General features: G+C 39.9%; 3 protein-coding genes and 2 non-coding genes across 5 annotated transcripts; 3 read left to right on the top strand and 2 right to left on the bottom strand.

The window, feature by feature from the left end:
* The first annotated feature begins 7,184 nt into the window (after nt 1-7,184).
* On the top strand, nt 7,185-7,544 carry LOC141638874 (uncharacterized). Its single transcript, XM_074448063.1, has one exon. The coding sequence runs from the start codon at nt 7,185-7,187 to the stop codon at nt 7,542-7,544; it is 360 nt and encodes a 119-aa protein (XP_074304164.1).
* A 19,524-nt stretch (nt 7,545-27,068) lies between these two features.
* Nucleotides 27,069-34,697, top strand: LOC141642581 (tRNA wybutosine-synthesizing protein 2/3/4-like). Its single transcript, XM_074451414.1, has 9 exons — nt 27,069-27,844; nt 29,651-30,050; nt 30,138-31,223; nt 31,546-31,675; nt 32,129-32,364; nt 32,482-32,617; nt 33,352-33,428; nt 34,026-34,132; nt 34,293-34,697. Exons 1-9 carry the CDS (start codon nt 27,124-27,126, stop codon nt 34,415-34,417), a joined length of 3,018 nt encoding a protein of 1,005 aa, XP_074307515.1. The 5' UTR covers nt 27,069-27,123; the 3' UTR covers nt 34,418-34,697.
* A 773-nt stretch (nt 34,698-35,470) lies between these two features.
* Nucleotides 35,471-35,542, top strand: TRNAQ-CUG (transfer RNA glutamine (anticodon CUG)). The gene has a single exon. It is a non-coding gene; the product is annotated as a tRNA-Gln (tRNA).
* A 1,443-nt stretch (nt 35,543-36,985) lies between these two features.
* Nucleotides 36,986-47,044, bottom strand: LOC141642580 (heat shock 70 kDa protein 16-like). The gene is made up of 11 exons (XM_074451413.1): nt 46,955-47,044; nt 44,767-45,988; nt 44,078-44,293; nt 41,661-41,753; nt 41,413-41,568; nt 40,448-40,633; nt 39,327-39,473; nt 39,115-39,243; nt 38,891-39,021; nt 37,840-37,971; nt 36,986-37,298 (listed from the first exon to the last, which is right to left on the bottom strand). The coding sequence occupies exons 2-10, from the start codon at nt 45,934-45,936 to the stop codon at nt 37,881-37,883; spliced, it is 2,319 nt and encodes a 772-aa protein (XP_074307514.1). The 5' UTR covers nt 45,937-45,988; nt 46,955-47,044; the 3' UTR covers nt 36,986-37,298; nt 37,840-37,880.
* A 20,728-nt stretch (nt 47,045-67,772) lies between these two features.
* LOC141645047 (small nucleolar RNA R71) lies at nt 67,773-67,879 on the bottom strand. Its single transcript, XR_012544641.1, has one exon. It is a non-coding gene; the product is annotated as a small nucleolar RNA R71 (small nucleolar RNA).
* Between the last annotated feature and the right edge of the window lie 4,210 nt (nt 67,880-72,089).

Raw genomic sequence — 72,089 nt, 5'->3', positions numbered from 1 at the left:
AAAGGAAGTTGTAGAGATTAGATTTTGATAGAGATGAGAATTCAACATAATTAATGAATTCATTCACCGGATTTTTAGGAATATGGGTGAGATAATTTAGGAATTTATTAACAAATTGGAGAAAGAGTAATAAAAGATACGGAATTTTTTTTTTGGTGTAGCAGTTTTTTCCATTATAAGGGATTTTTTTTTGGTGCAGCATTTGCTACACCTCAGCATAGTGTGAGTCCGCCCCTGGATAGATAGATAGATAGATAGATAGATAGATAGATAGATAGATAGATAGATAGATAGATAGATAGATAGATAGATAGATAGATAGATAGATAGATAGATAGATAGATAGATAGATAGATAGATAGATAGATAGATAGATAGATAGATAGATAGATAGATAGATAGATAGATAGATAGATAGATAGATAGATAGATAGATAGATAGATAGATAGATAGATAGATAGATAGATAGATAGATAGATAGATAGATAGATAGATAGATAGATAGATAGATAGATAGATAGATAGATAGATAGATAGATAGATAGATAGATAGATAGATAGATAGATAGATAGATAGATAGATAGATAGATAGATAGATAGATAGATAGATAGATAGATAGATAGATAGATAGATAGATAGATAGATAGATAGATAGATAGATAGATAGATAGATAGATAGATAGATAGATAGATAGATAGATAGATAGATAGATAGATAGATAGATAGATAGATAGATAGATAGATAGATAGATAGATAGATAGATAGATAGATAGATAGATAGATAGATAGATAGATAGATAGATAGATAGATAGATAGATAGATAGATAGATAGATAGATAGATAGATAGATAGATAGATAGATAGATAGATAGATAGAAACTATAAAACCTCCAAAAGCTAGTTGAACCACTCATATTAAACGTATTTAAATGCCACAATTATTCATAATTTTAAATGAGACTTGGATGGTGACATTAAGGGTAAAATTTCACTATAATAACATACGTATGACACAAAATAACCTACTAATGTCATTCAATGTTCAATGTAGAAATGATTAGGATTTACATTTCATGTCAATTTTTTAGTCATAAAATTATGTTACAAATCTACTAACTCTTAATGTAACATTAATAGTCAATAGTTAAGAGATTAGTTTAAGTATTTCTTTCCTGACTTTTTTTTTTTTTTTTTTTGACAGCAACAAATAGCATAGCTTACACAAGAGCTCCTTGAGCAAGATTATGGGCTATCCTATTCACTCCCCTAGGACAGAAACTAAGAGAGCAACAATGAAAATGAGACGCAATAGACTTAATATCTTGGATAATGCAGTTGATAGATGCAATTGGCTTCTCCGCACCCGCAGCCTGCAAAACCAAGTTAAGACAATCTGTAACAAGTCTAACATGAAGGTACCCTTCGTTCAAGGCCCATTTGAGCGCCATGAAAGCTGCATGTCCTTCGGCATGCAGGGCAGAAGAGGCAAACGAGCGAGCGTGAGCAGTATTCCTTAAGGTCCCATTATCATCCAATAAGCACCACCCCATGCCAAAGACTTCTATCAACCCTCCAAGCAGCATCACACTTGACAGTACAAACATTTCCGCATCCAGGTCCACCAACGATCCAAAATGGGAAGGAGTTTCTAATCCTCTTAGCTAAGTTAAAACCAGGGAAGGAGTCCAGCAAATGCGCTCGAAGAAGGCTAGCATCCTTATTGCACACAACCTCCTTCATACACTGAATGTCGCCAAGAATAGAATGTAAAGCACTCATAGGCCAAGGGCGACGATTCTTGAAGATCTTCTCGTTCCTGCAACACCAAATTCTCCAGAGGGTAGCGATTAGGGGGAAAAGGAGGGAGTTAGGATCTGGGCCAATTAGGAAATAAGTAATCCAGTTAATGACCCAAACCCTAACATCTATGTCCACCCCACCCGTGATTCTAAGTCCTAAAGGACAGCCAAACCATAGAGCCTTTGCAAAGCTACAATCTCTGAACAGATGAGAAATAGATTCCACACAAGGACTTGAGCCATCACAAAGAGTACAGAAGGAGCGCCAATTCATTTTTCGTTTGAGGAATTCAGAGCCCACTGGTAGGGCATTAGCCATAAATTTCCATAAAAACACCTTAAGTTTGTTAGAGATAGGCAACTTCCAGAGCTTAGATCTGCAAAAGGCCACAATTGTTGCAGACATTCTAGAAAGATCAGCAGTCGAGGTACGTCCATCAGTTAAGGCCATAGCAGCAGCATAGTATCCCGACTTGACAGTGAAAGCCCCATGTTTAGAGAATTTCCAATAGAAGGAGTCATTCGAGGGGTGACACGGGATATAAGTTGCGAGGATTTTCTTTGTAACTTCCTCACCCGGATCGAAACCAAGAGAAGAGAGATCCCATCTCCTATGACTATCATGAAGGTCACCAACCAGTAACGCGGAATCAATAGGAGCATCAATAAAATCCCCACAAAGATCATGAAGACTATAACCCTCTATCCATTTGCTCTTCCAAGCGTTAAGACGAGAAGAAGATCCTATAGTCCAAGCAATATTATTAAAAATAAGATCGGATCCCCATACAAGACTTTTGAGGGCCCAAGACGACGCTTGGGGAGCCTTCCAACGGTTCTGGAGTAAAATATCATCTTGAACACCAAGCTTGGGACCAATAACTTTACTAATAAGGCTTCCTGGAACACGTAAGATTCTCCAAGCAGATTTGGCGAGAAGAGCTTGATTAAAGCAACCAATATTTCGAAGTCCAAGACCTCCTTCACCCACAGGCCTACTAAGGAAGTCTTTACTACACCAATGAACAGACTTATTATTTCTAGTTCCACTCCACCAAAAATGCACCATCAAGGACTAAAGTTTTGATGTTACACTTACCGGTATACGAAATACCGATAGAGAGAAAAGAGATAGTGAAGATAGAACAGAACAAATAAGAGTCAATTTGCCAGCCGAAGAGAGAAGAATGTTATTCCAGGAGGATAGCCTTCGCTTAGTCTTGTCAACAAGGAATTTAAATAAGTCCCTTTTAGAAGACCCAATACTCGTAGGAAGGCCAAGATAGTTGCCAAGGTCATGCTTAGGAGAAAATTTAAACTCAATCAAGCACTTCTTGACCGTCATAAGTGAGCAATTTTGACTGAAAAGAATAGAGGACTTATCTTTATTAAGGCATTGCCCAGAGGCAGCACAATATTCATCGATAATGTTCATAAGGAAATCCAAATTCCCAACGTCACCACGGATAAAGAAGAGTGAATCGTCTGCAAACAATAAACGGGAAATTTCCGGCCCGTTCTTGCAAATATTGATACCCTTAATAAGATTGCTATCCTGGGCATAGAGAATCATTTGAGATAGGACCTCCGTGCAAAGCGCGAAAATATACGGGGATAGAGGATCACCTTGTCTAATCCCACAGCCGGGTTCAACTCTTTCCATAGGAGCACCATTTATCAGAATTTCGTACGAAACAGATTCAATAGTATTCATAATAAGCTGAACCATAGAGCCCGGCAAATTTAAGTAAGAGAGCACCCCTCTTATGAAATTCCAATTTAATCTATCATAGGCTTTACTCATATCAGCTTTCAAAGCCATCATACCCATCTTACCATAACTCTTATGATTTATGACGTGAAGAATTTCTTGGGCAACGACAATATTATCTGCAATACTTCTATTAGGGACAAAAGCGCTTTGAAAGGGACTAACAAGATTATCCATAACCCCTTTTAATCTATTAGCAATACACTTTGTGACAACTTTCATAATAACATTGCAGAGGCTAATCGGCCGAAAATCCCCAACTCTCTCCGGGCAATCATTTTTCGGAATAAGAACAATAAAGGTTTTATTGAAATCCTTAAGCACCGTACCAGAATTAAGTATATTGAGAGCTCCTTTAATAACATCATTCTTAACAATGGCCCAGTACTTTTGGTAAAAAGCTGCCGGGATACCGTCAGGACCCGGAGATTTTAGAGGTCCCAATTGGAACACAGCCTCACGGACGTCATTTTTCGAAAATACACGACCCAATTTAGCTCTCTCCTCCATACTCACTTTGTGCTTAAGATTATCAAATAAGTAACCAAACTTATTTAAGTAATCTTCAAAACACACAGGTTCAGAATCAGAATTAAAGATAGTGGAGAAATGTTTATGAAACAAACCACCAATCTCCTTCATATCAAAAGTCCATTCATTAGACTCCTTCTTAATACCTAAGATAAGATTAGCACCAGATCGTCCTTTAACCCAATTGAAAAAGTACTTCGTGCACGTGTCACCCTCACAATTCCATTTCAATTTGGTACGTTGACGCCAATAAGTACCAGCAGCAAGGGAGAATTCCATAAGGTTTTTGTGGCATGATTCGTAGTTAACAGAATCACCACCGTTCTCAATGTCCAAAAGATAGGACTCAAGATCCTGATCAAATTCACTCCACTTTAGTCCCCATTCGTCCTTTTTGTTATAGGCCCAAACTTTGAAAGCATTATTAATACGACGGAGTTTTTCCAAAAGAACATGAGAAGCATCACCCATAGCTTTTCTTTCCCAGCTTTCTTTAACCAGACCACTGCATTCGGCATGATCAAAACACCAAGTCTCTAACCTATACACTTTCTTCTTGGTATTCAGAACCATATTTGTATCAAGGATTACAGGCGCGTGATCCGATATTTGAATAGGTAAGTGTTTGATAAAGGTATTTGGGAAAAGCAAAAGCCAATCATTGGAAGCAAACCCCTTATCAAGTCTTTCGTATATTCGATGTGGACCATCCCTATTATTGCACCAAGTGAATCTAGGTCCCTTAAAGGGAATATCCATCAGACAATGAAGATTCTTCCAATAAGAGAATAAGTTTGCTCCTCTAATCAATTTATCACTGCCACCTAACTTATCATAAGAGAACTCAACTTGGTTGAAATCACCTATAAGCAAGAAGGGTTTGTCAAGGGAATTAAGATGATGAGTAAAATTTTCCCAAACAGGACCCCTCTTAGAATGATCGGGTTCACCATAAACACAGCACAAATACCACATGCTACCCTTACATTGATTCACCAAGAGGATAATAAGATTACAACTGGTAAAGACACATTCTAATTTACAGCTACTTCTCCACCACCCGAGCCCCCCTTTAAGCCATCAGCATCACACCCAGCAGACTGAAGGAAACCCATAGGTCGCAAAAGAACATCAACTGAAAGAACATCACACTTAGTTTCAGAAAGGAAGACGAAATCTAAATTGTTATGAAAAGACCTACATATAGCTCTAATTTTAGGAATAACAGGGGCTAACGGGTTCTTAAGACCCCTGCAATTCCAAGCCAAACCTTTCATAGGGATCAATAAGGTTGAGACCACCGCATCCGGGCCACCCAACAACAATGTCACACCCCCGACTTCACCCTACCAAGCACATCTCATACGAAAACCTCAACACCCGCAAACACCCATAAACAGACTCTAACAGAAACATCATCTTCGAACCATCCAACCAACCGCAGCACCCAAAACAAGACCATTTGGGCACACAAGAACCACTACACCAAGACAAATCATTCCGAAAGAAAAGGAGAAAGGACCCGACAACCACCATGACAACCAGCGAAGAAACCAAAACCCATCGGCAACCTCACACACCAAACCGGCCAAACAACCAAGTTTCGAAGGCTCGAAACTCAAAAGACACAGAAACAACAAGGACACACTTGCAAGCATCAGGAGAAGGAGCGGGAGATGAAGACCCACCAACAAGGCAACAAGGTGTACCAAGACACCACAGGGGACACCCGAATCACCGAGGGACACCTCCCGGGACCACCGCCAAAACAAACAAACCATACAGACGTCCGACACTGATCAACACAAGGGAAAAAGAAGAGGGAACGAAAGGTGGGGGAAATGGGGGGATCACCTTATCATAACCAAAAGACAGCCGCTTAGGAGAGCAGCAGAACCAACAACAGATAAAACCTCATCAACAGGACAGACAAACCAGGAGTGGGGGAAATGGGGGGATCACCCCTGGAATGAGAACGAAAAGCGGCGGTGACAGGACAAGGTACCGGAGGGAACGGGCAAAACACTCTTAATTAAAACCAGGACCGTGGCAAAACCACCTTTGAAGATGATTACCAAACGGAATGTCTCACTTTTTTAAAACACCAAACCTTCACAATCAAATACAGAGAACCTTTCACTTATAAAAAAAACGCAAATTATACTCTTATTTTCCACCACCACAACTAACATGTCCCCTGTAAAGATACACCTACAAAAATACAGTCCAGTCCTTACTTAAACAGGTCATCATCGAAAGCAAATCCCAACTCCATTATGAAGCAAGCAAAGGGGCCGACAAACCCGCAACAGACCGACCAAAAGCAAAACAGCCGCCATAAGCGGAGCAACAAACATGACCGTCGGAGGAACCCAAAGACGATGAAAAAGCTTCTTAAAAAGCAAGAAAATCAGGCGGTCACTAGACGGAACCAAAGACAAACAATAAGACCAACGGAACGATCCAACCAAAGGTCCACAAGGAACGGGTCAGAAAGAACAACTCGTAAGAGACGGATCAAAACTTCCAAACGGAAAGAATGATGGCCAGAGAACCGGTAAAAAGCAAAAGAAAGCAAAAGGCAAGCCGTCATCGGAGAAAGGCCAGGACGGACCCGTCCCCGGCGACGAAACAAACGAAAGAAGGAGATGCGGGTAAACAAAAGGGAACAAAGGGGTTATAGGGGTATGAGATGTGACGAATCGCCGGAGATAGGTTAAGGGACCAACCTATCTCCGGCGATTAGGTAGGGGAATCAGAAGGAGGGCAAGTGTGGATGGTGGAGGCGGCGGAGCAGCGAGAAATGGGTTAGGGTTGTTGATTTGGGGGTTTTAATTATTTTTTCGCTCTCTCTCTCTTAGCTCGTCTAGCTATGGTTTCTCTTTCCTGACTTGATAACATATACTCCGTATAAAGTATTAAAAGTAAATGTTGTTACAAAATTCTCAAGTGTGTTTGACAACATACTATAAAACCTGCCCCAAAATCACATTATTGACATCATAACACCGAACAAAAAACATCAAACGTTCTTCGTTTAATTTCTTACATTCTTTTATTTTTAGCACTTTATAAAGATGGAAAACATGGCATCAAAGTCAGTACTTACTATACTTGCATTCTTTCTCCTAGTTGGAAGCCTCCAAAGTGGGCTAGCCCAATGGTCTTATGCGCCCGTTGCTAGAGGCCCAATTCCTGGTGACAATGTGTATTCTGATCAGAAAGGCCTTTACGAGTGTTTTTTGACATTTTATGGTATTGCACCTTCATGTATAACTGAGATTATCAACACTGTTGCTACTGGCCGTATCGAACTTGGCCCAGCTTGCTGCAACTTGCTTGACCAAGTAAAGGACGAATGCTGGAAGGTCTTTTTCCCTACTAGTCCAGACCTCCCTCCTACCATCAAAAAGCAATGTGACGAATATAAACTTTAAGCTGGAGTATTTTAATATGAACATTGACACGTTTATTTTAAATTAGTCATTGGTAGTAATGAGACTTGGTGATGTTCATTGTATTAACTCTAATCTTTAAAATAACTAGAAGTTTTTTTATGATCTCAATATTTGACAAATAGAAGTAATAAATTGATAAAAATGTTCAATTCGTTTCAAGAAGTTATTTTATGGTACACCATTTTCTTTATAATAAATAAACAGTGTAACTTTTTTCATTTATGTTTGTGGAATGATATTCATAAACCATAATAATGAAAATTTGATACGTTGAATGTCACTTTCTATCACTATATGTGAGTCATAATTCATTCAACTTTTGCCGAATTTGACCTGATCAAATTTTTATATAGTATAATCTATAGACAATGTCAGAAGTGTCCGCCTATCAAATAGAATGTATCCACGTAAAAAAGTAATCTAATAGTGCCGAGTTTTGAATTTTAATAAAGTAGGTCTCAAGTTTGAGATTAGTTGAAATTTGAACTCGCACAATGTACCATTTAACTCAAGTTCCGTTTAGGGATGGCAATGGATTGGGTTTGGATCGGGTCCACCCAAACCCGGACCCGTAATATCTACCTTGGACCCATACTCAACCCAGACCTAATAGGGTCCAAAATTATCAGACCCATACCCCGACCCTATGGGTAAGGGTCGGGTCTGAGTCTACCCACGGGTCTAATCTATAACAAATTTTCCTGCAATTTCATAGAACATAATGATTAAAAAACAAAATATTCATACTACTATTACCGAAGGGGCAATTTACAACACAAAGTGACTAAAAAATACAAACTACTAAGTGCAATTTACATCACAAAGTGACTAAAAAGGACAAAAAGAAGATTTAAATTGATTTTTTCTTTAAATTAATTCAAAAGAATTAAGTATGGAACACTAATACCCCAAATATTACCTAAAAATGGTACTCGGATGACCGTTTGATTATCGATTTGATAAGAAATATGATCGATTAACGATATGATAAGAGTTACGGAGGGTGTGAGTTCGAGGAATGACAGTTGTTGAAAAGGATACTGGAGAGGGGAGTATATGATGGTCCAGGTTGACCGTCTTTGGTGGGGTGGTGATCGTCGGTTTGCCGCCTGTAGTGGAGGGGTCGTCTTTCTAGAAGGGTGTTGTTGATTTGTGCACCCGCTTTATTTTGAAACCCTCTTATTTCCTTAAATCCCTCCCTACCAAATTAGTAATGAGAAAAATTGGGTAAAACGTAAAAGTTAAACTTGTGATTATTTGTGAATGGAAGAAACGACGGTGTGCTTGTTGGGTTAAAGGATTTTTTTTCTTTTTAAAAATATATATTATACGGGTCTAAGGGTCAGGTCCGGGTTTATAGAACCCGGACCCGACCCTTAGACCCTCATCCCTAGTTCTGTCTCATGCCCTTGACTCCTTAAGGCCCTATTCTTTCTACGGTTTTTAGAAATTAACCTGATCAATCGAATAAGTGAGTTGAATCGAATCGAATAGAGTGAAATCAACTAAAGCTGATTGGAGTTGAACTGAACCAAAATAATAATAATAATAATAATAATAATAATAATAATAATAATAATAATAATAATAATAATAATAATAATAATAATAATAATAATAGGATTATTTAACAAGAATACTCCAACCTATTCGGGTGCTTCTCAAATTACTCTGAACTTTGGTTTAACTAGCAATATAACCAACTATAACACCCCTCCACTTTTAATAGAATTGCCTCCTTTCTAACCTAGAGTAGCAGGTAAACCGAACACGGGACCCACAACTTCATCATCTTCCACCCAATCTTTACTCCATTATTGAACCTCCTTATACAGTAATACCCAACTTTGGTCTGTGAGATTTGTTTACCCAACTTTTCTTCAATACACAACATAGGCCCTGTTCTTTTGACCAAATTGTCTGAATCGAATCAATCAACTTAATGGAGCTGAATCAATCGAATCAAACTTAATGGAGCTGAATCGAATCGAATCGAATCGATTCAATCGAATCGAATCGAATCGAACGAAAATAATAATAAAAAAATTATAATAATAATAATAATAATAATAATAATAATAATAATAATAATAAATATTATAATAAAAATAATACCAATAATGTTCGGCGAGGGGAGTGCAGCCAAGAATGTCATGTCTGAATTCGTGGTCATTGACGGCTCGTCCGCCTACAACGTTCTCATAGGCCGGGTCACTTTGAGTGAAGCCGACGCTGTAATGTCCATCCGGGCCCTGACATTGATGTATGTCTCGGACCGGGGGGAAGCGCATAAGCTCGTCTCGAAGAACGAGAAGGATCCCGGCGTGTGGGAGGTATACACTAACGGCCCTTCCACGACGAATAGCTCGAGGGCCGGCATCGTTATTATCAGCCCAAACGGAGACGTGTTTGAGCACGCCTTGAAGCTTACCTCCTTGGCCTCAAACAACGAATCCGAATACGAGGCGGTGATAACCGGAGTCGAGCTAGCTAAAGCCGCCGGGGCGGAGCATGTCATGGTGAAAACAGATTCACTCTTAGTGACCACGGATCGGAGAGAGTACGAGGCTCGGGACTATGGGACGATAAGGTATCTAGAGAGGGTGAAAGCTGGCGCTTCAAAATTAAAATCCTTCCAGATACAGTACATTCCCAAGTCCGAGAACGACCGAGCCATCGGCATGGTCGAAGGGGCAGAGACCGAGGAGGTAGATATTGACCCAGGCCGCACCGTAACTATCGGTGTCAACCTGGAACCAAAATTCAGAGCCGACCTCCCGGACCTGCTGAGGAAGAATAAAGATGTTTTCGCCTACTCAGCGGCCGAGATGCCAGGCGTGAGCCGGGAGGTGATTGTTCACAAGCTGAACGTACTCTCCACCGCTCGCCCTGTCAAGCAGAGAATGAGGAACTCCTCAGCCGAGAAGGATGAGGCCATCAAAGCCGAAGTAGATAAATTACTAGCGGCGGGCTTCATCATGCCCTGTACTTATCCCGAGTGGTTAGCCAATGTTGTAATGGTGAGGAAGTCATCGGGGGCCTGGAGGATGTGCGTAGATTTTACCAATCTTAATAAAGCGTGCCCCAAGGATTGCTATCCCTTGCCTCGAATAGATAGTTTAATTGACGCCACGGCGGGCTACACTATGCTGAGCCTGCTGGACGCCTTCTCGGGATATCACCAGGTATTCATGGCCGAGGAAGACATGCCTAAATGCGCATTCATCACTGCTAACGCACATACATACATGTACAAAATGATGCCGTTTGGTTTGAAGAACGCCGGTGCAACGTACACAATACTGGTGGACAAAGTGTTCCAAAATCAAAAAGGGCGAAACATTGAGGCTTACGTCGACGAGGCCATTGTAAAAAGCAAATCTGACAGCGAGCACTTGGCCGATTTACACGAAACATTTTGTTCACTAAGGAAATACAAGATGAAGCTCAACCCAATGAAATGCAACTTCGGTGTCCGGGCATGTAAGTTCCTCGGCGTACTTGTCAGCGCCAGGGGAATTGATGCCAATCCAGACAAAGTCCGAGCAATCCTAGACCTGCCGGAGCCAAGAAATCGAAAAGAGGTTATGATACTGACCGGGAGGATGGCGGCTCTAGCCCGTTTCATCTCTCGGTCAGCCGACAAGAGCACCCCATTCTTCAAAGTGTTGAAGGGGAATAAAGATTTCAGCTGGGGGGAGGAACAGAGCACAGCTTTCAGGCAACTGAAAGCTCACCTTCGACACGCCAACCCCGTCCAGCCGATCTTTGGGGAGACGCTATACCTATACATAGCAGTTACCTCGACCACGGTCAGTGCCGTGATCGTCAGAGAAGAAGACAAGCAGCAGCACCCAATCTACTTTATCAGCCATACATTACTGCCCGCCGAAAGAAATTACCCGCTGATTGAGAAAGCAGCCTTTGCTGTCATCGTCGCCGTAAGAAAACTAAAACCCTACTTCGACGCACATCCCGTGACGGTCTTAACCGACCAGCCATTGGAGAAAGCATTGGAAAAATTCGAACAATCTGGCAGGCTCATCAAATGGGCAGTAGAACTATCCGGCTTCGGCATTCAATACAAGCCGAGGCCCTCGATAAAGGGGCAGGCACTTGCAGACTTCCTTGCCGAGTGCACTTACCAAGAAGAATCACACCCCGGGGTATGGGAAGTATACACCGACGGGTCCTCTACAGCAAACATCTCAGGAGCCGGCATCCTTATCATCAGCCCAAATGGGGACGAGTTTGAGTATGCCTTGAAATTTACCTTCTCGGCCTCGAACAACGAATCCGAATACGAGGCGGTGATAACCGGAGTCGATCTAGCTAGGGCTGCCGGGGTGGAGCACGTCATTTTGAAAACAGATTCACTCTTAGTGGCTAATCAAATCAGAGGAGAGTTCGAGACTCGGGACGACGGGATGGTAAGATACCTGGAAAGGGTAAAAGCTGACACCTCTAAGTTGAAATCTTTTCAGATACAATGCATTCTCAGGTCTGAGAACAACCGAGCCGACGCTCTCTCAAAGCTTGCCAGCTCGACCATCAAGAATGTCAGCCGAACCGTGCTGGTGGACATCAGGAATGCCAAGAGCATCGCTGAGGCCGTCGGTATGGTGGGCAACATAGAGACCGAGACAACGTGGATGACTCCGATAATGAAATACAAATTGACAAATGAGTTACCGGAGGACCGCAGCCTCTCGCAGAAGATAAAAAGGATCGCAGCAAGGTACTTGGTGTTTGAAGGAGAATTATACAGGAGGTCCGTGATAAGGCCACTCTTGAAATGTGTCGGCCTAGCCGACGCGGAGCTGATACTAACAGAGATCCACGAAGGCATCTGTGGACACCACATGGGGGCAAGAACGCTAGCCCACAAAGCTCTCCGAGCCGGCTACTTCTGGACCACCATGCTTGAAGATTCCAGAACAAAGACCAAGAAGTGCACAAACTGTCAGATGCATGCTCCGGTGATACATGCTCCTTCCCGGGACCTACAACCGGTGCTTAGTCCCCTTCCTTTCGCACAGTGGGGGATGGATATGCTAGGGCCATTTCCAACGGCCTCCGGAGGAAGAAAGTTCTTGATCGTCGCCGTTGATTACTTCACCAAATGGGTTGAAGCTGTAGCAGTACCGGCGAAGACCACAGCGGCCGTTAGAAAGGTAATCTGGGAAAATGTTATAACTCGTTTTGGGTTGCCCCAAGTCATGGTATTTGACCACGGCCGAGAGTTTTGGAGTGACCTGATAATGAACTGGTTAGAAGAGCTTGGCATCAAGTTTGCATACTCTTCCGTCTGCCACCCACAGAGCAACGGGCAGGCGGAGGCGGCCAATAAAAAAATCCTCAACGGTTTGAAGAAGACAGTTGAAGACCTTAAGGGAAGATGGGCCGATGAACTACCCGGCGTCCTGTGGTCCCTTCGGACCACGGAGAAGGAAGCAACGGGGTACAGTCCCTTCCACTTAGTCTACGGGTCCGAAGCAGTCCTGCCAATTGAAGCAACGGTGCCAACGTTCAGAACGGCTACCTTTAACCCAGTTGAAAATGAGGAACGCCTGAAAGCCTCCCTAGACCTGGTCGAAGAAAGCCGAGATACAGCACGCCTCAACTTGGCAGTATACCAAAACCGGATGAGAAGAACCTACAACCGAAGAGTCCACAAAAGGGACTTAAAAGTAGGAGATCTAGTCCTAAGAAAGTCGGCCGCCACCAACAAAGGAAATATTCATGGCAAATTGACGGCCAACTGGGAAGGTCCCTACAAAGTGGTTGAAGAGATGAGGCCGGGTACATACCGCATGACAGACATGGAGGGTGTGCCTTTGATGAGCCATTGGAACACCGACAACCTAAGAAAGTACTTTGTATAGCGGCGGAGGTGTCCAAGCCCATTGTGGACACCCCAACGCATGATCATAACAAATGAAGAATCACCCGAGTTTTCCATCAAAGTGCTTGTCCCCTTCATAGTTGCCACCAGGCAGTCACCCCAAGAGAAGAAACGCTGTCGAGCCGTAACCCCGATTGCCCCGGCCAAAACCGGGAGTGACGGGGACACAACGACCGATACACTAGAAGTAACGCTGTCGAGCCGTAACCCCGATTGCCCCGGCCAAAACCGGGAGTGACGGGGACACAACGACCGATACGCTAGAAGAAACGCTGTCGAGCCGTAACCCCGATTGCCCCGGCCAAAACCGGGAGTGACGGGGACACAACGACCGATACGCTAGAAGAAACGCTGTCGAGCCGTAACCCCGATTGCCCCGGCCAAAACCGGGAGTGACGGGGACACAACGACCGATACGCTAGAAGAAACGCTGTCGCGCCGTAACCTCGATTACCCCAGCCAAAGCCGGGAGCGACGGGGACACAACGGTCGATACGCTAACATGTTCGCAACGGCGGTTGGGAAGCACAAATCGGACGCCTCCGCCAAGACCGAGAGTGAAAGAGAAAGCAACCAACATGCCAACATGTTTAAAAAGACGTTAAACACAGTTGAGATATGCATTCTAACTACCTCGGTCATGCCGAAGGTAAAAACGAAGGCACTCAATTAATAACGCAAGAAGACAAGTGAAGGATTGTGATCAAAGCCCCGGCCAAGCCAAGGGCCAATAAGACAAACTTTATTGAAAATGATTACAAGGAGAATACAGACGACGGCCGTCCCCATAGGGATAAGCCTAAACACAACCTACCAAGAGTTTTACAAACAAAACAAGGTAAAGAAAAGCAAAAGATTACAAACATATCACTTGAAGCGCCAAAAGATGGCAGGGAGGAAAGGCTCAATAGTTGGCCCCCGAACAGCTAAAGCTATCCGAGATGCCGGGTGAGTCCGGTGACGACCGCCCGTCTCCCTATGCCTGTTGCTGCCCTCCATCGGTAGCAGCAGCATCTTCGGTGGCCGGCTCAGGAGAAGGCTCGACATTTTCAAGTGCCTTTAGCCTCTCAGCCTCCTCTTTGGCCTCCTTCACCTTTGCATCATAGGCCGCCTTGGCCTCAGCTATCTGAGCCGCCTTCGCCGCCTCCGCCTTCTCCGCAGCCGCTGTTTTCGCAGCATCAGCCATCTCATCCAGAAGCTGGTCAAATTTGTCCCACGGGAAGGAGCCCTCAGGAAAGAGCTTCTTGATCGCCTCCCGAGTCGCTTCCTCGGCCTGGTCCCGGAATTGGGCGCACATCTTTGGGATAAGCTCAGTTTGAAGCATCTCAATATCCTTCTCCTTTTGAGCAAGAATAGCCCTTGTGTCCCTGTGCGCCTCCGACTGGGCATGGAACAGATCCTTCAATTCTTCCCTCTTGGCAACGACGGCGTCGTAAGCGCCCTTATACCTGTCCCGCTCCTCCATCAACTTGGCAGTGGCGGCATCAGCAGCCTCAACTTTGGCCCTCTCGGCCACTAGCAGCTTCTCAGCTTCCTCCTCACGCTTTTGGGCAGCAAGGAGATCCAGCTTAGCCTTCCCGGCTTCCCCCTTTGCAGCGGTAAGATCAAGCTTAAGCCGTTCGATCACTGGCCCAGTTTGGGCCATGGCCTCTCCTTGCTCCATAATGAGGGAGCCGGCCAGTTGAGTCCACTTCGCCAGCCTCTTGTAGATTCTCGTGCCCTCAGCCACAAGCTCGGTGGGGGGAATCTTCTGAAGCGAGGAGTCAGCGGTGGCACTTCGATCACCCGTCTTCTCAGGCTGCTTCTCTAGCTGCCGCTTAGTGAGAACGGCGACTGCCGACGGCGGATCTACAAAAAATTTACACAGAGCATCCATGTCAACATGCATTGACACGTCAGAGAGTCTGTCATCGGGAATGTCCAACGAACCAGCTAAGTCTGAACCGCAAGTTAGATTCGTACCAGTCTGGACCCTCTTAAATGGAGGGCCGGCTGAGTCATTCTTCTCCCCGGCAACGGTGGAAGCAGACGGTGGTTCTTTTCTCTTCTTTGGAGGAGGAGGGCCCTTCGCAACGGTCACCGCATCCTCGGTAATATCGACGAACTCCACATGCTCCTTCTGGACCGTTGGGGTTGAAGAGGGAGTTGGGATTGACGCCGCCGCAGACCTGGACGCTGCCTTTGGTTTTCTCTTCGGCACGCCTCCGAGAACCCGTGCTTGAGCCGCCGCCGAGTCCAATGCCTTCAGTTGCTTGTCCATAAGTTCGTTGGGAGCTAGTCTACGGTCACGCGCGTCAGCCGTAGGATGCCGCTGTACGATGTTCCCGTCCTTATCAAGCCCCAACCTCTTCAAGACCCCCTCAGACAAATTCTGGCCAAACCGGTCTGCAAGAAACCGGACGAGTTAAATAAAAGAAGTAAAACAAAGCTCTAAAAACAGGAGCATAAACAGTCAAAGATGGGCCTCACCCGACCCTACTCACCCTGGTTGAGGGCCGGTATGGGGCCGACGCGGCCAAGCAGCTCGTCCTGAAGAATAATCTGAGTCGGGGGCAACCATCCCTTCCCAGCATCAAACAGCTGCATCGCCCGCTCCTCATCCGCATTTAAACGGACCTTCAAAGCGTCCATCTTAACCTTACCCCGGGAGATACATTTCTCATATTCTCCCCGGTTCTCACACCGCGAGTGAACAAGGCTCTGGAAAGACCGAGGCAATGGGTAGTCCTCTGGCACTTGGACGTACACCCATCGCCGTTTCCAGTCCTTGCAAGAAGTAAGCTTGGACACGGAGACGTAGCCTGGCTCCGTCTGCACGCTGTACCACCCCACTTTACCGGAGATTGACGGCCGAAGATGATGAAGTCGGCGGAATAAGTTAACTGTAGGGGTCTCCCCCCTAAAGAGACAGAGCCACACAAAGCCGACTACCGTCCTAATGGCCAACGGATGCAGTTGAGCCACAGCGACGTTCATAGCTTCGACGATGGCCGAGACGTATTCATTCAAAGGAAACCGGAGCCCATACTCCAGGTGCCTGATATATACGCCGATATGGCCCGGGGGAGGGCAACAGACCGCCTGACCCTCCTCGGGGATAACAATTTTATACCCCTCACCGAAGGAGAAATGACCCTCGAAAAGAGCTTCACCGGAACAACGGGCGAACTTATCGAACCAGGCACGGTCAATACTAGTCGAACAGGCCTCACCGTGATCCAGGAGATGCGGCCTCTCCCCATCAGAAGGAGTCCTCTCATCACCATCATCATCAGCATCATCATCCTCATCCTCCCATTCCTCCAAAATTTGTGGACCAACTTCGGGAGAAGGAGACCTAGGACCCCCAGACCTTATCGGGATGGCGTCTAGTATCTCCTCCTCATCAAGACGCGACGGGGAACCCCCCGGCGCAGAAGTGCTAGTCCCGGCGTTAGAAGCAGACATGGTAGCAACAATTAACAAGTTAAAAAAGGTTGAGAAAAAATTGTTTGTTTACCTTGAAGGAAAAGTGCGAAGCCGAAGTGACGATTCCGAAGATTTGAAGAGAAGGAAGACCTTGAAAGTTTAGAGAGAAGAAAATTTTAGAGGAAATGAAATTGGTGGCCAATTTCAGGGGCTAACCGCCCTATTTATAGGGAAAAGCCCATGAAGAAGGACCAATCAGGGCACAGCCCATGAAGCGTCAGCCAATCAGCGAACAGACACGTGTCAGACATGCAACCACGGAATGTCAATCGTTGCAACAGTTAAACGTCAATCAACGCAACAGTGACCAAGCGTCTTCAACACGCCCCTTCATATCTCTTTGCCTATTCAGCTTCCTCAACAAATGCCTAAGTATCTGTTCTCCGCCGGCCACATGATCAACCAAGCTAGGTAGCACCGGCCGGGGGCAATCAAAAACAACCGGCACTCTCAACCCTGGTCTCGGCCAGCGTCACTTTCTTATCCACATCGGATGCCCTTTACACATCCATGTGGAGGGGGGATATGGTACGGCCGAGGCAGAAGAAGCCGGGAAAGAAAATTTTTATTGACGCAGAATATACGCTCAACACGCATCGGAGCCCATACCACGGCATAGACTACGCTGGGGGCAAATTGATGGGGCATATTCTGCACCGCAGACCAAGTCAACATATTGAGCAAGGTCAAAGATATCCACAGCAAGTCAACAACTTAGACAGCCTAGCCGATGCAGCCTATCGGCCTGTCACTTGGGTCTCGGCTGGGACAACTAGCCAGCCGGGGCACATATCCGCGTACTCATATCCAAGACCCCTCGGTCGGCCTGCCATGGGTCCATCGGCCGAGGGTAGAACGGTCTTTCCACCTGCTAGCCACTTGGCCACTACGTGACAAAAGGTGAAAGTCTATAAATACTCCTCAACCCTCATTGAGGAAATGATCCACAATTTAACCTAAGAATCACTATTCATCTGGTAATATCTTCCTTATCTCTCTACAATATACTCCTAGCCAAGTAACAAGAACTTACCTCTCTAAGTTTACTGACTTGAGCGTCGGAGTGAGTACGCTCGGCCAAAGCCGAGCCCTCAGTTTGTTCATCGTTTCAGGAGACCGAAAGGAGGATTCAAGCGGAGACATCATTCTACAAGCACGGGTGGTAACTAATAACTGCTCTGGAATTACACCCGGAACAATAATAATAAATATTATTATAATATTATTCATCAAAAATAATAATATATTAATATAATCTAATAATAATAATCTAATAAGATATATAAAAAATAAAATATTAATACAATAATAAATATATTAATAATAATAATAATATATTAGTAATATAAATGATAAAATTATTAATAATAATATAATATATTAATAATAATAATAACTAAAAAATAAACAATAATAATAATAATAATAATAATAATAGTTCTAATATAATAACTTATTAACATAATAATATTAAAAATAATAATAATAATAATAATAATAATAAATATGTGATTAAAAATATTAATAATAATGAGTATATTAATAAAATAATAAATATAAAATAATAACTTATTAATATAATAATAAATATGTTATGAATAATATTAATAATAATGAATATATTAATAAAATAATAATAATAAGAATAATAATAATAAATGTATTAAATTTAAATATAATAATATAAACAATAAGAATTAATTATTAATAAATATAATAGTAATATAATAAATATAAAAATAATAATAATAATATAATAATAATAATAATAATAATAATAATAATAACAATAGTAAATATATTAATATAATAATAAGAATAATAATATCAATAAGAATAATAATATTAATGTTGAAATAAACTAATATGAATCAATCAATCAATCAATCAATCGATCCAATCAATCAATCAATCAATCATCAATCAATCAATCAATCAATCAATTGAGCTTAATCAATCAATCAATCAATGGAGTGAATCGAATCAATCAACTTATTAGAACTGAAATTAAGTCCAAAAGAACAGGGCCATAGTCCCTTATTCCAATTGTAATGTAAACTTCAACTTCATCTTCTACATTTCTTTTAAATTTAAATCCCATCTCCCTCCTATTACCACCCATACATCACCCTTTTAACTACCACGTACCCCATCCCTACCGCTAATTATTTACAGTATTGTCAACCACCATTCACCACTGCTACCGATATTTCGCTGCCATCTTCAAACGCCGATCGTTATTCTTCACCTTCGCATCCTTTTCTTTACCGTTTCGTCTATAAATAGAGGTCACTTTGACCGACTTGCCTCGCTTTTCTACCAACGACTACCGCGACCACCACCTCGTGCATCATCTAACAGTCCCGCCTCTTTGTCTCATGTACCCATCCACCAACAATTGATAAATTTGTAAAACTCTAGATCCCTAAATCAATTTGGGGGTATATATTAATTTTGGGCTTAGGTGCATGGTCGTAGGTGGTGTCTTTATGACGATCAAGAGCTAAGCTTATGCGGTCCGTGATTTGACAATGGCGGTTGTGGTGTTATGATTTAATTTGCCGATGATTTTTTTTTGTCAAGTTAATTTGCCGATGATAATAATGGATTACTGGTACTTTGGTAGGGTGTCAGAGAAGGGTTTGTAAGGATAATAAGGGGGTGACTTGCTAAATAGGTAGCCGGTTATCTGAGTATAATTCGAGAAGAAGGGGCTAATACTATAGTTTATTGCTAGTTAAATTGAAGTTCAGAGTATTTTGAGAAGGGGGGCAATAGTTTGAAGTATTCATGTTAAATAACCCTTATTATTATTATTATTATATTTATTAATATTATACTATTACATTAATACCATTACTATTATTACTACTGTTGTTGTTGTTGTTGTTGTTGTTATTATTATTATTTTTTTGTAAGAAGTCAGTAATTCTCATTAAAAATGGAAAAAACCGAACTTACAAACAGGACCATCTAGAAATACAAGAAACAGACAACACCAGCCTAACTACATAGAAAGTAGCTGAGATACAACAGACCCATTGCTCCAAGAATACATTCGCACACAAACGTCATGTTTAATCATAGCTAGGAGCTTGCCAACTCCCAAATGACCTCTATCAAACACACGCCTATTTCTCTCCTGCCAGATGTAATAAATAGTAGCAGCAATGGCACAACATGCTACCTTCCTTCTCCACTTAGTCCCTCTACAAAGAGCAATCTTATAAAGCTCATGTTTAAGGCTAAGGACACCCCTGGTAACACCCTGCCAAACCAGAACTTGCTGTAGCAGATTCCTAGAGAACGAGCATTGGAAAAATAAGTGACTGGCACTCTCTGCAGCAGCACAACAGAGGGAGCATCTGTTCACAAGAACCAGACCCCTCTTGCAAAGATTGTCCACAGTAGCGAGAGCCTGGTGAGCAGCTAAGGTGGCAATAACTGCGTGTTTGGGAACAACAATATTGTCCAAGAGTGGCTTAACCCATCTTAGCTCAGGGTGAGAGCCATGGAAGAGTTTGTACACATCCTGAAGTGGGAGCACTCCTGAAGCAGACCAGCTCAGAAACAAGGCCTGTACAGCATCCCTGGAACCCACCTTTTCAGCAAACTCATCCCTAATGTGTAGGATTTTCTGCCAAATAGGTGAGGAACAGGTATCAGCATCAAGATCCCAACATGAGAGATTCTTGAATATATACTCCTTGGACCAGGCCATCCAAAGAGAAGGACTGTGATTGTAGTACTTCCAAAAGATCCTTAATAATAATGTTTTGTTCCAACTGAGTATTTCTCTGATGTCAAACCCCCCTTGAGATCTCTTCCTACACACTTTATTCCAGCTAAAGAAGATCATACGACACTGAGACTCAGATCCCCAGAGAAACTGCCTACAAGCTTTCTCAATTTTCCTGATCACCCCTTTTGGAAGTAACAAGCACGCACACCAGAAGGCTTCCATACCAAAAACAGCAGAGTTAATAAGTTGAACCCTACCTGCATAAGTGAGTTGAAGACTAGCCCATTCCCCAAGTTTGCCCTGAATTTTAGCAAGGAGAGGCTGAAAAAGATCAAATGTCAATCTAGAAGGATGAAGAGGGATACCCAGGTATTTAAATGGGAAAGTGCCCTCAACAAACCCAGTTTGAGCCAGAATCAAATGCTTAACCGCAGCTCCTACCCCAGCAAAATAGATGTTTGTCTTACTGGGATTGGGAGTAAGACCAGAGAAATCAGAGAAAAGATTCAAACACTCCTTAACAGCCAAGACAGAAGGGAGATCACCCCTAACAAAAACAAGAAGATCATCAGCAAAAATGAGATGTGTGAGGTGGAGTCTGACACATTTAGGGTGATAGCTGAACTGGGAGGCAACCCTCATATCCTTGAAAATACGAGTGAGAACCTCCATACAAAGGACAAAAAGAAGAGGGGAGAGGGGGTCACCTTGCCTTAGCCCCCTCTTACCTTCAAAGAAGCCCTCATTACTCCCATTGATCTTCAGAGAAAATCTGGAACTAGTGACCAGAGTAATAATCCAATGACAAAACTGAGGAGGTAAGCCATAGAGAGGTAAAATGACTTTCAGAAAGCTCCAATTGACAGTGTCAAAAGCTTTTTTGATGTATACTTTGACCACACACCGAGGAGTTTTGTATTTCCTGCTATAACCCCTGACCAACTCATTAGCAAGCATTGTGTTGTCAAAAATGGATCTTCCAGAGATAAATGCAGCCTGTTCTTCTCCAACAATAAGGGGCATAACCTTCTTTAATCTATTAGTGATGATTTTACTAATAGTCTTATAGATGGTTGAGCAACATGAGATGGGCCTATAATCAAGGACAGTAGAAGGAGAGTTACCCTTAGGAATGAGAGAAATGAGGGTGGAGTTAACCTCCTTAAGCAGTTTCCCAGTTCTGAAAAAGTCTTGAACCGCAGCAACAAACCCAATATGGATTACATCCCAAGCCTCTCTAAAGAAACCAGAAGTATATCCATCAGGACCAGGGCTTTTGTTAGGATCAATAGAGAATAAGGCAGCCTTGATCTCAGCAGCAGTTATAGAGGCCAATAGAGAAGTACCATCCTCAGGAGATAAGCAGTTCCCATTTTGAATAATAGAAGTGTCAAAATCAGTGACAGCACCATCAGTTCCCAATAAATCCTCATAGTAGTGCAAGAAAGCTTTGGCAATGTCCTCATGATTAGTACAAACACCTCCCTGAACATCAATTACCTTGTTAATATTAGCAGAGTTCCTACGACTGGCAACCTTAGAGAAGAAATAAGTGGTGTTGGCATCACCCATTCGAATCTCAAAACTTTTAGCCCTCTGATAGGCAATGCTAAGCTCAATAGTACAAAATTTAGTATACTGTTGATTAAGCATCTCCTCCTCAAGACAAATCTCCTGACTAGTAGGGTTTTGCTGTAGCTGCTGCTTACAGTCTTGTAACTGTTGTTTTAACAAAGCAACTTTTGAAGTAATTCCAGAATAGCTTTGATGGTGAAGAGACTTAAGTTTCCCTTTTAACCTCCTTAGATGTTGGACCAACTGATACATAGCACACCCATGAATATAAGTAGTCCATTCATGGTGAACCAAAGTTTTGAATGTGGCATCCTGACTCCAGCAATTTAAGAACTTAAAAGATGACTTCCTGCTATGATAATTGCTTCCAACAGTTATAATAAGGGGAGAATGATCAGAGATCCCAGCTGTCAAAGCCTCAGCAACAGAATCTGGGAACTCCCTGAACAAATGAGCATTGGCCAGAACCCTGTCTAATCTCATCCATTTCCTGTCATGTTGGTCCTGCTTATTAGTCCACGTGAACCAGCAACCCTAAGTTCGAATCTCCTCCAGACCAGAATTGGCTAAGGCCTGGTTGAATTTATCCATAGCATGTATTTGAGGGTGATCAGAACTAATCCTTTCCTCACAAGAACGCACACAATTTATGTCACCTAGTACCAACCAAGGCCTAGGGCAAGAAGCCTTACCAATAAAGAAATCCCAGAGAGGTAAGCGCTCAGCAGGATGTTTGAACCCATAAACACAGGTGACCTCCATTTGAACAGCACCAATACCAACCAGCAAATGAATCCACTGGCTGCTAACATCTAAACATTGAACAGAAAGAGAAGAATTCCTCCAAACAACCCAAATTCGACCATTGTAATGAGCAGAGTAGTTATCAATGATAAAGAAATGCTTAAAAACCTTCCTCTGAATAGGAGCTGCTTTATTAAATCGCACCCTAGTTTCAACAATACACAAGAGATCCAAACTACTTTTATTGAACAAGGAAATAACCTCTAATTGCTTTATGAGCTTATTCATGCCTCTAATATTCCAAAGACCAATCTTCATGGAGAAGGAATAGGTGGTGGGTCTTCCTCCGCACTAACCACTTGCTCACCAGGTAATGGCCCCTTAGGCAATTGGATATGTAGAACCCCCGGCCGACTTTTCCAACTACTCAAAACAAGAATAGAGCCATCTCCATCTTCAGTATTATCCAGAGGACCAAACTGGTTTAATGAGACAGGTATTGGAGAAAGAGACTGCTGCCCATTCTCCACCTGAATATTAAGATCCAGAGCGTGACTAGTGGTCCTAGAGCTATTGGGCAGAGCATGAGTTGGGCATGGGATCCCTGATCCACCATGCTCATGGTACTCCAAGGAAGCCCTACCACCAGTCACCAAGGGAGGAGGTGAGGAAGACACTGAAACAGGCTGACCACCCCCACCTGTAACAGTGCTACCTACTTCCAACCCAAGGGTCCCATCCAACACACCAACTGATAAGCCCTCAGTGAGCTTAGAAGCATCAGACCCAACAATCTGAGAGTGCACAAGAGGTTGCTCAGTTTGAGCCTCCCCCTTATCGAAGTCTTAGTTTCCTTAACAAAAGCCTTGGGCTTCAATTGCTTACAGGACTTGCGTTCATGCCCCAATTTCTTGCAGTGCGTGCAATAGAAAGGAAGCCATTCATAGTCCACATCCTGCGTAATTTGTCCCAAAAAAGGAGAGTCAATAACCACATAACTCGGCAAAGGTTCTGCAAGGTCCACTTCAACCATAACACGAGCAAAAGATAACCTCTCTTTGTTGGTAGTGACAGGATCTGCGTACAAGGGAGTACCAATCTTACTCGCTATCTTACTCAGAGCCTGAGCAGACCAAAGATGAGGGTCCAAATTATGACGCAGCACCCAGACAGGCACTTTTGTAATGTTATCTAACTGAGTGGGGAACTGCGGAGACCATTGCTTGAGAAGGAGAGAATGACCATTTAAACTCCAAGCATTGCCCCTAAGAATAGTATTCATGTCCTCAGCCTTAGAGAACCTAAAGTAGAACCATCCCTTCTTAAAATACAGCACTGAAGGTTTAACCACATGATTCCAATTCTTCTCCACGAAGGTTTTAACTTGAGGAACAGTAGGCTTGCCCCCCAGAAATTGCCCCACCAAAGTATGTTGCCAGAAAACCAGTTCACTCTCAATATCCTGCTTATCAATCACCACAACACCAGGGTTATGATCATGAGCTCCACTCAACTCCATACCAACCGCTGACCTGCTCACCCTATCCACCCATGAAGTTTTCTTTGCCTGAGGAACCGCAGTACCCGGTTGAGTCCCAGAGGACACCGGTACAGGTGCACCCTCTCGACCCACAACATCAGTAGCAGCAGTAGAGACCGTATCCTTCTCACCCCCCAAACTAGGGTTAGGGACAACCACTTGTTCATCATTCGTCGGGATTGCTGTAACAACAGGCTCACCGACAACAGGAGTCTTACCACTCCGACCACTCCCCAATACCCGACCACTAGTGCTAGCCTGACGCGCAGAAGATTTAGTAAGAGCATGATTGATCATAACATTCACAGTATTTGGATTACCTCGTGGAGTAGAAATAACCTCCTCCGCTGCAGATCTACCCCTTCGCGGGTTCGTGACAACAATCGAAAGCTTCTTTGGACGTCCCATGGCCGGAGAAAGAAGGAAATTCAGACGAGAGAAAGCATCGCCGTCAGAATCGCCCTTTTTTCGCAGAGAGAAACCCTCTCCTAACCAACGTTGTTGTTATTATTATTATTATAAAAAGAAGAAGAAGAAGAAGAAGAAGAAGAAGAAGAAGAAGAAGATTACTAATAATAATATATATACTAATAATTATATTAATTTGAGTGTTTAGGTAGCCACCACAAACCACCTTCTATCCTAAACTAATTTGCCAAATTGTTGTTCAAAGCCTAGCTCGTGTACGTATCATACTAATAGAGTGATTCAGTAGCCACCAAGAACCACCATCAATCCTAATTCAATTAAATAAATAAATAAAAGTTAACAAATCCTAATTTTATCTTTAACAAACAAATAAATTTTGAATAATTAATTAAAAATCAACAAATAATATTAATAATTGATAAAAATATAAAATACTTTATTAAATGGAATCAATCTTTTGAGCAATTAGAATAAGTTTTAGGAAAAACGATGATTTCAGAGTTCATTTGGTTGGGTTTTAGTTAAAAAAGAGTACAAAAATGAAATGTTTTAAAAAAAATGTATGTGAAAAAATAAAGTTCTTATTTGAAAAAAAACGTATTTATAATAAAAGTAATAATAGAAATATTTTTAATAATAATAGTAGCAATGTTATTAATAATATTATAATTGATTAATAAGAGTATTCATATTAATAAGAGTATTATTAATTGTATTATTTATATTAATATCGATATTATTGATTGTAGTAATCACAATATTCATTATAATAATAATAATTGTGATGATTAATTAGTTAATAACAATAATAAAAATATTAATAATATTGATATAACAATTTTAATTAGTAATAATAAATAAATAAATATTAAAATATTAATAAAATCTATAAGTTTAAAATAAGTAGAAATGAAATGTACTGAACTTAGTGAGGCTGAACTGAATTGAAAGAAGCTGAATTGAACTGAACTGAACTGAATGAAACTGAATAGAGCTAAATTCAACTGAAGTGAGCTAAAAATAAGCCAGAAAGAACAGGGCCTAAGGGCATTAGCAATAGACAAACCTTTAATAGGTTTGTTCTCATGTCACATAAGATAATATACAAACTCATTTACTCACAAACCTCATACCAACAATAGATAAAGCCCTTCAAGGTTCATAATATGGCCTACTGGAAAAGCAAGTTCAGGAAAGCACCATCACAAGAGTCACTTATGAAATTTTAGCAAATGCCGGTAAGTTTATTATCTATTGATTTGTAAACCAAATTCTTAGTTTGATTCTTGTAAAAGTCACATTTTGTTCATTGGGATTTATCTTTGTCAAGGTACATATCTGAAGCAGCCAAAACAGGCACCAAGGACTGCCGATACAGCAAAATCGGACTCGGACTGCATTCGGGGTATAGATCATGGTAAGTTTGGTTGTTCTTTGTTGCTTAGATTTAATGACTTGTGGTAATTTTGTTTCCTTACATTCTCTCTCTGTAAACCTGTATACTATATTGTAACCCCTCTCATCCATGAACCTCAATACTCATGTCCAACAATAGAGGGTTTGTAGAGAAACTCTAAGGGGGTGTTTGGTTCAAAAACAAAAGGTATGAGGTATGAGTTTGGAATGAACCAAACGCATACCAAGTGTTTGTTTGACAAATTTGGGGGTTTTATACCCATACCTTAAATCCATGAGGTATGGGTTTCTCATACACAAGGAGGAGGGTGGGTATGCGATTGATACCAATGAGTATCAAATTAAAAGAAACAAAAAAGTGAATAAAAATTATGGAAATATTATAAATAAACTTTCATATAATTAGTTGATTAAAATTATCATTATAAAATTAAAAATTTAAGATATTATATTTTACATATTTTAACTTTAGTTGTGTTTCAAACTTATACCACTCGGAATTGAAACAAACACCAGGAATGAGGAATAAAGTTCCAACCCCATACCACCCAAATATGATTACTGATTTCAAACTCATACTCATACGCGAAAAAAACGCCCCCTAAATAAATAGACATAATCATATTACAAAACTCCTTCTGCCTTAAGTCATCAACCGAATTAAACCCCTGCTGTGCAGAAAAACCCCATAAAAAAAAAAAAAAAAAAAAAAAAAAAGAAAGTCGAAACCTTGATAAAAATGGAGTTCGAGAAAAGGAAGGCCGCAACAATGGCGGCAATATCCTCAACATCTCCCGATAAATCTCCTAAAGGCAACATTGACGCACCAATCATACCCCTATTATCCGCCATTAACAGCCACCCTTCTTACTTCACCACCAGCTCTTGTTCGGGTCGGATCTCCATCTTCTCACACAAGCCCAACTCCTCTAAAGGCGGAACTTGGGCTTTCATTTCCCACGAACCCGTCGACTCGAACCCGGTCCTCGACCTCATCTTTCCCCCAAATCAGACCGAGTCAACTCAGCCAGAGTCGGGCGAGTTGGTGTTCCGGTTCGAGCCGCTGATAATCGCAATCGAGTGCAGGGATGTGGGTTCGGCGCAGTTTATGGTGTCGTTGGCGATATCGTGTGGGTTTAGGGAGAGTGGGATTACTAGTGTGAGTGGCAAAAGGGTAATTATTGCGATACGGTGTTCGATAAGGATGGAGGTTCCTTTGGGGTGTAAAGGGAGAATTATGGTAAGTAGAGATTATTTGAGGTATCTTGTGGAAGTTGCTAATGACAAGATGGGTGCTAATTGGAAGAGGACTCAAGGGTTTATGGAGGGTTTGAGGAATAATGGGTTTTCAGAGCCTAATAGTGTCGTCGAGGCGGAGAACGCGTTGGTGGTGTCACGAGGTGATAATGGTGGTGGTGTTGGGGAAGAGGATCTTTTGCTGCATTTGGATGTTGATGATGGTAAATTGATTTGTTTTAGTTGTAAATTGAGAGTAAGGTTGTTATTTTGTAATTTGATTGTCTTGATGATTGTGCTTTAGGTATATTTAAATGTGTTTTGTGTTGTCTCAATCTCAATGTAGTTAGTAATTAATTTGAAAGAAAATCATGTTAGCCCACCTGAAATGATTCGCGACCAAGGCTTATTGTTGTTTTGTGGTTCATGACATAGAATTGAAGTAGTTATACACCTCACGCCCAAGTCAAAGGCACCCACCACCGCTTTGCCTCTACTACCCCTGTCTCGTATGAATAACAGAAGGCAAGATTTCCACCTAGTGAGTTGTTTCGATCTTTTTCTAACTCTTCAACCAGCCTTTTATAGTTTCTTGTTTTCTTTTGGGAATGGGAAATTCAAATTATAACAAAGCTGGCTGGCACTTGGCCATAACATAAGTAGGAGAGTTCACCTATCTCCGGGCATCTAGTTTAGGAATGAAGCAAGCAGATACTCTATAACACTATAGCATAACACTCTAGCCACTTGTTTAAATATGAGAGTTCTTCCCGGATACTCTATAACACTATAGCATAACACTCTAGCCACTTGTTTAAACTCGAAATATGAGACTTTAAATATTAGAATCATATGGGGTTAGTAGACTTACGCATTACGCACCTTATGCATTACTACGTACTCTTGTACTTCTAAATTAAATCTTGTTTATGAATCTACTTCTCCTGCATCTGTAACCGAAGCTATTTATGTGGAACCTACAGCCGTTGATGCCCATATTTATGTTCTAGACGAGTAGTGATAATGTTAATGTTTTAACTTTCTTATTATAATATAAGTGAACACGCCCAATACGGATCCTGCTGCTAGTGCTAGTAGTAGTTCTGAAAAACGGAAGCTGGCCTTATAGTAGCTGGCCTTATAGTAGCTGGTAACCCTTTCTAGTGTATTGAGTTAGCTTCCCCGTCTCGTGCTTATGGGTCTGTGACAGTTTATATAGATGTAGTGGGTTGAAAAACGGAAGCTGGCCTTATAGTAGCTGGTAGTAGAATGGGTTTCCGGTATGAAAGATGCTCAAACGTTAGAGAGCGACTCCGGAAGAAGTCACGTATTTAGTATGAAAGTAAGGACTAAGTCTATAGTTATGCTGCTATTTTGAGTTTGCTGCTTCGAGAACTTTGATCTCTGGCATGGTATAGTAAGTTTGAAAGCTCATGGGAAAGAGGAGATTAGGAACTTGGTTTGTTGTACGGAGTAGGAATATGTTAAGCAGGCCCGGGAGAGGGAGACTCTTGGGTGCATTGTCTTTCATCCTCTAATTAAAATGTGATTGATCCGAAATTAAAAGAGCTGTGTAGTTCTCTCTTTCGAAAACTTAAAAATTAACAAATTTAGATACTTGAATGAAACACTCATTGTACTGCTAGGGAGAGTTATAGTCAGGACTGTTATTAGAATTTGCATTGTAGGAATTTTACGTACAGAGTTATGGCAATTTAAGCTGGGCTTGCCCTCTGATGATTTAATGGAGTCTAGTTATGTTCATTTATTGACAAGGAAATGATAGAAAGGAGTGGAAAGAAATTGCCATGCTTGGTACAACTGTATGAGGTTGCATTACTTTGGAGTTCAGACAAAATTCATCTTCTTTTCATCTTGGATCAAAGTATCAAGCTATAACTCTTCCTGTTACACTCTATTTGTTATTGTCATGGTGATCTAGTTGGTTTTGTGACAAGAAATATATCTACTGTTGCAGGGTTCTATTCCTCAGACTAAGAGAGTTCGGCTTAATTTTTGAATGATGACAGGGCCATTGGAAAATTACCGTATCAGTCTAGCTGTTGTTCCTATGGAAATTGTTGGAGAACCTGCAGATAGGCTTTTCTTGTGGGGGCATTCAACTTGTCCAATAAGTAATTCTAATAAGAATGAGGTTCTAATTTATGGTGGTTTTGGCGGCATAGGACGGCATGCACGTAGAAGTGACTGCCTACGTTTTGATCCTTCATCTTGTAGACTAACTGTGATGCCTGTCAAGGGCTGTCCTTCTCCACGCTTAGGTCACACATCTTCAGTAGTTGGAGATTCGATGATTGTCATTGGAGGCAGGGCAGATCCTGCCAATATTTTGAGCGAAGTATGGATCTTTGACTTTGTCGAAACTGAATGGAAATTGGTTAGTGACCCTAGCAATGCCTTTACTCCGAGGTGATGAATTCAATTACTAATGCTGCTTTCTACTATGATTATTCATTTCTTATTGTCAAATGAGTTTGTGACATTATTTTCATGCAGGCATCGTCATGCAGCAGCTGTTATTGGCTCAAAAATTTATCTGTTTGGCGGACTTAATGAGAGTATGCTGTATTCATCTTTACTTTTGCTGGATGTGGCTACAATGCTGTGGACAGATGTACATGCATCTGGAGAATGGCCGTCTGCCCGACATTCACATTCATTGGTGGCACATGGACAAAAATTGTACCTTTTTGGCGGTTATGATGGTGAGAAAGCATTAGGAGACCTTTATAGCTTTGATATTGAGGAATGTCAATGGATGAAGGTTAAGACACTTGGAAGGTCTCCATATCCAAGATTTTCCCAGTCCATGTTTATCTATAAGGAATATTTAGGAATCATTGGGGGTTGTCCAGTTAGGCAACACAGTCAAGAGCTGTCCTTGCTTGACCTTAACACTTTCTCGTGGAAGCATGTGATCCTTGACTCAGTGGGCAAAGAGTTGTTTGTTCGAAGTACCGCCAATGTTATTGGCGATGATTTGGTCATGATTGGTGGTGGAGCATCATGTTATGCATTTGGTACTAAGTTCAGTGAACCAACAATGATCAACATGCTTCCTTTGCTAAAGCTTGCTGATAGTAGAGGATACCAGAATAGTAAGCTACAAGTGGATACTGATTTGAATTTGGATAAAAAAGAAATTAGAAGAGATGTTGGAGATGCAATTGAGAATGCTTATTGGGTGTTAAAACTTAACAAAAAGTATGCGAAGCCTGGAAAAGACATCCTCAAGAAATTTGGATGGCTGGATCCCAGTAGAAAGGTGAATTCCAATGGAGACGGTTCTTGTATATATTTTCCTGTTACCACAAAATTTTGTGCTCTATTCTCTGATGAACTAATCCAAACAGCTAGGATGATTGAAGGTTTCGGTGACCTTAATTTGTGTAAAACTTCTATTGATTCTTGCTCAAAAGCCTTGGATCTTTTAGTAGCTTTTGGTGCCACTAAATACATTGACGAGTTTGTTTCCATGAAAAAAACCCTTTTGTCTCCCTTACAAGCAATGAAGGAAACTGTGGCCTTGCTACTTAAAAAAAGAGGCTTATCTGAAGAAATATTGGATCAGCTACCAACAAGGTTTTTCTTGCTTCCTTGTTTTGCTTCGAGCTTATGTTGCATGATAACTCTTTTACTAAACGCAGTTTGTAAGGATGCTATGTGCTATCAATTATGATTCATTCTTGGCAATTGGCCTGACATGGATGTTACTATGTTACATGTTTGTAATGCTCGATCATGGAACTTCTGAAATCAAAATGCTACTACCTACCTCCATCCCAAATGTGTGTTTACCATTTGACTTGGGCGCTCAACTGATGTCAACTGTGGCCATTAATTTCTCCAAATATGTCTTTGTTTATAGCATTCTGTGCTAATATTAGGCCTGGTTTTGCTTTAGGTGGGAACGACTTGGTGACATTGCTGTCCTGCCTATCACCTCATTTAGAGATCCTGCATGGGATACACTAGGTATGGAGCTTTGGGACGCTGTTGCTAAAACTCTTGGTGCTCATCGTCTAGCTCGTCAGGTAAGCTATGCCTATGCAAAGCATTGAACAAAAGTTGAAACTCTCTTCCATCGCATTTATGTGTTGATTGACGTTTTTGGTCAAATGATGTCACTTTAAATACATTACTCTATAAAAAATATTTTGTTTTTGATTAATCAAATATGATTAATTTTACTTTGTATCTCTAATTCTCTATACATATTTGGAGAAATTAATGGTCAAAATTGACGTGAGTTGACCACCAATTCAAATGGGAACAATAAATTTGGGATGAAGGTAGAAGTATTTTGTTTTCAAGAGTTTCATGATCGAACTTTACAAATTTCATTTCTAACCGTAGTTTGGAAGACATTGTATGGACGTAATAGATCTGTAGATGCCCTAATAGAATAGTGTTTATATTAATTGTATATTTTAACTAGATCTCTTGCTACAAATGGATGATTGTATTCATTTATTTATTTATTGAAGGGCCGTGTTGCATCAACTGGAACTAGGGATAGTCGTCTAGAGATCCTTGTTGGAGATAGTGGGTGGGTTCATCATCGTGAAAATGGAATAATATACTGTTTTGATGTCACAAAGTGCATGTTCTCGTGGGGGAATCTTTCGGAAAAGCTTCGCATGGCTCGTATAGACTGTAGAGATGAAGTTATTGTAGATCTTTTTGCAGGGATTGGCTATTTTACGTTGCCTTTTCTTGTAAGGTATCCTTCAAATTCTTATGGCTTTCACGCCTACATGTTTGAATACTATGTTTGTGTTTATATTTAGTTTGCGAGTTGCTAGACTATTAATCCTACTATTTGTAATTTGTTCATCAGGGGTCATGCCAAACTGGTTTATGCATGCGAGTGGAATCCCCATGCTGTTGAGGCTCTTCGCCATAACCTTGAAGCTAATCTAGCGTCTGATCGTTGCATTGTGCTTGAAGGAGACAATCGACTAACGGCTCCCAAAGTAAACCCTTCAAACTTTATATATCATTTTTTTTAATATTATGCATTTAATTACCCAGTTTTCTTATAATATTGGTGATTATAAATCTGTGGCAACTTCACGCTAAGATGCTGAACTTATCCTGTCATTATTATTGACTTATTGTTGATCAGAAAAGTGTGGATATTACTCTGTCTCGTCAATAGTTTATGTATTCCATTTTGGCTAGTCCGTGGTTCAGGCTATCAATACCGTCTGTTTCCTTTCTAGGCATCTCTTTCATGGTGAGGAATGAGTGTGAGACCCTCTAACTCACTTTCATGAAAATTTATGAAAAAGCAGATGAGACATTTATGGGTCAAATAAGTAATACTCCGTGAGTAATATGTTTAGAATAGTTTCTTCCAAAAGTGAATTTTGTTCAAAACAATACCCCACTTCCGACCTAGTTTGAGATGGGTAGCGTGCTAGCAGTGGCGGAGCCAGAATCGTTTACCTGTGGGGTATATTCTAATGTAATTGTTATTCATATCTTATTACGGAGTCTTAAAGACAAAATTTTTTTAAAACAAACAAATATTAATGATAAAAAAACATCAATTGTCGAAAAGCTGTGCTAGGAACTCGTTCCTCGAACCAAATCAAACTACAAACCATGCAACACTGGTGGCAGTTAAAAATTATAAATAAACCTTTGCTTCAGCTTTATTAGCCTCTTATTCTATCTTATTCTGTTTCACGTTAATGCCATACAGGGGGTTGCTAATCGGGTATGCCTAGGTCTCCTGCCATCAAGTGAGGGAAGCTGGGTTGTTGCTGTAAGGGCATTAAGGTTGGTTTTCTAACTATGCTATGATTTTGAATTTAACTTCATGGTATATAGAAAATAAAAAATCCCATGTTGTTCGACATCTGAAATACCACTGCCGTTCCACCCCAACGATGGATTTCCATCTTCCCCTTGGTAAAATTTTCTAATTGTCAATTTTCTTTTTATCCCTAGCAATGTGACATGTCATAGTCTTGCATGTTATTGGCTCTTCTAGTATTTTATTTCTGTTTTTTTTTTTTTTTTTTTTTTTTTTTTTTATAAATCGTTTATTAAGGCCATAAAGCCAAGGAGTTGTCAAGAAGCATTGAGGAATATGAGTTCTGCATGGTGAAATACCAAAACAACAACAAAATAAAAGAAACCAGAACCACTCCCTAAAGAACATATTGTTTCCATCCCTCACCGTATACCCAGTTTGATGTACCTACGAATTATGAGCGACAACTATTCCCCTTTTGTTCACCAATTGCCCCATCTTGGCCATCTAAACCATCTTCCCCTTCCATTATTAATCCCGAACTACATTTAGTTCATTTTTCAGGAATGCTTATTTCTTCTCTAATTTTCATCTGGCTTGAACTTGAACTTTGACTGTAGGTCGGAAGGTGGAACACTTCATATACATATGAATGTGAAGGATTCAGAAGAGACTGAGTGGACACAACATGTAGTTAAATCGATATCTGAAATTGCCGAGTCAGAAGGTATATTTTAATTATTTTTGTATCTATTCCCCAACTTTATTTGTATATTATCGACTTTTTTTTTGTCTTGTTTCCCTTTCTTGTTTTTTGTTTTTGTCTGAATTATTTTACGTGTCATTGACAATATTTCACAACTGTGACATTTCAATGCATAATTTAGGTCGATTTTGGAAAGTGTCGATGGTGCATCTGGAGAGAGTAAAATGGTATGCACCTCATATTCGTCACGTTGTCGCTGACATAAGTTGTGAAAACATTCAAGGCGGATCTGATCAAGTGATATAGGCCCAAACTTTAAAAATGGAGATTGAGCATTGATGACTTGATGATGACGGTGCATGGCGAAAGGGGAACACATTTTGTATTGTTTTGGTTTTACGATTCGGATGTCACAAATTCTCTTTCAGATTTTATTTTAAGAGTTTAGGATGTCACATAACTTGACAAGTAAAAATTGGACTTGATAATTTTACTAACATCAACTGTTGTATTAAATGCGATGTATGACAATAGGTTAGCCTTGGACTTGTTTTATGATTTTATGTATGCTTGACATTGCACTCTATCCAAGCCTTGTTACTTTGTTAAACCAACCTTGCCAAGGTCTTACAACTTACCATATTTGTCCGAATTTTTTCTGGTTTTGTAAACGTAATTTTTTGTTCCCGAGTTTCCTGTTGAGAATTGAGATTAAAAAAAAAGATTGAAAATAAAACCTGTGTTCATTTTATTTGTCTCGAGTGATATTTTGGGTTGTTAGAATATAAACTACCCACGCGTGATTGTCCCACGTTTTTTGTAGAAAGTGAGATTGTAATACTTTATAACCAAGGAGACTACTCTTCTTATAGCCAATTAGTTTTAGGATGGAACCTTCTTTGTGTTGTCAAGTGATCTGTCTTTCCTCCATTTGGGTGTGGCCCGACCCGTTTGCATCTTTTGACATGGTTTTTTAAAAATGACTCTAAAATGCTACAACAATGTTGATCTATTTTGATAAATGAAAAGAAAAAAACATCTGGCCAGTTAAAGAAGTGATAAAAATCCAAGTTTTTTCATACTGTAATAATAACTTATCCATAATCCTATTTATTCAAAAGGTTCATTTAATTTTTTTTGGAGAATAATAAAAAGATAGAGATGTAAGAGCTCATACGCTGATCTACAAGTATAAATAAATATTGTGCATTTTGATGAATATTAAATTAGAGTGAAGCAGCAGAGCGTTGTTTGCCCATAATCCACAGGTCCCTGGATCGAAACTTGGTTCTCATATTTTTATTTCTCTTTTTATGTTCATGTATTTATATATGACTAAACTGATTAAATATCAACAACGGTCCCATGGTCTAGTGGTTAGGACATTGGACTCTGAATCCAGTAACCCGAGTTCAAGTCTCGGTGGGACCTTTTTTTTTTTTTTTTTTAATTATCTATCTAAATTTCTGTCGGAGTAGGGTAAAAAATATGTTCCAACATACAGTAATTGACGAAAAAAGCTAGTCAAATATCGTGATATTATTAACGCAAACCCTTGGCGTCCTTCCTTTTACAGAATTACTTTTTCACATACGGACTTTACTCTTTCACATAAATTTTTTCATTTATTTTCCATATAATACCCTTTTTACCTAAAACCTAAAGTAATTAATTCTTATGTCAACCTTTTCTCTAAAACTTAATTTAATTGCTCCAAAAAAAATTGAACTATAACTCGTAATTTCTGATTAATAAAGTAAGTTATTGGTTTATCAATTACTAATATTATTATTAATTTGTTAAAGGGGATGAAATTAGGGTTTGTTGAATTTTCTTTAATTATTTAAATTAAGGTTGGTGCTAATGATTGAATCAAGATGGTGAATTGCGGATATCAAACTTGTAGAACGAATACGTCAAGTTGTTCAAATGATAATCCATGGCTAATGTTGAATTGAGCATTACGGACAACTAATTGAATTGAACCTTACATGCATGTTCAAGTCAAGTTGAAGTATGTTGTATGCACACTAATCTGCATTGCAATATGCACAGAAGGTAAAAAAAAAAAAAAAATCAATTACATACTCATCGATTATTAGACTGCTGCCAATTTTACTATCCAATTCGCTCTCAAAATTAAAAGAAAACAATAAAATTGGGATAGAGGAACGGTATATTTGAGGCCGGATCAGGAAGGGATTTTCAATGAGGGAGATGAGAAAAAATTACCGTTCCAATTTTTCAGGTTTTCGCTTCGAGGTCGAATTTGCTCCCTTCATTTATACTCTAAGCGCGATTGCTATAATATATACTTCCTTGACCACTTTAAGACAGATCGATCTTAAGAAGATCATTGCTTACTCCTCAGTAGCCCTTTTCCGATAAAGATTTATCTTTGTTTCCAATTCTCCTTTTACAGGGAAACAACACCTTATAAAATATTTAGGGTCTTTCGAGGCCGGATCAAGAAGGGATTTTCAATGAGGGAGATGAGAAAAAATGACAAGGATAAAAATGTAAAAAACGTATGTGAAAGAGTAAAATCCGTATGTGAAAAAGCACAACCCTTCTTTTATTGAGGACAAATTTTCATGATTGGGTGTTCTAATTGTATGTAGGTATGTACTACTGTATATAGCCATGAGGAGCCGTAATTGGCAAACTTCTAATAGCAAATTCTGAAAATCCAGAATACTTGAGAATTGTTCAGAAAAGAAACTTTTTTTTTTCTAATTAGTTTCCCGTTCGAAGTAAATTGGAGTAACTTGATTTATTTCGAACTTCAGTCATGGAGGACCGGAGGTAACCTGACTCTGAGTATTGTATTCTACAAGCGTTTGGCATAAATTAAATATGTAAAAACACGATTAGTTTTGGGACCCCTGCCATGCAGAGGTAATTAGAGTACTTCTTAATAACCAAACACAAATCTGTACAAAATAAAACGGAGGAAATATCTGAAACATCAATTTGTCCTTTTTTTCCCCATAATTATAACTGATTATAATTATACAATTCACTGCATTTCCCTTTTATCATTCCAAAGAATTTAAGCTTAGGCCGAAAATTGAAGAGGCAACAATACTGTGGTAACTGGTAATCACACGTTTGAACAGTGCTCCGAGCTCTTACCAACAAAAAAATATTACAAAGAATGGTCAGAATCCAGATTTCATCGCCATTTCTGCAAAATTAGAAATAAATATAAATTAGATTAAATGGGCAGGGTAGCTGGAGGCGAGGACAAACTGGGTATTAACTTGAAGTCTGTAACTAATAATGTTTAGTAGTCTCCTCAGACATGATTTTATTGTAATAGTGAAACCATATCAAGATTTCAAACAAAAATAATCCCTTGAAACATATACCCATCATGCGAGAGGTCTCATGATAAGGGTTACTAACTAACGAGATCGTTTCGTAAGAGAGTCTCACATTAACATACAGTAATAAGAAACAAAACATACAAGTATACAGCACATTAAAACTAATACTCGTAGAAAAGAAAAAGAAAAAGAAAATACGATAAAAAATTGACTACCCATCTCATGTGAGACTGAGAGGTCTCATGATAGAATCATCGAGAGACTGTCTCACGTGAGAAATCCTATCATGAAAGAGTCAAAGAACTCGTGACATCTTATATGAGAGTGTTATGTTGATAGGCCACACACTAAAATCGCCACAAAAAAAAAAAAATTAGGTACACAGATAACACAGCTCACCATATTAGAGTTCATCAATTCCAGCATTGATCCTGCAAGCGTCAATCTTCTTCCATATCATCTCGATTGCTCCTTTCATCCGAGTATGACTCATTCTCTTGGTGAGGGGAACCTTTGATATAATTCAAACTCCTGCATGAGTTTACAAAATAAGCAAGCAGCAAGATCACTTCAAACATATCTGGAACATTTGATATCAGAGAAGGAAAAGCATACTCCCAACAAACAAGCATTTTTGTGTTCCAATATCTATAGAGATTCCAGCTAATATTAGAGACGGAAACACATACACCAACAAGCAAGTATACGGACGGACACTTCAGTCAGGGGCAGAGCTAGGGTTCAAAACCATATAGGGCTATAATTTAAAAGTGAAATATGGTAAAAAAAATTTTATTATTTTTTAAGTTTAAATAGTGATATAGGTAGTATTTGTAATTGGGGGCAAAATTAATACGATATATTGAGTTTAACGGGGACTCGGAGGGTCTAAAATATATATATATGTCTATAATGTAGGGTATTTGAATTTTATATTTCAGACCATTTTAAATATATATTTATGTTATCAAATTTGAAATTGGCACATGTAATAGATATCGACTTGTTTCCTTAAAAGTATTGAAATATAATAAAATATACTCGGAAATCTCAAAATTTAATGAATTTTAGTTTAAAATATCCTATTATTTATGTAAGTCGAAACATCCACAAAAATGTAAGAAAATGTTGTGTGAAAGGCTCGAACCCATGACCTTCAAAAAAACCTACCATTTTTAATTACTATGTAGAAAGCAACCATGCCACTATTTTACAATGGTCATACTTGATAGTAAAAGCTATTGATCATAAAACTATATAGGGCCATAGCCCATATAGCATACCCCTCTCTCCGCCCATGACTTCAGTATAACTTACACATCTTCAAGAGAATGTTTCCTAATATAGCAGAGTCCAACACTGTGACACTCGATTTGGATACTTCTAAGGGTGTCGGTGTATCATAAATGATATAAGAGGCATGAAAAACAAAAAAAATATTGATCCATACTTTAGAAGGTTATTTGCTTCTTTCTCGATATCAGATGACCATAACACTGGATCTTTATTTTTCGGCCAGGATTCCTGCTGCTGAGTCTTTTCCCGATGCCATCGTTCAGATTGAGAACATTCAGCCAGTACCTAAACAAATATAAACGTTAGATGATCGACTCTGCAAAAACTAATTAGCAGAGTATTCATTTATGTTGCTCAAATCCCCATAAAAATACATACAGCTTCTCTTTTACTGACTGGTAATGCATGTGAACCTCTCTGCCATTCCCTAATGGTGGTGAGCAAATATTTTGCAGCACGTCCTCGGGCCTCCTCATCTTTATAACGACTTTCGATCGGATCAACCAACTACAAAAACAAAGTAGGAATCAGTTTAGTCATCCCTGATGAATCATCTAAGGATATATTAGTAGACTGAAACATCTATAAACCTTCTTAATATCATGAAGTGTTTCCGCATAAACATTTGCAGACTCATCTTCTCCCTCCTCATATAACCAATCTTCAGTCTGCTGCAACTTCTCGGATATAACTCCCTTTTCTGATTCAGTAGCAAAAGCCTGGTACGCACTCAAAATCTACGCGAGTATACATCTGAGTTATTAGCCAGAGGCACACCAAAGAAAACCTTAAAAGAAGAATTGACAACATGATGGTCAAATGTATACTAGATAGAAATGAATGTGAAACACAACAAACACAATGTGGTACTAAAGCACACAAATTCATTGATCTAATCTCAGAGGAGCTGAGGAGCTACCACAAATCCACCATGTAAGGGTAAAAGCATGTTGGTTGTATCAGACCAACGCCATCCAGTACGTTAATTGGCTTGGTTCATAGCATAAACAGCAAACGCTCTCCAATATCCATGTGCAGCCTATCTGCCTCTCTTCACTCCCATCCCCTCGAAGGTTGCCATCAGGAAGTGACGGCATGAAACAATCAAGTTGGCACGTTTGTAGGTAAGCGGGATAAAAGTTCAGGAGCAATTCCAAAAGTTATAAATCTAAAAACAAATGCACAATGACTTCCACACAGTAAATCTTTTGGACATGGACTGAGCTGTTGGCCAAGATTGTCTAAACGGATATCATGTAAGCATGTCAAACTCTTTCTTCTTGTTACACTCGCCATCAGAGTAATATGGTTGCACTTTTTATAATTGTGAGGTAGCGGTCAGTCAATGCAACTTTAGAACCAATTTTCATATTAGGTAATCTGGAACAGCCTTTCTGTAGCGATAGAAGAGTAAGGCTGCATACATTAGCCTCCCCTCTACCCCTTGCCTCGCAATTTACGTGAGCCCTTGAGACACTGAGATTATGTTGCTCTTATTGTTGTATTAGTATCGCTGGATCTAAAAACCAAATTATTTTATTTGACAACGAATGCTAAAAAGATAAGATCACGAACATAAATGCAAAGGTTGTCCTTGAAGGTCAAGATAAAGGAGCTACAACAAATTTAGTGTGATTTGGAGTAGTGCGTGCTTTAGATCTAAATTGAAACTTGAAAAATACAAAAGAGTAACAAAGATTAGAAGTTGTACCTTATTACGCATTTCATACACATAAGCCTCCAAAGAATTTTTCTTCTCTTTTGCTTGTTCGACCTTGCAATCTTCCAGGGCCAGTTCAGCTTCGTTCTCTTGAGCACTAGAAAGCTCTGCCTCATCCAAACCGCCAATTATTCTCTCAATAATTGGTATGCCTATCCCAACGTTTTCTCCGTGACTCTGGGAAAAAGAACAAATCAGTTATCAACACTGTCTAGGCTGAGTTCCCCTTTCTGGAAAAGAAGGGAAGCCCTTTTCAAAAGCAAGTAGCTCGAACAGCAATTTTTTCTTCAACTGAGTCATCTTATAATCTATAATCAGATTACGTTTGATATTATTTGTATATTTCAAAGACTGCTTGATTTATTTGTATATTTCAAACTGTCGACACTCGACAGCATAGCAAGTAGCAACTACTTTGTAAAGTTTTTGAGGGTAACTGTGACGCATATGCATTTTGTGGAAGTACCGGGCCCCAAAAACATTTATGACACACGAATGATACAAGGCTGCGCCGCTGCGACAATCAATTTTAAGCTTGCCAGGTCTTCACCTCATTATGCAGTGCGCAATAGCCAGCTCTTTTCCTATTGACTCATCTGATTATGTATAATTCTTATTCTCTGTTGATGCGTTAGCTTCTTTGAAATTAATTACCAGTACATTTTATTTATCTAGGGTATACAATTTTACTCACTATCTGTGCAAAGAGTAGTAGCAATGAAGCAGTGGACCAAAGGTTATAGAAGATAAAAAAAATTAATTAGGAGGGCGAGCTACAGATTGCTGTCTTGGCTATATAAGAGCAGCATCAGCAACAACAACATTAGCCTAATGCCTTAAGCCCTTAATGGCTCCGCAAATTTGGGAGGGGGGGGGGGGCTCGACTTGGAGTCTGTCAAAGACTGTCTCATGTGACATTGCTAGTTTAGTAAACCAAAAAACAAGTGATAACTCACATGGCAGCCAGATGCTTGCTTAGAATGTTGGGAGTATCTATCCTCCGCTCCAATTCCTGCATAAGGAGGTCCATAGTCAGCTTCAGCTTCCATCCTTTCCGTAGGCATCTCTCCATTGCTTCTGAGAGTTACTTCATGCATATCAACACCTACAAGCTGAGATAACAATACAAGAGTCAACTGGCTACCCATAAAATTAGTATTGTAACATTTTACATACCAAATTTGGCAGAAACTGAAATGCTTACTGAGGCAGATGCTAAAGTAATGGTCCCATGAAGAGTTATACAAGCTTTAATCTTCACTTTTCCGCTTTCAATCTGAGAGGGTAATGGGCCGATCTACGAAAGACGATAACAAACTTTGAATAATAGCAGAAAAATATGCCTGATGTCGCAACTGATGGAGACCTACTTATCTTTGCTATATGTGGACTTCCTATCTTTTGATATACTACCATAACTTCTTTATGACATCATTTTCTGCAACATCTACTCCCTCCATTCAACTCCACTTTACATGTTTGCTTTATCACGTTTGCCAACGCGACTTTTACGCGGTAAATATTTTTAGCTACGTATTTACAAAAATTATAAAAGTTATATATTTATAATGTACTCTTAAAGACGAATCAAATAAGATCCCACATGAATATATTTTAACTTATGTATCAAGAGAAAATTGAAGTTGAATGTCCGCTTGTGAATAGTGTGCAAAAGAGAAACATGCAAAGTGGAGTTGAATGGAGGGAGTATATATAATAATAAAAAGGCGAACTAATCACCTACCTTTATGCCACATCAAGATTTTCAATTATCTACACAACCATCCTCCATATCAACAAGTCATTTATTATTAATTAGAGACAAAAATTAATGAAGGAAAAAAAAAACAAAGCACTAAATAACTGTCACAGTGTTTGATATTTAAAAAAATAAAAAAGTAAATGTTTAAACCATTTGTAGAACTAGATACAGACTCGAACACCACAAATATTAAAATTTATCTTTTTAACTTTAAAGAAAACTAAAGACTTAAATAAAAATTAAACATCAAAGTAAATTCTAAATTTTAATTTTAAGATTTTATATTAAAATAAGTTCTTCGCAAAAAAAAAACAAATTGAACATATAAATAAGCTTTTACTATTTTGTTGTTACAACATTGTATTAATTTAATTATGCAATATTGTTGTATAATTTTACCCGTTAATTTCAATGAATTAGTTACATATAAAAAGAGCTTAAAAAATAAAAGAACATAGTTTTTTCATATAACATTGTAAATTAAAATACCATAGTAGAAGGATAATATAAAGATCATCAAAGATACTCTTCTAAAACCACGTTATCGTAGCTATGAAACAACAAAAAATTTATTGCAATGAAAAAAAAAAACAAATTAATTCAAGAAAAAAAAAATCATAGCCCACGATAAGTGGAGTTTATGTGAAACTGACACGGTTACTAATGAAAATATATGAGAAACAAATTAAAACTAAAAAATATAAGCCAACGGACTTATCGTCTATTCAATTAACACGGTTACATTCATGTGGTATTAAGTAGTTCCACATTACATTCATGTAGTATTACACCTACTTACCGTGTTACTCATATAATATCTTAATTTATATAAAAATAGATATTAAAATGTTTTTATGTTTTTTATCAAACTACATGAATTATAATTCAGATGAAAATTTTGTGTGTGTGAGTGTTAGTAATAAAAATATCAACATGTTTCATACTAATGACTAATGATGTTACACTTATGCATAACCTTAAACATTTAATCTTAAACGCACCCGTGATTTTCACGGGTAGAAAAACTAGTTCAGACTCATAGCACATGGTTATTCTATAATCATACAACATGGATTGACGGTTCAACTAAGGCCCTACTTCTCCATTATTTCTCCACTAAAAAGATAATATATGCCGCTTTCCTTTAGTTTTATAACCTCTGCTTATGGCCAGTTTTTATTTTGTTTTTTGATATTGTGTTGTACTCCCTCGGTCTCTAAAATATCTTTCATTTTTCACTATTTGGTTGTTTCTGAAATACCCTTCGATATCCCACTTGCAATTAATCTCAACCACACAATCAACCCACAGACCTACTTACATCACCATATGTGGTTCTTATTACTTTTGTTTCTACTCCTTAAATTGTACACTTTTGGTATTTTGGAAGGTATGTAAGGCACGGAGAGATCTTTCAAGGCAATCTTACTGCATCTTTCTTTCTTGATGGCTTATTAAGCTCATTTTAACCATCTCTCGTTTCACAAGTAATAAGGCATAGCAATTGATAAGATATCTTTCTCTTGCCTTACCCTCCCCCCTATTGCTAATGATGACTTATTAAGCTCGTTTTAACAATGTCTCGTTTCACAAGTAATAAGGCATAGCAATTGATAAGCTATCTTTCTCTTGCCTTACCCTCACCCCTATTCCTCCTATTCATTTCCCGTGATCTCCGTCTCCTCCTTTGACAATCATATAATCTACTTCCCTCTGAAGCCCAGTCTCTTACTAAACTATAGTCTCTTCCCCCGTGATAAGTCTATGAGGTATCAGTAGCAGTTCATAATACAAAAGATCTGTTCATATAGTAGCACAAATCAACACAAATTCACCTACTGACTTTAAGGAAGAAATACCGTGGAAAGGCTGATTTGAGAAGATACACCAGAAGGCAGCTCCTTTTCATCATCGTAACACGCTTCTATGTGATATGTGCTACGGTTGTGCAATGTAATAATTTTATCACTTGGAATAGAACATCCTTTAGGAAATAATACACTGTTACGAAGTGATTGTATTGGACTATCACCCGCTAAACTAAGTTCAATGGAGAATGGTAACGTATCCTCGACCTGTAAGTGACAATGTAAAACACTGGCTGAGTAAAAACACAATAATGAAGCAACATTCAAGCTCATGACTTGTGCTAAGGACACATCATCTGCAATAGAACACTTCTATAGCTATATACCTGCCAAACAATTAATGGGCCTCCCACAACAGAAGCAAAAATCATACGGCAAACACTATATCACAACCCCCAACATTCAAGATAAGGCAAGAAGCAAGAAAGCAGATAAAGTTAGACTTTCCTTGGTTCAATGAATTATGGAAGAACCAATACATAAAGTCTTTCAAAAATGAGTCAGCATCATAATTTCTTTCAAGTTTTAACATGATTCAGTATTCTTTTACTTTTTAGCAATCAATTTATTTCCTTCTTCCGACTCATTTGATCACATGTGAAAACTAGACAGCCTTATTTGTACAAGTCTAAAACAATAACAAAAAAACAGAGGTATCACAAAGGAGGATGAATGCAAACCTCGTAATCCTTGACACGGAACGTGGGGCTAAGCATGGCACATTGCAGCGCACATCCACGAGCCACACATTCACTAGCATTGAGAGTCCGACGCGGTTCTTGTTTAAAAAATGAAGACAGAGTTCTTCCAATAGCGGGTATTCGAGATCCTGAACCGACGAGCTCCACAGACTGAATCCTCTCAACAGTCACATGAGAATCACTGAGAGCTTTCTGGCATGGGACGACAATCCTTTCCAATAAACCTGATGAGAGCTCTTCAAATTGATCCCTTCTTATAAAACCCTTTACATCTTTCTCATCCATCAAACACTCTATGTGAAGAGGCGCCTCTAAATTTGCGCTCAAGACCTTTTTTAATTTCTCGCAAGCTGCTCGAAGCCGAATACAAGCCCGAGCGCTGGCATATACATCAATATTATACTGTTCCTTAAATTGCGCTGCAAAATGGCGAAACAGAACCTCATCAAAGTCTCGGGCCCCTAAGTTACAGTCAAAGGAGTGAGAAAGTATCTTCATATGTCCAGATTTAAAGGAAACAACAGCAACCTGAGTATCAGAGTGCCCAACATCGACAAACACAACACACGATGGATCCAGATTGGAATTATCAGTCCGGTAGATACCATAACCAAGGGCAGTAGCAGTACAGTCATGCAACAATCTCAAAGGGCTAAGACCAGCAATTTTAGCGGCACCTAAATAGAGGCTCTTTTGCAACTGAGTGAAATAACAAGGAATCCCCATCACACATTCTGAAACATTTACTTCCAAGTTTTTCTCAGCCGTTTGCTTCAAATGCGAGAAAATCATCGCCAATATTTGTACAGGGGTAAAGGTGCACCTTTTACCCAAATAATGTAGATGAATTAGGATACCACCATTACTAGCTTGCGAGGTCTCAAAAGGTAACAACCTCAAATCATTCTGAATGTCAGGGTGATCGAAGTTACGACCTATCAATCTTTTAACCTGAGAAATTGTTGATTTAGGGTTCATCGTCGCACAAGCAGCACCTGCTGAACCTAAAAACCTCTGCTTTTCCCCAAATGAGACCACTGCCGGCGTCTCACGTTTTGACTCATCGTTCAACAACACATCAATTCCTCTTTGCTTCACAGCTGCAATCACGCAGTTCTCATTTCCAATGTCAAAGCCTATCACGCTCATTTTCTCTGAGCAAATTCCGACTTACACTATCGTGAAAATCCCAGTAGCTTCCCTAAAGCAAGCAAAGCCCCAAATTAGAACAATTTCAGGACAAACCTAAATTAATTGAAGTTCAGTTTCGCTATTTAATTAACACGATGTTGCCAAACCCTACCACGCTCATTTCACCTAATATGAAAACGATAATGCCAGAATCCGTATAGCAAGCAACGACCTAAATTATAAAATTTTAATCACATGAAAATCCCAAATTAATTTAACACGCTCACTTTCTAAGATGTTAATGCCACTTTATACTGATTCAATAATGCCAGTAATCTCCCCTAAAGCGAGCAAAACCCTAAATTAGAAAAATTTCATTACCCGAAAAACCTATATAAAAACAACATTACCCCAGTGCCTCAAGGGCTCCGGTAAATTGCAAGAGTAATCTCCTTTAAAGCGAGCAAAACCCTAAATTAGAAAAATTTCATTACCCGAAAAACCTATATAAAAACATTACCCCTGTGCCTCAAGGGCTCCAGTAAATTGCAAGGCGGGGGGAATTGCGTCAAAAACTACAACAAATGACTGCTACTTCATAATATATAGAAGCACTAACAATTTAGCAAGTCATTTTACTTGAACCCATCATCATCCACAACCAAAAAATAACAAATCTTTGGCTCCATAGGAAATCGAAAGACGATATTCATAAGTTTCGCTACTTAATCAAGAAGATAATCTCCAAACCCTACCAAGCTAATTTTCATAGCGCGAATTCTACCTTACATTAATACGATAATGCCAGTAATCTTCCTAAAGCAAGCAAAACCAAATTCGACCAATTTCATAGCCTAAAAAAACAAAATCAATCAGTATTCAGTTTCGCGATTAGATTAATTCGTAATTTGAGCAAAACATGATCATAAATCAAAATTATGATGATATGAATAATTAATGAAGTTGCAATCAACAGAAATAGTAGAATATAGATAGCATACGAAATGCAATGAAGAAGATGAAGCGATGAAATTACCTCGAGTTTAATGGCGGATGAAGGATGAAGAGGAGACGACCATGAAGAAAAATACAGGAAAGAATGAGTAAATGTGTTAACTGCAAAGGCCGTCTAAATTTTGTGTATACTAGAGTTAGTGCTCACCGTGACTTCGGGCCTAGTGGATTCAAATGTGTGTTGATTACTTCCATTTCAAAGGGTATGGAGAAAAGATCAGATTGGTTCGTTTGAATTTTGGTCCAATTGGATTAAATCAAATTTAGTTTGATTCCGTCTATGATCTAGTCGATTTGTTCTTTAACTAGTATAAACCCCGTGCTACAACACGGTAAGTCGGTAATTTTTAAATGTAATTGTTAGATATGTTTGCATTTAGAGTATTAGTTTCAACTCATTTTCAGTTTTTTGGGGATCATACTGATCAAATTTTACTATTCAAATAAATAAAATAGGAAAGTCGACACTTTTAATCCGAATAAATTAATGAATTTTACTTGAATTATTTTGTCAACCTTTATTTAGAAAATAAATATTATTCCCTCCTAGTCTGATTGTTGGTTCCTCTTTCTTTTTTCATGCTAGTCGGGTGTTGGTTCCTCTTTCCTTTTTTGGTAAGTTTTGTGTGGTCCAAATTCAATTCCATGTGGGGTAGGGTGTTTTGTGTGGATCAAATTCATTTCCTTAATTTTGGTGCCCAAAAGAAAGGGAACCAACAATCAGACTAGGAGGGAGTATATTATTAAATTCACTAAAGGAATAAATCTCGTGAGATTTATATCATCGGATCAAATATGTAATAACTGATGAAAGATGATAATTATGAAGATGATTGCATAATAATTTTAGTGCAATTTAGTGGGTTGTTATTCATTCTCATCCTCATTCCTAATCATTTAATATCCAAATAAATACGCCCATATGGGGATTATGCAATTTAGGCGGGAAAACTACTAAGAATTTTAATTTTTTAGTAGTAGGGGGATTAAAAGAAGTAATTTGATTTATAGTTATGCAATAAACGAATTAAAACTTGTTTTAATCCATATTATCATCATAATTAAATAAATCTGTTTACTATTTACTTTGATTCTTTGGGATGCGCCAGGAAGGAGGTAGGTTTGTTTTTTGTTAAAGGGTATGCAAATGGAAAATTGTGGGTAAAAAGTACTGAATTGAGTAAAAATTGTACCGCGAAAATAAATTACGTTAATTAATTGCATTACAAAAGACGGTAGAGAAGTTCGATGAGAAAGTGGGGTTTTTTGCTCTTTTCATTAAATGCATTTCTCGATTAGATTTTTTTTATAATAACAAGGAGTATGATATTTCATTTCAAATTAATATCCGCAAGTGCCAAAATCACTTGTGGAAAATTCGAAGAATTTACCATCTCTTCTCCAAGTGACTTACATAATCTAGTCATATTATGTGCGGCGGTATTACTGATAGGCTTATCGTGTACATATGCAAAGATAATGACCCTAGATAACAAATAAATGTAACAATAGGGGTCGAACACAAGGAGACGGGAATTACGTTGTGAAATGCTATGGGAAGATTTCTATCAAGATCGATTTCGTTTTGGTTGTTTGTTTGTTTGGTGACTAATAAAAAACTACGGTGTAAATTATATAATAAAAAGGAGTCTAAGGGGGTCGGGTTACACATGCAAAGGTAAATATATAATCATGTCAAACTCGGTATTAAAAACATTGTCAATTGCTTAGGCTTAGAGATCAATTGGTCTCCCTTGTGACGGGTTACCATTTGTGGCGGATATTTTGTGAGATAAAATGGTAACAAAATGGGTTAGTGGAGAAAGGGGACCACATGAATAGTGTTGAAGAGAGAGAAAAAGTGGGTACATTGTGAGGTAAAGTGGTATCCGTCACAAGCTTGTGACGGATATGTCATGTCTTCAATGAGAATTTGTGCTTAGAGATACCCACCTTACGGCATTAGTATCAACCATAGACCGGGTCCTAGAGAAATTTTCGTCCATGACTAGGTCGTCCTACTACACATGCTTTGTCTAATTCGATTACATGCCTCTCGACTTTTAGAATGAATGAATGAACAAACTTAATCTATGAATAAGGCCTTAAACAAATATTAAACATTATGGTGCAAACATGTGATAGAAACAATTGAACAATATTATTATCAACCTATTTTAACATGTTATAAACTTGATTTTGCATGGCTCCCCTAGCCCTTAGATTAGGAAATTTAGCTACTCATATTGAAATGTAAATTATAAACTATATTGTAAGAAATGCTAAACATGGTTGTATGATTTATATAAACTAGGTGATATAACATGTAAAACAAATAATGCTAATGTAATATAAATAAAGTACTAGAAATTATAGACTGTATGTAAACTAAATAGAAATGTAAAATTATAAACTAGAAATAAAAATACCTTAATAGAAAAGAACTTGTATGGAAGAAACAAATAGAACCAAATGCTTGAAATATATTAAGAACTAAATGTTTGAGAACTACAAGCTTAACAATATTGTAAACTAATATGAAAACTATTGAGAGAAATTATAATGCTTAACGCTATTGTAAGTATATGAGACGTAAGAATAAGATATCCCTAATGACGGATTAACGCCCCTATTTATAAGAAAATAGAGGCATAACGTAAAATGGCAAGAGAGGCACATCCCCGATCGGGGCCGTGGTTATCCGAGCATTTTCCTTTATTTCCTGATTAATTACTTGAAGAATCTCTATGCTCGTGCTTAAATGCTCCTTAATCACCCGGTATTACTTCACATTCTTAGCATCCAATGCTCCCACTCTAATTTGGACTTTCATTTCTTTGGGCTTGACTTTGCTTTTGCTTTTTGTTGCACATCTACCCTTTTGGTCCATCACTTTGGCATTGATAATCCATGCAATTCATCCATGCTAGTTCATTATCTTCCTTAGCTTAGCCATTTGCAAATGTTGTAGAATTAAGCTCCTAAAAGCTCATATACCTACAAAACATGACAAAACATACAAAACATACAAATGAAACTAGAAAGCAAATATTAGCTCATTAAACACTAAAGTTAGTGCATAATACAAATAAAATGGAGCTAAATAAGGGGGTAAAAATGTATAAATTATGAACTTATCAAACTCCCTCAAGCTAAACCCTTGCTTGTCCCCAAGCAAGAAACCACATCCCAACTAGGGATGGCAATGGGTCGGGTTGGATCGGATTTTGCAAGATCCAAACCCGATCCAGTTACTTATTGGATCACAGATCTATATCCATACCCGATCCATATCCAAAATTTTAAAATCCATACCCGATCCATTATATTTTTTTCAAACCCATACCCGCTCCAAATCCATACCCGATCCACTACATAATCCAAAACCCAATCCGAAACTTGATTTGACTACATAAAAATTTAATCTTATATAAGAAAATTTAAATTTCAAGGTTAATAAAGCCTAAAATTTCAAAAATATCCAATTGGATCGGGTTCGGGTATGAATGGATCGGGTTTGGATTTGTTTCGGGTTTTTCAATAGTGGATATGGATATGGGTTTTTAAACAGTGGATCGGGGATGGGTTTTTAAAAGGTGGGTTTGGATCGAATATTTTCCTTCGGTTCGATTCGGGTTCGGTTCGGTTTATGCCATAATTGCCATCCCTAATCCCAACAATTGCAATATCCCAAACAAGCTGTGCATAATGATTTAAAAACCCGAATCAACATGGGCAAGAGACAAAGCAAAACATTGATGAGATTTACATGACGGCGTAGCATGGAAAACTTGAAATGAACCTCTAAACTTTTGCATTATCTTTTAACTTATGAACTCTCACGGGGCACTCAAACTCTTTTATATGTGATAGGACAATTTTGTGAATGAACACTCAACTATCCTCGACTTATAATAATGTGCCCGCAATCTAATATGGTAAACATGTCAAAACTAGCAAGCAAAAACAATCATATGCAAGCATGATAAAGAAGCTAAAAGAGGTAGGAAGAAGACAATATGTAATGGGTAATGTTTCGGGTGTAATTTCGGAGCAGTGTTGTTACCACGTGAGCTTGTTGAATGATGTCGTAGCTTGACTCTTCCTTTCGGTCTCTCCTGTAAAATATGAACAAACTGAGGGCTCGGCTTGGTACCGAGCGTACTCACTCCGACGCTCAAGTCAGTAAACTTAAAGGGATTAAGTTGTGTGTTACTTGGCAAAGTATATTGTAGAGAGATAAGGGAGTTTATACCAGATTATGAGATGTTTAGGTTATATTTCAGATCCTTTTCTCAATGAGAGAAGTGGAGTATTTATAGACTTTCACCTTTTGTCACGTAGTGGCCAAGTGGCCAAGTGGCAGAGCAGGTGGAAAAGACTGTTCTACCCTCGGCCGAGGGACCCATGGCAGGCCGACTGGCCTGGTTGACTCCATGCCGAGGGGTCTTGGATATGAGTACGCGGATACGTATCCCGGCTGGTTGGTTGCCTAGCCGAGAACCAAGTGACAGGCCGGCATGCTTCGTCGGCTAGGCCGTCCTTCTCGTTGACTTGTTGTCTTTTGGCTTTGACCTTACTCAATATGTTGACTCGGTCAGCGGGTGCAGAATATGCCCCATCAGGTAAGAAGGGGAACAAATGAATTATGGATTGTGGAGCTAATGTCAAGCTAGCAACAATCAAATACAAGGATGCTCAATTCCAATTTTAACCCAATTTTGCAAATTAATCATAAGACAACTCTCAAAAATATATGAATAACGCTTTGAGAGTTTCTCACATCTTTTTCTTCTTCTCCTTTTTTTTTTTCATTTCATTGCATACTTCTTTTTTTTCATGCTTTTTCTCATTCATTTTTTTCTTTCTTTTTATTCTCATTTTTTTTTCATTTCAACTCTTCATTTTTTTTCATTTTTCATTTTTTTTCTTCTTTCTTGAGCATTAAGACCAAGCTCACATGATTTCCCAAACTTTGAAACAAATCCCAATTGAGCACCCAAGCAAAAACAAACAAAACTACTAGCTTAACAAGGTAGGCAAGTTATAATGTAGCTAGGAAAAATGTTTGTGAAAGGGTAAAAAAGGCAATAATATCATGTGGATGGCTCCAAAATGCTATAACAAATGAATGCATGCTTACAAAGAAATGACATGAGAATCATACTTGTGCGTTTTGATGAACACACATCATAAGGAGACACCTACACTCACCTAAGAGAGACCGGATATGGATGCATCGGTCAAAAGAGGTTCTACCTTACCATTTTGTAGCTTGCCAAAAATCAAGATCAAGCCCATTCGGTTCATTTTCCATCTCCCACCTACTATGTCAAGACATATCCATGTAGCTATTATCCCATCATGAAAGAATAAATCATTAGCCAAAAACTACCATTAGGATAAGCAAAGAGGAAAGTAGGCTAAAAGCAAGCACAAAGCAAAAATTTCTCTCAAAAAATTTCAAAATTTTTACACTACATGCAAACTACACTATATGCAAATGTAATCTCCCCCCAAGCTAAACATAACATTGTCCTCAATGTGCTAACAATTAAATCTACCCAACGAAACCATAAGAATGGCTCAAAGCACAAAACAAGAAGGACTAGAGGTCATGTTTAATGGGTTGTAAGACCTAAACTAAAATGCAAAACAAATAAAAACTTACTCGACTTGCTAGCCTCCCCCCAAACTAGCATGAATTCGGGGAACTCTTCCTCTCATCAAAAATTCAAGAAAATGGTCAAAAATTGAAAATTTGAAGAAGGAATGATGTTTTCAAGTGATTAGGCAATTTTTTTAAAAATTACTTTTTTTTTTTCTGGAAAAAGCTGCATCCCTGATCGGGGACACCAACCCCGATCGGGTTTGGCCCTATCTTGCCAAGTTTGACTTTCTTCGCATTTCTTTTAGCTCCTCCGTTCTTGAAAGTTACGACCCCGATCGGGGTCTCATGCATGGGGAAGCGTGCAATCATCTTTTGTTCATTGTTTACCTATAAATCACAAAACAAACATCGCCAAGTCTAGTATTTTATTACTAATATACGAAAAACAGTAAATTGCAGAAAATATAAAAAAAAGAATTAAATAAAAGCAAATAAAAAGCTTGGGTTGTCTCCCAAGAAGCGCTGGTTTAACGTCCCGCACGACGTAAAAAGCTATTTGATCAAGTTTCGTCATTGAGCTTGCCACCAACCAAGCTCCATTTCATAGCTCCTTTTGCATTGCGCAACCATTTGAAATTTTTCAAATAAAATTTCCCTTTCTTTTTGGCACTCTTAGCAATAGTGCCCTTAGTATCGTCACCTACAAAACAACCAACACCAATATTGTCCTCCAACGGATCCATTAGTAAGGAGCCAAGTGTAGTAGAGGCAAGAAGGAGAGGAGAAGGAAGCCAAGGAAGACCCTCATAGTTTAATCTTTCCTTGTTTCTAGTTTGATTCCTTCATAGTTAAGCATAAATCTAGTTTCAATTAGTCTTTGGTATTTCATAATTTTGGGTTATATTAGAGATTGAAGACATTCATCTCAGATTTCAATCCAAGTCTCCATTTTTAATCATTGTTGATATAACCTTCCACTCTTTCCTTTATTTTAATCTTGTTTTGACTTCAGTACTTATAATTACTTGAATCAATACTAGCAATTATGTTTATCTTTGTATTGTTCTGAATCTACATCTATTTGCTTTGACTATTTCAAACATGTGTGAGTAGATCCTCTTCTAGGGTTTGGGGGAATCCCGCGTGGTTAAGTTGGATGATTTGAGTTTAGATTATTGGGATTTAGATTGATAAAATTGTCTCCAAATTCATGAATGCTATGTGTTTGTTAAAATGTTTAAATGGAAGTTTAGGCTTTTTTCTATGTTGTTTGGTTAGTCTGGAAGTGAAAGTTTAGACTACCCTTGGAAACTCATGACTTTTGTAGGATTTACTAGAACAATAGTGTAACACCCCTCATTAATTTGTTAGAGCCGGTGTCCTCCAGTTAGTGTGGATAACGTTATTGCACGTACACTTGTACGGACAAGTGGGAGTTTGTTGGGGCTGGTGTCCTCCACAGTTAGTGCAATGACATATAAATCTCTAAAAGGATCAAAGGGTATACTTTTGTATTATTATCAGTTGGTCCACGTTTATCAATAACGGTTGGCTTGCTAGATAAGTTTGACGTTATTGTCATACAGATGGCGGTGATCAACTGGTCCCTAAAAGTCACACCTATAGGATACGTTTGAGAGATGTGACAGTATGAAAATACAGTCATGTTGATGCCTAATATGACTAAGTAGTTAGTCGGAGTTATTGACTAATAATTAGTCAAACGCGATGTTGAGATAATTATTTAATACGGATTAAATAATAATGGCTAAAGTGAATTAAGCAGTTAATTCGTAAATTGAATATAAACGATTATATTTAATTAATGTATATTGAATTTAATTAATTATACAATATTGTCATTATCGGACATGTATTAATATATCGACTAATTCATGTTACTAGTCGATGTTTTATTATCCGATAACGAGTGACGATTTATAATTAAAAACCCGTCATATACATTTAGCTAATCGAGTCGGACCACGAGTTAAAATAAGGAGAAAATGAAAGCCCACTCCCTCCCCTTGCTCACGGTTTGGACGAGATTAACAAAAGGAGAGGGCTTCTCTCCTTTTGACCTAAGCATTTTCATTTGCACACAAAATTAGGGTTTCGGGGCAATTTTCTCTGAAATTCTAGATCTCACATCGAAAACCTCACAAAAACTCTCTCAATATTGCAAGGCAATTAGAGAGTACTTTCTAGCACAAGGGGCATAGTCTCAGACGATCTTGGGTGCAACGATTAGGGGGAAATCTATATTGATTTCTGTTCTTAGGCCGAATTCGAAAAGGACCCGAGGTTGATTCTTGTTCTCTTATCGCTTTCACTTGTTTTTCGTTTATGACATTTATTCACATGTTAAATTTGCGTTATAATCCTTAATTTTAAGGGAATTTTACGGATATTTCCCTACAAGTGGTATCAGAGCGAGGCCACGTAAATTTTTCATTGTGATTTTCATTAAACGATTTGAATCGATAATCTTTTGAAGCCTTGAAAACCGTGCGGCTGGAATTTTTTTTTCTCGGCTGTTTTCTGTTTTTTTTCTTCATTGAAAACCGTGACATGCATATACACGGCTGATCTGTTTTGTTTTCCGATTTGTTATTTGCATATTGTTATTTTAAACGATAATCATAGCAATATGTTAAAGTATCAACTTAGGCTTGACTTGACCCTAATTACCACATGAGTGACCGGGTTTGTGAGAACATGGCCAAAGATAGCGGGAAAAGGGCGATTTCAGGGCTTCCGAAGGCTCGAAAATCCCTTAACTAAGGCTCGTCGTCACGTGACGCGGCCTAAATTACTTTAATGTTGTAGGTGATGAGGCTTCCACTTCTAGGAGAGATCCCATGGAGATATACTCTGCTGTTGTCGAGGAGGCTTTGGAGCAGTCTTTCACCGCCGCGGTGATGGCTGCGGGGGACGAGGTCCACGAGGAGAAGGTTGTTGAGGAGGAGGAGGCCCCGAGACGGGCCAACGTCGGGCGAGGAGGTTGTCAGCTGAGGGGAGCTCCCGCGTGGGCTGAGACTTGGGAGAGCAGGCACCTGCTTTGGGCGGCAGAGGGTCACCTGTCCTACAGGACGGTGAAGAGTTTGGTAACATTGAATTCATTACTCATCACTCATCTCATTTCATTCATTTCATTTGCTCATATCTTATCCAACTTTCATTCAAAAACTAAAGATAGCTTTTTGTTTCAAATCAAAATAGGAGGTCAGGAACATCAGGTCGTTCTCAGGTTACACGACAGCGATGGAGTGCTACGAGCGGCTGTCGGCGGAGGAGCGCGCCATGGTCGAGCGCGGCGCGTTCGGGGCCTTGGTGCAGGCCTGGAGGGATATCGTGAAGAGGAAGTTGCGGGCTAACCTTAGCCTGGTCCGCGCTTTGTTTGACCGATTCTGGGACATGACTTCCACCTTTCACATGCCTTTCGGCGAGGTGGGAGTCACTCTGGAGGACTATGGCAAGATTTCTGGTCTGCCGTGTGGGACTGAGGCGGTGGAGTGGCCGGAGACTGCCATGAGGGCGGATTCGGCCGAGGCTAGGAGGTTGATCGGCTGGAACTTGTCGCCGAAGGCTGCTACAGTACCTGGTTTGGTGCCCATTTCCAATGTCCGTGATTACTTTGCGGGGAAGACCCCGGTGCTGGTGACGATTGACAGGAGGGCGACGGCTCCTCCTCCCTGTACTGCTAAGCAGAGGGCCCGCTTGTGGCTCTGGTGGTTTCTGTCTTCGATTTACCTCGGAGACAAGGGAGAGAGGTTGTCGACGAAGCTTCTTCCCTTCCTTTCTGACCTGAGATCCCTAGGGCGTTGGGACTGGGTCACTGCTGGTTTCGCGGTCCTCATCCGCTTCATGAGGGCCATGGTTCGTCCGGAGCTGATGGAGAAGGGGACTTCTCCTGGTGCTGTCGGCCCTGGACTGCAGTTGGAGGTATGAACCTTCATTTAGACTAAAATCAATTCTTTTCCGTATCAAACTACGAAAGATCGTTATTGACTATCTTGCTTTACAGGCGTGGGTGTACTCCTACTTTCCGAGCCTCTCGCCCAAGAGGACGGAGCCGCTGGAGAGTGCCTATCCTGTCGTGAGGAATTGGGTGATGTGCAGGACGAGGAGCAAGCGTTCCTCTCACGGTGTTTACCGGCGGGACGTGAACGCTCTTAAGCTGGACAACGTGAGAATCTCACTTATATTCATTTTGCTACTATATTAATTCTAATCGATCATAAGAATGATTTATTGCTTGTCTTGTCCCAGTGGGTGCCCAGGCCTTGGGTGGAGTACGCTGGAGCGCCTCCTTTTGTGGCTGAGGTCCTTCGACCTAGGAGCTCGAGCCGGCTGCTGCTGAGGACGTCGATGGGTCCGGTGTGGTACTTGGGCGAGCGCTTGGCTCGTCAGTGCTCCCGGGATGTATTGACGGTTCCCATCGATCCTTCTAGGACGATGTTCAGGGAGCCTTCTGAGGCTGAGAGGGAGGCCGACTTGGCAGGCGTCGGGGGTGACGCCCTCCTTCTTCCTGGCGAGGAATATTCGGCGTTCCTCTACGGGAGGTTGGCGTACTGGCCAGTAGTGGTAAGCATCTTTACTCTTCTTTATTCTTTATTTTGAGAATAGGATGAAAGATCATCGATTAATAAGAAACATTCGACTTTGAAGGAGGTTGAGGCGGCGGGCATCGAGCCCCCAGAGTACCCCGAGACCCTCGAGTACACTGACGCGACCGGGAGGACGAAGATCTCCGAGCTACGTGACTTTGACGTGGCTGTGATGGATGCTGGCCTGGATGATTGGCAGCATTTGATTCGGAGGGTGAGCCTCTCATTTGCATAATTTTTTTGTGTAAGAACACATTTGATTGAACTTATTCAATTATTAAGAATTTCTTTTTGAAAATGCAGGTTGCGCCGTCTCGGTTCGTGGCGTTATGGAGGGTGGCCAACCGGCTGCGAGCGACTGCCGTTGAGGCACTTGTCGGCGGTCGAGGTCGTTTGATGCGTGTCTTTTATATGATGTTTTACATCCCTTTTTACACGCATTTCAGAGCTCATTTATGTAGTTTATGCTGCATTTCTCCCTATTTCCGTCTACTTCCGTATTTTGTACATTATTGCAGAAATGTGAAGAATCCAAGCGGAAATCAAGCTAAATCCGTCCCCAAGTATCCTGCATTGCATTTTGACGTGAAGTATTCACCCGAGGAACGAGCTTGGTGCGCAATTCAAGGCCCGAAAGACAAGTCGACGAGTTCATAGAAGTCAAGTAGCAGCTCAAGCAGTCGATCGACCACCTCCTATAGTCGATCGACCAACTATCGGGTTACAGAAGCTACTATTCAATGCTATCCCAGTCGATCGACCACCTACCTTAGTCGATCGACCACACTGCTGTTTCAGACGTGAATTAAAAGACCGAAGAACTTGAAGCCCATTAAGTTTAGGTTTTGGAATAATTGTTACGTATACTTTCTATATAACGTAACTGAGAGATATACATTCAGGACATCAAGCTTTATTATCAGAAATTTACATTGAGTTTTAGTTTACTAATTAGGGTTTGGGATATTAATTTGCATTGGATTTTCGTTGTGCTTTCAATCACTCCGTTATATGCCTTCTGCGAAATTCGGTATTCCTTCTGTTCTAATTTCCAGATTATTACTTATTTCGTCATTAGGATAGAATTGCTAGTTAATTCCCGCAGCCAATTTATTGTTTATGTTGATTGTTCTCTTTGTCGTTTCAAGCATGAATCCGTTAGTTAATTTCATTATTAATGTTATTGTTTTCACCCTTAGCATGAGTAGCTAAATAGTTTGTGCTAGGATGTAGGCGAGTTTTAGCATAGGCGGCAAAGTATTGAACACGGCCTGATTCGCATGTCAGTCGATCGACTGGCATTATCGGTCGATCGACTGACCTCGTGAGGCTACCCTTCGTTTTAATTGAATTTAATGTTGTATTTAACGAATCGAATGCATGCGACCAGTTAGATGCTTATTTTATGACTGACCCATTAGATCGAAAGATAGGGAAAGTTATTTGATCACCAATTAAAATGACTAAACTGTGCTAAGATCGAAAGATGGGTATAGTTTAGACCGTTAGTCACTTTTCAGGACGAGAGTCAGTATTAGTGATATTAGGGACCTATAGCGAGATCGAAAGATGCTATTTGTTAAGAGTGGACCGAGAGGACCTCTTGTTTCCCGCCTCACTTGTGTTCGATTTAGACCTGTTTAGTATGCTGCCGCCGAAGCTTTAATAAACCGATCATCCTAGTACCCCTTCTTTATCTGTTAAACCGTCTTTTTAGTTTATTATCTTTATTTGTGCTTAGCTTTAGACCATCTCAACTCAATCCCCACAATTGTTACCTTAGACTGAATATAAATCAACTAGAATTTACATCTGCCTCCTTGTGGTTCGACCCTGTTACCACTAGCCTAGGTTAGTCTTAATAGGAAATTATAAATTTATTTTTGGTACTCACAACGACGGGTATCACCAGGTATGAACCTTATGCCTATTTCATTCTTGAATCTTGATTTGATTTTTTGTAATTGCTTGAAATGATTGACATGAGCCATTTTTGTTGTTTACAGGGGGACCGCGAGCTGGAGCGAGAGTTGGCCCAGTCTCAGGAGGAGACGGCTCGCTTGTTGAGGGAGCTCGAGGTTCGCGACGCTGAGATTGCTGCTCTCGCGGCCAGAGTTGCGGAGCTGGTGGGCGACCAGCAGTAGTTTTGTTTAGTTTTGCTTGTACTTTGCACATTTGTACATTTTGACCTTTTCTTTTGAACATTTTGGACTTTGTTTGGGGCTTGAGCCCCCACTTTGTTGTACATTTCCCTTTTTTGTTGTATATAATGGCATGAGTGCCTTTGCTGCTGGGTTGCGTTGCTTGTATCTACAGGTCAGCTTTGGACAGGTTTTGTAGATGACGGTTTACGCCGTCATGCTACCGAAATTAACATAGAAATCACGCAAAACATACATTTGTATATACGTACGGCCTAAATTAGCGCAAAACGAACGACTCAAAAGAACGCAAAATGGCAAAGAAAATGCAAAAAATACAAAAAATTTGCCGGAAATGACTGGACGGTAGGGAGAGTTACCCCCTAAAAAAAGAAAAAATAGAAACCTATAAGTTAGAAATGAAATGGTTAAAAAGACATAAAATAAATATAAATGAAATAAATATATAAATTTTGAAGTGAATTAATTTGGAATTGAAAATTATTTCCTAAAATGAGAATTGTTTCCTAAAATGAAAAGGTACAAGTGTGATAAAATGACGAGAATGTGGATATCGCCTCAAAATGCGTGCCCGCGGAATTAGGAAACACGAAATATGGTAACTTCCACGTTTTTACCAAAACAATAACCCGTAGGAATAGGAAATTATTCGTCACGGAATTTAGGAAAGATCCAACGCGGAAAATCACATTAACCTAGCTGAGGAAGAGGCGCAACATGAGCTGCGTCCCTTTGAAGAGGTGCACCAGGTGCTGCGCCTATTCCCAAGTGTTTCAGTTCTGGCAGATTTTTGGAAACAGATTTTAGTATAAATAGAGACGTCGATAGAGCTTTTATTCACACAATTCTTCCGTCTCTTCCTCGTCTTATTACATAAAAAAAATCTCAATACATTCACGCATCATGAATACTTTGGAGATTCGCGTAAAAGAATGGACCAATGAGTTTTCCAACATGGAGAAGTACGACATGGGCGCCTATAATCTTGGATCTTTGTTGAGTTTGAAGCTTATCAAGGTTGTCAAACCATTCTTGGATGCTTGTCTTGATTACTGGGACCCGAATTATCATGTTTTTGCGTTCTCGGGAGGCGACATTTGCCCATTCCCTGAAGAAATTGCTGCGATTGGTGGATGGGACCCTGAACACTTGCCTGCTATTCCTTCTACTTCGCAAGGGTATAAAAGAAAATTTAGAGACTTGCTTGGATTGACTAGACTTGAGGTGGACCGTCTAGTGACCTCGAAAGGAGTGCGAATGTTGGACTTCATTGATCGATTCATCAACAAGGCCGACCCCACCGTTTCTTATGTTGCCAGATGAAGGGCATTTGGATATTGCTTGTTACATGTGTATGTCCTCCAAGGACATGTTGATGAAGACTTGAGAGGTGATCCCCGTCTTTTGGGCCTTGTTGAACAAATGGAGCTGCGCAGGAGCCCAGCTTGTTTATATCTAGGAGAGATCCTGTTGGGCTTGGATAATAGGAAAGCCAATCGTGACCTACCGTACTTGGGAAGTCCCGTCATTCTGCAGGTAAAAGAACATTTTCTTTCTTTTTTTTTCTTCTTTTACGTCGTTTTTTTTTTCGTTTTTTTTTTCTCGTGTCTAATACCTAATTTTGGTAGGTTTGGCTTATGGAACGGCTTCGATTGATCGAGCCCCCATTTCATGTTCTTTCTTATCATGCTCGGTTGATTGCGATGAGGACCAGGTTGTACATGGTGGACTTCACTCGAGTATGCAATTACTGGGAGAACAAACTAAAGAGTGACGATGGCCCCTTGATTAAGTGGATTGTACCGTGGTGGCACCTCGAATATGTCACTGGAGTGTCTTCCTTGGATCCTACTCGATCTGTGCGCATTCTTGGCTTGGAATTCATGGTGTGCATCTTCCCGGAAAGGCTGATGAGACAGGTTGGGCTAAAGCAGACGATCCCGAAGCTTGATACCATCCCGCAGACTGCCGTGGCGCTTACTACAGAGAGCCGAAGGGAGTTGGCCATTAAATGGGCTCAAAGGAACGTGTGGTTCTTGAATTCTTCTGCTAATGCCTTATGGGTGTCGGATTCTTATCTGCGATGAAGGAAAGCTACTACTCCGGAAGAACGCGAGAGATTGAGGAAGCGCGAGCCCGTTGACTACAACGTGCGCGAGGTGGAGAAAGAGAAAGAGAAGCATCTGACTGAGGGAGAGGAGGAAGCCGGGTTTCAAGTTGTTCATCTTTCGAAAAAACCGAAGACCTCTCCTGTCGTGGATAAAGTGACTGACAAGAATGGGAAGTCTAGGCCTCGAGAAAGACCGTTGGTGATTAGGTCCGAAGTGGCGAAAGAGCGTCCGGCTCGAGGTCGTGATAAGAAGTATGACAAGAATTACAAGGGCAAAGGGAAAATGGAGGAATAGCCCGAGTCTTTATTATTATTTATTATTATTATTATTATTGTAATAAAAAGGTGGGGTTTTAGAATCCTAGCCTATTTTTATTTCTTTTATTATGTAGCGTATTATTACTATTAGAAAGTGAATGAAATAAAAAGGTTAAGTGGTTATGAAACCTGTTGTGATTTTCTATTTATTATTCTTGTCCAATTTCAAATGCAATGCAAATGTCCTTCTATTTACATTTTAAAATAATGGGTTGTATCACGTGAAGGATTGCCTACGTATTCATTTAGAAAATGAAATCAAACACTTGTGCATAGTTCGAGTAAATGTAAAAGAATAATTGTTCTAAGCAAGAGCTTGTGATGAACTTAGAAAATAAGCATGAGCTTTTGCTTACTCTAAAGGTGCAGTTTAGTTTATTTGATGATATGAGGATGACAAAATTGTAAAAATGCAAGAGCAAAGTGACATTAGCTTATTTCAGCTTGGCCAGAGGCCGTTTATTTAGTGCCACAAGAGCGGCACATGAGGTTATGCGAGGCGCGTTTTTGTTCCTATTCTAGGCATAATACCGTTTTAGTTTGTCGAGGTTTGTCGGGTTGGAGAACTCATTCCCATCTAGGTCTCTGATTCTAACCGCGCCTCCTGGAAGTATGGATTTGACAATAAATGGCCCGGCCCAATTAGGTTTGAATTTTCCCCGTGGGTCGACAGGTAAAAGAGCTCTAACCGACTTGAGCACTAAGTCTCCTTCTTTGATGTTTCTTGGCCTAACCCTTTTGTTGAAAGCTCGTTTGATACGTGCTTGGTATGTTTGGACATTATGCAAGGCGCGTAGCCTACATTCATCCAGGAGGATGAGCTCTTCGTATCTATCTCTTTTCCAATCGGCTTTCGGGATTTGACTTTCGAGTAAGATACGCAAGGATGGTATCTCTAGCTCGACTGGTTGTATAGCTTCCATGCCGTAGGTCAAATAGAAAGTAGTAGCCCCAGTAGGCATCCTAACAAATGTGCGATATCCCCACAAAGCAAAGGGTATCTTGCTTGGCCAATCTCGATAGTTGTCAATCATTTTCTTGAGAATCGTGACAACGTTCTTGTTTGCCGCCTATACCGCACCATTAGTCTGAGGTCTATAGGGCGAAGAGTGGTGATGCCTAATTTTTTACTTGGCTTGAAATTGCTCAGTCTCAGCTTGTAAATGTGATCCATTATCACTAATGATCTCATGTGGGCAACCGTATCGACAGATGATGTATTTTGTATGAACTTAGCCACGTTTTTAGCCGTGAGACTAGTGTAGAAAGCCGCTTCTACCCATTTGGTAAAATAGTCGATTGCCACTAGGATGAAACAGTGACCTCATGTTCCGGCTGGGGTTATCTTCCCAATTATGTCGATTCCCCAAGTAGAAAATGGCCAAGGAGATGTCATTGTATAGAGAAATGAAGGAGGGACATGTTGTATATTCCCGAAGATTTGGCAATAGTGGCAATGTCTTACGTATTTGATGCAATCAGATTCCATTGTGGTCCAATAATACCCTAAATGTGTGATTTTCTTTGCCATCATGGGCCCACTCATGTGAGGACCGCATTCTCCATCATGGACTTCTTCCATCACTTTCCGCGCCTGTGAATGATCAAGGCAACGTAGGATTACACCAAGAGGTGTTCTCTTGTATAACTCTCCTTGCATGAGAACGTATTGGGAAGCTAGCAGGCGTATGGCACGTTGTCCCCTCTTGTCCATATCCGGTGGATAGGTACCGTTGAGCTTGAAATTTAGGATTGCTTGGAACCAGGGTTCCTGTGCGATTTCCTCTTCATCGGTGATTTGATGGACATAAGCCGTCTCTGACCGTCGTTCGATACATAAAGGCATTTCCACCATGTCACCTGGCATAATAATCAAAGATACGAGTTTTGCAAGAGCATCCGCAAATTGATTTTCTTCCCGAGGTAGGTGTAAATAGGTCACGTGATCAAAGAATTAGGCCACTTGATCTATTCTGGCTTGGTAAGGTGCTAATCTTTCGCTTCGAATTTTCCAACATCCCGTAACTTGGTTGACGATCAGGGATGAGTCCCCATGTACTCGGAGGTTTTTAATGCCTAAGCTCACTGCCGCTTGTAGTCCAATGAGACAAGCTTCATATTCTGCAGCGTTGTTTGTCAACACGAAGATGAGTTTGACAGAGATTGTTGTATGCTCGCCTTCAGGAGAAATGAGCAACACTCCTATTCCAAATCCTCTTAAGTTTGATGCTCCATCAAAGTAAAGGTCCCAGGAGTCTACATCAGTTTGGAGTATATCCTCGTCTGGAAATGACCAAGTGTCTATCGTTTGTGCATCATTGATAGGATTTTCTGCAAAGAATTCGGCAACGGCGCGCCCTTTTATAACTTTCAGGGGCACGTATTTAAGGTCGAACTCTGAGAGCATCAAAGTCCATCTTGCTAGGCGTCCGTTGGGGACGGGTTTCTCGAAGAGGTACTTGACTGGATCCATTTTGGAGTATATTTTGACGGAGTAGCTAAGCATGTAATAGCGTAGCTTCTTCGTCGCCCACACAAGAGCGAGGCATGTCTTTTCGAGTTGTGAGTATTTTCACTCGTACTCCAAGAACTTCTTACTAAGGTAGTAGATAGCCCTTTCTTCGTTTCCTATGGTTTGAGCTAGCATGGCACCCATTGCTGTTTCGGTTACTGTGAGATATAAACCAAGAGGTTGATCTCGTTGAGGTGGCATGAGCACTGATGGTTTAGCCAATATCTCCTTGATTCGGTCAAATGCCTTTTGACAATCATCATCCCACATGGTGTGACCCGTTTTCTTGAGCTTCTTGAAGATAGGCTCGTAAATCATGGTGAGTTTCGATATGAATCGACTTATATATTGCACTTTCCCTAGGAATCCTCTGACTTCTTTTTTTGTTTGAGGTTGTGGCATTTCAATCAGAGCCTTGATCTTGAAAGGGTCTAATTCTATACCACTTTGGCTAACGACGAATCCCAGGAGTTCGCCAGATGTTACTCCGAATGCGCACTTCTGAGGATTGAGCCTCATGTTGTACTTTCGTAGCCTTGAGAAAAATTTGCGAAGGTTCGCAATATGCCCCTCTCTATCCTTGGACTTGACAATCATGTCGTCTATGTATACTGATACGTGCATATTCTATACACTTTATCTGTGGTTTTGGCACGTATTTCTATGCATAATTGTTAGCTTAAGGCTACTATTTCTCCCGAAATGGTTTACTTTGCATTTTCTATGATTTATTGTAGGAATGCGTGGAAGTAAGCTAAATCAAGCCCAATTCGTCCTCCGGACGCAAGTTTAAGGAAGCGAAGAAGAAGGAGAGTCGTATTCACTCACCTTGGGATGCGTGCAAAGGAGTGAAGAGTTGATTGGAAGGAACAAGAGAGCCACTGCACAGCATATTCAGTCGATCGACTAGACTTTGAGGTCGATCGACCACTGAAGCTCATCAGATGCTACTGTTCCGCATATTCAGTTGATCGACCGTGCTGACCGGTCGATCGACCATTTTTCGAGCTGATACGTTTTTCTTCGTGTTAGACTTTTAAAAGCCCAACTTGTAATTAACATTGAGTATCTTTTTATCAGTAGAACGCAGCAACTTTTAGGTTATGCTTTTCATTCTGGAAAAACTCAGTTTTTAGATCTAGCTTGGAGACGGAAACTTTCGAATTGAATACTTTGTTCTTGAATTCAATTAGTAAGCCTTTTATGCAATTCCTTCTCTTCCTTATTTCCTTGTTATTTTGATTCTTGTTTTCATCAATTTAATTTCAGCAATTGAGTTCTTTCTTTTGTCTTAGTTTGATTCAATGATGTCAAATTTGTTCTTTACTATTAATTTTGAAGTTAGTATAGTTATAATTATGCGTAGGTAATTTCTTTGATTGGGAACAAGGTGAGCCATGGCATTAAATTAGGATTGTTGTGTAGTATAAGTTCTTCCGTATTGGTCTTGGCATCTTTTGATAAATTTCTTTACTAGATTGAAAGATTGGTAATTTGAATTATCGTTAGATTTGGAATTTCTCTTGAGCGAAAGCTTTGATAAGTTCGAGGGAATAAATAGACGGTAAGGTTATTTGAGCATCGATCGAAAGTTTGGCTTACATCCCTTGAGACCGTACTATAAGATCTCTGCTGCCTTACTGACCTGACTTTTGCCATGGTAAACCGAAGTTCCCGATCTCTTTTTCATCTTGTTGAGAATATTCATTTTAGCATTTAGCCATTTAATCAACCAAACTCAAAACCCCCAATTAATTGTTACTTTTATAGACTGAAAAATAGCAAACAAAATCAACCTTGTCTCTCTGTGGTTCGACCCTTACTATCACTAGCTATAGTTTTAGTTTGGAATTATAAATTTAATTTTGGTACTAAACGACGGTATCAAATTTTGGATTTGATACGTGCATATTCTATACACTTTATCTGTGGTTTTGGCACGTCTTTATATGCATAATTGTTAGCTTAAGGCTACTATTTCTCCCGAAACGGTTTACTTTGCATTTTCTATGATTTATTGTAGGAATGCGTGGAAGTAAGCTAAATCAAGCCCAATTCGTTCTCCAGAGGCAAGTTTAAGGAAGCCAAGAAGAAGGAGAGTCATATTCACTCACCTTGGGATGCGTGCAAAGGAGTGAAGAGTTGATTGGAAGGAACAAGAGAGCCACTGCACAGCATATTCAGTCGATCGACTAGACTGTGAGGTCGATCGACCACCAAGCTCATCGATGCTCTTTCATGCATATTGATCGATCGATCCGTCTTGACCGGTCGATCGACCATTTTTCGAGCTGATACGTTTTTCTTCGTGTTAGACTTTTAAAAGCCCAACTTGTAATTAACTTTGAGTATCTTTTTATCAGTAGAACGCAACAACTTTTAGGTTATGCTTTTCATTCTGGAAAAACTCAGTTTTTAGATCTAGCTTGGAGACGGAAACTTTCGAATTGAATACTTTGTTCTTGAATTCAATTAGTAAGCCTTTTATGCAATTCCTTCTCTTCCTTATTTCCTTGTTATTTTGATTCTTGTTTTCATCAATTTAATTTCAGCAATTGAGTTCTTTCTTTTGTCTTAGTTTGATTCAATGATGTCAAATTTGTTCTTTACTATTAATTTTGAAGTTAGTATAGTTATAATTATGCGTAGGTAATTTCTTTGATTGGGAACAAGGTGAGCCATGGCATTAAATTAGGATTGTTGTGTAGTATGAGTTCTTCCGTATTGGTCTTGGCATATTTTGATAAATTTCTTTACTAGATTGAAAGATTGGTAATTTGAATTATCGTTAGATTTGGAATTTCTCTTGAGCGAAAGCTTTGATAAGTTCTAGGGAATAAATAGACCGTAAGGTTATTTGAGCATCAATCTTGTCTCTCTGTGGTTCGACCCTTACTATCACTAGTTATAGTTTTAGTTTGGAATTATAAATTTAATTTTGGTACTAAACGACGGTATCAAATTTTGGCGCCGTTGCCGGGGAGACGGTGTAATTCTGTTTGCTTTATTTTAGTTTATTTTTCTTGTCTCAAGGAACTTTTGTTCCTTGAGGCCGTTGCTTACCTTTGCTTCTAGTTTTGCTTTTGCACAGTTAGAAGACAGGTTTTTGAGAGGAAGACTTGAGTACTCTCACTTTGGAAATTATGGCTACAATATATGATAATTTTCAGTCAAAGGAGCACCACCTTCCAAAGGGGCGCCAGTTACCTACCCCTACTACCGGTAATTTCGAGTTTCGTTCCTCTTATATTGATTTAGTGGAGCGAAATCAGTTCGCGGTCTCCCATATGAAGACCCCTTGAAGCATATGGAAACTTTCACAGACTATTGTTGTTCCATACCTATACCGGCTGGGGTAACTCAAGATGAAGTAAAGAGGTTTATGTTCTTGTACTCCTTGAAGGATTCGGCGCGAGATTGGTACCGCTACCTCGATAGGGTAGCAGCTGTAGTCACGGATTGGACATCTTTAGCATTAGCCTTCTACAAGAAGTACTTCCCACTTTCAAAGACTGGTGCCTTGAAGGGTAAAATCACGAGTTTTCAACAAGGAGCCGACGAAGATTTTTGTGAAGCATGGGGACGTTTCAAAAGTTTGGTCCGAGCTGTCCCTCATCATGGTTTCCAGCAATGGTATCTTTGCAACCTATTTTACAATGCTTTATATGATGATTACAAGGTCATCTTGGATGCAGTTGCTAATGGTAGGTTCCAAAATAATACCGGTCAAAGTAAAGGTTGGAACACTATTGAGGAGATGGCAGTCCATAGAGCTGAGTTTGGAAGTTCACGTGGAAAGTCACGAAAGCAAAGTGAAGAAATGACTGCTGTTGTGACACTTATAACTTCTATTTCTACCCGTCTCGAGAAGCTCGAGATTTCTGAAGCTTCTAAGGAGAAAGTCGAAATTCTTGTTCAAAACTCAGATGAGATCGAGAAGTTGAGAGAAATGGTCCAACTCCTTTTGGTTCAAGTGGCAAATATGGAAGCAGCGGGAATTGAGTCCTCAAGGAATTTTGTGAAACAATTGGAGAATGTGGAGGCTAAGCAAGCTGCTAATTCTTCAAGCAAATGTGAAGGGCCGGTTGAGACGATCAATGCCATCAATCTCATAAGTGGCCTTTCTTATGAAAGTCCCGACAAGCCAAAGGAAGACTCGGGAAATGATGAAGAAGCTCGTTTAAATTCTGGTGCAAAAACGAGTCTGAATGCCAGTACTTCTGGTCGATCGACCAACATTCTCAGTCGATCGACTGAATCACCTGATGAAGTTAATTCTGGACAGGAACTGTTCACGCCCAGCTTACGTGGTCGATCGACCACTCATATCAGTCGATCGACTGATACTCCGGAGCAGGATGCAAATCCGTCAACTAGTTTGCATGATTCGTCACTCATTGATGATTTGACGGGGGTTTTAAACCTACGGAAGCCGAAGGTTACTGATCCTACGGCCAGTGTTGCAGTCCCGTATCCGGAGCGTTTGAAGGCCACTAAGCTGGAGCGTAAGTTTGGTAAGTTTCTGGAGATGGTCCAGAATCTCGAGGTAACAGTTCCTTTCACTGATTTAATTACCCAGGTACCCTCTTACGCTAAATTTATGAAAGATATTTTGAATCGTAAGAGAAATTTTCGTGATGATGGTAATGTTGCGTTTGTGGAGGAATGTAATGCTCTTTCACAAGTTAATGTGCCACCTAAATTAAAGGACCCGGGTAGTTTTTCGATTCCTTGCACTATAGGTAACCACGTAATTGGAAAGGCCCTTTGTGACTTAGGGGCCAGTGTTAGTGTCATGCCGTATTCTGTTTGCGAAAGGTTAAACATTGGTAGACTTAAGGTGACCGATATTACCGTTCAAATGGCAAATAGATCGACTCAGAGACCTATAGGTGTTTTAGAGGATGTACGTGTTCGAGTGGGTAAGTTTTTTATTCCTGTCGATTTCGTTGTTTTGGACATTGCAGAGGACAGTCACATACCTATTATTTTAGGCAGACCATTCTTACATACAGCTGGGGCTGTGATAGATGTCAAACGCGGAACCATCACCTTAGAGGTAGGGGATGACACCATTGAGTTCAGTCTTGCTCACAAGGCAACTGAACCTGCTGATGAGGATACATGTTACTCCATTGATATAGTTGACAGGGTTGTTACTTGTAATTGGAGGGAATCCTTAGCCAAGGACCCCTTAGTTGATCTAACCCGTTTAGATGAGTGTGCAGGTAATACAGTGGAGAATGCTGAGGAGCCAAATGCTTGGGTAGCCTCAATGGAGAGCTACGAGCTCAATGAGGAAGAAGATGAGATGCTTCTGAGCTTGGCCAACGATAACTTGGTCAACACTTGCTACACCATTGAAGCTGATTCTGTCTATGCTGCAGAGGTAAAGGTGCCAGAGCGTAAGCCACTTCCTCCTAATCTTAAGTATGTTTTTCTCGATGATACGGAGCAGTACCCAGCTATTGTTAGCTCTAAGCTTAACGATGACCAGCTGTCTGCTTTGATGTGTGTGCTTAAGAAAAACAGGAAGGCTTTGGGTTACTCTTTGGATGACATTAAGGGCATCAGCCCTGATGTTTGTATGCACAGGATAGAGTTGGAAGAAGGCCACAAGCCTTACAGACAGGGTCAACGCAAGTTGAACCCGAAGATGCAGGAAGTTGTTATGGCCGAGGTGATGAAACTACTCGATGCAGGTATTATTTATACAGTTGGCAACTCCAAGTGGGTTAGCCCAGTTCAGGTAGTCCCGAAGAAAGGAGGGACTACCGTGGTTAAAAATGACAAAAATGAATTAATACCAACTCGAGTAGTGACAGGGTGGCGGATGTGCATTGATTATAGACAGTTGAATGCCGCCACCAAGAAAGACCATTTCCCCCTCCCTTTTGTTGACCAAATGACTGAAAGACTTGCTTCTAACAAATTTTTCTGTTTTCTAGACGGATACTCAGGGTTCTTTCAGATCCCTATTCATCCGGACGATCAGAGTAAGACTACTTTTACTTGTCCACAGGGTGTTTTTGCATATCGTAGAATGCCTTTCGGATTGTGTAACGCCCCTGCTACCTTTCAGAGGTGCATGATGGGGATTTTTTCAGACTATATAGAAAATATTATGGAATTATTCATGGATGATTTCTTAGTTTATGGTAGTGACTTTGATCGTTGTTTAGCTAACCTTGATAAAGTCATGCAGCGTTATATAGATGTTAATCTTGTTCTAAACTGGGAAAAGTGTCAGTTTATGGTCAATGAGGGAGTTGTGTTAGGGCATCTGATTTCTGATAAAGGTATACATGTTGATAAGGCAAAGGTGCAGGTGATTGAGCAATTACCTCCTCCCGTCAATGTTAAAGGAGTGAGGAGTTTCCTTGGTCATGCTGGTTTTTACCGGCGTTTCATTAAGGATTTTTCAAAAATTGCTAAACCACTTACACAATTGTTGCTTAAGGATGCTGTCTTTGAATTTCGTGATGAGTGCCATGTCGCTTTTAACAGGTTAAAGGAGGCCCTAGTTTCTGCGCCAATCATTCAGCCGCCTGATTGGGACCTCCCATTTGAGATCATGTGTGATGCCAGCGATTATGCGATCGGTGCGATTTCTGGGACAAAAAAGAATAAAGCTTTGAATGCCATATACTATGCGAGCCGAACTTTGGATGAGGCTCAAGTCAATTATTTTACCACCGAGAAAGAGTTTCTAGTCATTGTTTTTTTGCCTTAGACAAATTTCGGTCTTATTTGTTAGGTTCTAAGGTTATTGTTTATACTGACCATGCAGCGTTGAAGACTCTCTTTATTAAGAAAGATGCGAAGCTGAGGCTTTTGAGGTGGATACTCCTTTTGCAGGAGTTTGATTTGGAAATCAAAGACAAGAAAGGAGCAGAGAATGTGGTAGCTGACCACCTATCTCGTCTGCAGCTGACAGAAAGGGAGGATTCGTTACCTATTAATGATTCTTTTCCTGATGAGAGTCTGTTAGCTATTACCACTTCAGGGTCTTATCCACCTCCGTGGTTTGCTGATTTTGCTAACTTTGCTGTGACAGGTAGGATACCACCCGAGCTTTCATGGCAGCAGAAGAAGCGGTTTGCCTATGATGCTAGACAATATTTTTGGGATGATCCTTATGTTTTCAAGGAATGCGCAGACGGTCTCATCCGAAGATGCGTACCTCAGTGGGAGGTGAAGGATATCCTAGAGGCTTGCCACTCTTCTGCTTATGGTGGTCATCACGGTCCGTCCAGATCGTAGCTTTAAGGTACTCCAATCTGGTTTCTATTGGCCAACTTTGCATGCAGATAGTCGCAATTTTGTTGTTGAGTGCGACGCTTGTCAAAGATCAGGGAATATTTCCAAGAGACATGAGATGCCACAGGTAGGCATTCTTGAGGTTTAGATTTTCGATGTCCGGGGCATTGATTATCAAGGACCTTTTCCGAGCGATCAAGGTAATAAATATATCCTCGTAGTCAGTAGATTATGTAACCAAATGGGTGGAAGCTATTGCTACTCCCCATTGCGATGCAAAGGCCGTGATTAAATTGTTTAAAAAGATTATTTTCCCTCGTTTTGGTGTCCCTCGGGTTGTCATTAGCGATGGGGGGATGCATTTTAAAGAGAAACAACTTAGTGCTTTATTGACTAAATTCGGTGTCCAACATCGTAGAGGTTTGGGGTATCATCCCCAAACTAGTGGTCAGGTTGAGGTTTCTAACAGAGAATTGAAAGAAGTCTTAGCTAAAGTTGTTTCTAAATCACGGAAAGATTGGAGTCTTAAGTTGGAAGATGTCTTATGGGCTTATAGAACTGCGTTTAAAACGCC

This window comes from Silene latifolia, chromosome 2 (assembly GCF_048544455.1).
Source record: "Silene latifolia isolate original U9 population chromosome 2, ASM4854445v1, whole genome shotgun sequence".
NCBI lineage: Eukaryota > Viridiplantae > Streptophyta > Magnoliopsida > Caryophyllales > Caryophyllaceae > Silene > Silene latifolia.
Note: the sequence above shows the minus strand (reverse complement) of the source record. Positions and strands in the feature narration are given on the sequence as shown.

Coding starts and splice junctions, on each gene's coding strand:
- LOC141638874 (XM_074448063.1), top strand. CDS start 7,185: ATGGAAAACATGGCATCAAAGTCAGTACTTACTATACTTGCATTCTTT.
- LOC141642581 (XM_074451414.1), top strand. CDS start 27,124: ATGGAGTTCGAGAAAAGGAAGGCCGCAACAATGGCGGCAATATCCTCA. Junction 33,429..34,025: donor GTTGCTGTAAGGGCATTAAG/GTTGGTTTTCTA, acceptor CTTTGACTGTAG/GTCGGAAGGTGGAACACTTC. Junction 34,133..34,292: donor TGAAATTGCCGAGTCAGAAG/GTATATTTTAAT, acceptor TGCATAATTTAG/GTCGATTTTGGAAAGTGTCG.
- LOC141642580 (XM_074451413.1), bottom strand. CDS start 45,936: ATGAGCGTGATAGGCTTTGACATTGGAAATGAGAACTGCGTGATTGCA. Junction 39,244..39,326: donor CACTTCATGATATTAAGAAG/GTTTATAGATGT, acceptor TTGTTTTTGTAG/TTGGTTGATCCGATCGAAAG. Junction 39,022..39,114: donor CAGTCAGTAAAAGAGAAGCT/GTATGTATTTTT, acceptor ATATTTGTTTAG/GTACTGGCTGAATGTTCTCA.